General features: G+C 43.2%; 1 protein-coding gene across 1 annotated transcript; it reads right to left on the bottom strand.

The window, feature by feature from the left end:
* Nucleotides 1–22,244: 22,244 nt before the first annotated feature.
* On the bottom strand, nt 22,245–59,590 carry DELE1 (DAP3 binding cell death enhancer 1). The gene is made up of 12 exons (XM_069199493.1): nt 59,405–59,590; nt 55,811–55,931; nt 50,096–50,210; nt 47,055–47,199; nt 46,144–46,308; nt 44,817–44,896; nt 36,553–36,646; nt 35,084–35,229; nt 34,297–34,455; nt 32,966–33,058; nt 31,920–32,079; nt 22,245–24,488 (listed from the first exon to the last, which is right to left on the bottom strand). The coding sequence occupies exons 1-12, from the start codon at nt 59,433–59,435 to the stop codon at nt 24,178–24,180; spliced, it is 1,620 nt and encodes a 539-aa protein (XP_069055594.1). The 5' UTR covers nt 59,436–59,590; the 3' UTR covers nt 22,245–24,177.
* Nucleotides 59,591–72,089: the final 12,499 nt, after the last annotated feature.

Here is a 72,089-nt window from a genome sequence, read left to right as displayed (position 1 = left end):
CTCAGACTCGGGAAAACTACGCAAGCCTTTGGAGACTGGCCAGATCTCCTAGACTGCTCCTCTTCCCAAGCTTGAGCAGAAAGGAAAACACCAAATGTACCCTCTCTTATCAGGTCTAGTCTAGTGTGAGAAGAAAACATCTTGGTTCATCTTGTGGAAAAACATAGCTTGGAAAAATACAGCTTGGATTCTCAACTGCAATGTCTAACTCCACGTTAAAGGCAATAGGCAGCTAACCTAAATATCAAATGCAATGTCTAATGTCAAGTCAAAGCCAATAGGCAGCTAAGCTGAATACAAAATGCAATGTCTAATATCATGTCAAAGCCAATAGGCAGCTGAGCTGAATACAAAATGTAATGTCTAATATCATGTCAAAGCCAATAGGCAGAATACAGAATGTAATGGCTAATGCAATGTCAAAGCCAATAGGCGGCTAAACTGAACAAAACATATAATGTGCTACTGGTGAACACTGAGCAACTAATATGCGCAGTGGTGAAACACAAAGTAATTTGTCAAACCCAATGAATAGCATCACATTCCACCCTATGACCAATGAATTTTTGTTTCACATATCTCTTGTTTCAAACAAAAACCAAAAACAAACATCAGCACAAAAAAAACATTATCAGCAAATCAGATTTGAATGATCAAAGCAATCCCTGTAAAACAATAGAAGTGGATTAACATATTGATCTCATAACCTTTCACATCAGATACATCTACACAGAAAAGACTGATACTTTTATACTCTGAATGAGATTATAGTGTCTCTAAAATAGCAATTTGATATAGCATGAGTACTACTCATGTAAAGGTGCACGGTCCACCTGAAAGGTTTGCTGGAAGGTAAGTGAAAGTCAGAGTTCCACACGAAAAAACACAGACACTTAACCGTTAAGGTTGCTTAGTTCCAGTGGAAGAATGTAATCAAACAAGTTGAACTTGAACTGAAGGCGCCATTTGCGCAAAATGGATCCATGGTGCTCGCACTTTACTCAGCCAGGTTCAGGTTGGGGGTTCGGTCCCTTCCCCAACCCCACACGCAAACACCCGAAGGGGGACCACACAGCACACTCAGGGACAGTGGCGAAACGTGGTAGGATCTGCAAAAGAAACAAGTATGACTTTTCTTGCAAATAACATTTGTCATTTGAAATGTACCATTCCTCTCCCTGTTTTATAATCAGCAGGACGTTTTTGGGGCCCTTTATTATAATTTCAGCAGGTTCTGGAGGATCATCTGGGGCTTCAACCCACATCTCAGCACTGAGCTTTTTATCTGCTGCACCACACCTTCCCTTTTCTTGCACTGTCAAAAGGGCTGGGGCAGACTCCTTCTTTACCAAACCTCCATTCACTGCACTTTTGACAAGTTGGGCCATTCTGTCTCCAATTTGTATGCATAAATCAGATTCTTTTCTAGTTATCAGCATAATTTTGATTTCTCCTTGATAATCAGCAGCAATCACTTGCCCTAAAACCTGATCAATTTGCCATATTTGTCCTGGTAACTTTCCTCTCTCTGTGACTGCTTGTGGGACAGATTGCTCTTGTGCGTGCTGCAGTTTTTATCAAATCTAGGGGAATGTGCATCTCTCTGATCTCTGCCCACCTGTAAGTGGCTTTTTCTCCCAGTAGTTCACATTTCTGGTGCACCCACTTAGCCATCCCCACTAAGTCAGAATTCTGGGTGAACACTTCTCTCTCTGAATTATTCTCTTTAACATCTGCAAGGAAATTGAACCAGTTAGGTGCAAGCCATGTGGAAAACCAAACGGCTAAACCATTGGCAGTAAACCAAGAATCAGTGTAAAAATGACACATCTCACGTAACTCTTGCTTTAAAATCTGACACACATTGTACAACGCTGTTCCTTCTCCTGTGCCAGAAAACAACATTTCAGTCAATGAATGATTATTCAAACAAACATGCTTTTTATCTTCAGTGGACACGAATTCAAATGGTGCATTCAATTTCACTGGTGACTCTTTTACCTGTGGTACTCTAGCCCTGTCTTGCAAGTACCAGATCCAGTGTATAATCCTAGCTAGGGGCACTCTTTTCTTCCCCTGTTCTTGATTTACATGTAAATCAGTGGTTCCCTCTTGCACTGCGCAGAAACCTAAAGTCTGCATTATTTCATTTGCCAAATCACAAGCGCGGAGCTGCATATAATTTTTCCCAGTGACCATATACCAAAGTGTTAGGATTTCACTCAGATGAGGGCTATTCTGTTTCCAAAAATCAAACAAGCTAATGAAACTTGGTGTCTCTTGCTTAATGCAAACAGTAAGAAACTCTAAAATCTTTCGTTTTACTTCATTTTGCAACAGTAACTCGTAAATCACATTCTGAGCATCGCTCTCTGTGTTATCAGTTAAGCAATGCACTTTGACTGCCAAAAAACCTGGCTCACACGGAGGCTCAGAGTAGCTCGAAGCTGTCTTAACCCCCTCATTACTGGAATGGGAAAAGACAGATTCTTCTAAAACATCATTTTTATACATTTCAGCATTATCTTGCATTAATGTACTCTGGCTAATTTGCTCACGTAAATTCTTATTTTCATGTTCCAACTGCCTACATTTCTCCTGCATTTCTCTGTAAGCAGATAAAAATATCCAAACCCTTCTGTCAAAAACAAAAGGAACATCACTGCTCTCAAAAGGCACATTTTCTAAATATGCTTTATCACCACAAAACATGTTTCTCAAAGCACCATCAGGCAGTTTAACTACACATGCATTTTCAAACATGGTCTTCCGTGCTTCTGTAATTCTCCAAACAACAAAAAACAATTACGCTTTTAAATTGTGCACGTAGAAATCTATAATTCGACCCTTACCCCACTTCTGGTACCAAAATGTTCTGCTTTCCTTCTTATCTCAAATCAGAGCTTACAGAACATATCAAGAATGCACTTCTGAGTTCAAAGAAGACTTTTATTGTTGTTAATTCTTCCCCACCCACAAGTTCGTAAGAGACGAATTAATAGATTTCAAGCACAAAAGTAGTCACAGCATTAAAACAAAATATATCTCAGTTGCAATGTACACAGCAGGTTATATATATATATATATGATATTGATAAGATATTGAATGCAAAGCAAAACAAATACTTCACCGTGTGAGAAACTGTTTACAGCTTCATCTTTCTGGGGTCTGCAAGTTGATGACTCCGGTCAACTGCGAGAAAGAGATTATCTACCCACACAGGAGACTGGCAACTGGCGCCAAGTTCCAGCCTGAAGTCCAGCAGATTTCAATCTAATTCTCTGAAGCCAGAGTCATCCGTTACAAAAGTGTGCCCCCTCTTCTCAGACTCGGGAAAACTACGCAAGCCTTTGGAGACTGGCCAGATCTCCTAGACTGCTCCTCTTCCCAAGCTTGAGCAGAAAGGAAAACACCAAATGTACCCTCTCTTATCAGGTCTAGTCTAGTGTGAGAAGAAAACATCTTGGTTCATCTTGTGGAAAAACATAGCTTGGAAAAATACAGCTTGGATTCTCAACTGCAATGTCTAACTCCACGTTAAAGGCAATAGGCAGCTAACCTAAATATCAAATGCAATGTCTAATGTCAAGTCAAAGCCAATAGGCAGCTAAGCGGAATACAAAATGCAATGTCTAATATCATGTCAAAGCCAATAGGCAGCTGAGCTGAATACAAAATGTAATGTCTAATATCATGTCAAAGCCAATAGGCAGCTAAGCTGAATACAAAATGTAATGTATAATATCATGTCAAAGCCAATAGGCAGCTAAACTGAATACAGCATGTCAAAGCCAATAGGCAGAATACAGAATGTAATGGCTAATGCAATGTCAAAGCCAATAGGCGGCTAAACTGAACAAAACATATAATGTGCTACTGGTGAACATTGAGCAACTAATATGCGCAGTGGTGAAACACAAAGTCATTGGTCAAACCCAATGAATAGCATCACAATGACCCAGAGGTGAGAGTGAGATAACAGGTGACAGTTTAGTCAGTTCTCTTTTCCGGCTCCTTCAGTGGGGATCCTGGAGCACTGAGCTCTCATTTTCTGTTTCTTTGCCAGAATATTACTACTTAAATCTATTTCTGACAACTTAAACTCAACGTCTTGTTACATTTAGAGTGAAACTAGATATTCTTCTGACAGGAAATTCTTATTATCCTGTAAAAATATGCCACTGCAGGAGGGTAAAGTAAGGAGTGCAGGATTCTATATGTACACATATATAGTAATTAAAGAAGATGTCCATAAAATGTATATACATATTTACAAAATAAAGTACTACAACGGCTACAGGCTTCCGGGATTGAGGGAGGGTGCATGTGAATCTGCAGCACTACATGCTAAGAACAGATGTACACTGGGTAAGTGACATTTTCCATTTGATGGCATATGTAGCTGCAGATACACATGCTATGCATAGACTAAAGAGCAGTTGCTATCCCCAAAAAATGTGGCGGCTAGCCTGTAGGAGTTGTTTGAAATAATGTTTTTAGGACAGCTTGACCAACATTGACCTGCTGCTTTGAAAATACATCCACACAGTAATGCTTTGTAAATGTATGTGGCGTAGACCATGTGCAATAGAAACACCTTTTTTCCTAATGGAATGAGCTTTTGGTTTTATTAAAAGTTGTCGTTTTGCCTTAATGTAACATGTTTGAATACATTTAAGAATCCATCTAGCTAATCCTTGTTTAGAGATAGGATTACATTTATGTGGTTGTTGAAAGGCAACAAAAAGCTGATTAGTCTTTCTAAACTCTTTTGTTCTATCCACATAATACATTAGAGCTCTATTAAGGTCAAGAGTGTGAAGGGCTCTTTCTGCAGTTGAATCTGGCTTTGGGAAGAATACTTGGAATTACACGGTTTGGTTTATGTAAAAAGGCGATAAAACCTTTGGCAAAAATTTTGGATTAACTCTAAGTACAACTTTATGCTTCTGTACTTGGAAAAAAGGTTCCTCGAGAGTGAATGCATGTATTTCACTAACTCTTCTTAATAAAGTAATCGCTACTAAAAAAGGAACTTTTCAAGTTAGAAATTGAATCTCACATGAATGCATGTGTTCAAAAGTTGGGCCCATTAGTCTTGTGAGTACAATATTTAGATTCCAAGCAGGAACTAACAAAGTATGCTGATATGGCAGTAAGATTAACTTTAATAGATGAGAAAGCTAATTTTGACTTTTATAAATTAAGTAGGTAGCATACAATATCTTGTATTGATGCTGTAAGTGGGTCAGTATTTTTAGATTGACAGTAATAAACACATTGTTTCCACTTGTTAGCATAGCATTGTCTAGCTGTGTGCTTGTTTGAGAACTTCCATACATTCTAACGGAAGTTGCAAGTATCCAAATTCTATGACTTCAGGAGCCAAATCGCTAAATTGAGAGCACTGGGATTGGGATGTCTGGTTTGTCCTTTGTTTTGCATTAATCCGGTCTGTTTGGAAGTTTGCAGTGAGGTACTGCTGACAGGTCTAGGAGAGTTGTGTAATAATATTGTTGTGCCCACGTGGGGGCAATGAGTATCATGGTGAGAGAGGTCCGACACAGTTTGATGACCAGAAATGAAAGTAGTGGGAGAGGGGGAAAAGCGTAAGCAAATATCCCTGACTAGTTGATCCATAGAGCATTGCCCTCAGGCAGAGGGAGTGGGTGCCTGGATGTGAAGTTTTCGCATTTTGGGGTTTTGTTTGTTGCAAATAGGTCTATTTCTGGTTTCCCCCACTTTTGAAAGTACTGTTGAAGCATCTGAGAGTGAATCTCCCATTAGTGTATCTGTTGGTGTGTTCTGCTTAGGAGATCCACTAGCTGATTGTGTATTCCTGGAATGTATTCTGCTAGTAAGTGAACGTAATTGTGAATTGCCCATTTCCATATTGTTTGGGCTAGAAGGGACAGTTGAGATGAATGTGTCCCGCCTTGTTTCTTTAGATAATACATGGTTGTCATATTGTCTGTTTTTATCAAGACAGTCTTGTGTTCAAGAAGTGGTTTAAATGCTTTTAGTGCAAGGAACACAGCTAATAATTCTAAATGGTTTATGTGATAATTTAACTGTTTTGAATCATATTCCCCTTGTATGGTAAGGTTGTTAAGATGAGCTCCCCTACCTATCATTGATGTATCTGTCATTATTGTGGTCTGAGGCACGGGGTCTTGAAATGACCGCCCCTTCATTATATTGCTGAGATTCCACCATTGTAGGGACTTGTGTGTTTGGTGATCTAACAACACTAGATCCTGCAATTGACCCTGTGCTAGAGCCCATTGTTGTGAGAGGCACTGTTGTAGTGTTCTCATAGTTAGTCCTGCATGTGGTACGATTGCTATGCAGGATGCCATCATTCCCAATAGTTTCATGATAAATCTTACCGTATATTGTTGATTTGGCTGCATTTGTGGTATGAAATATTGGAAAGCCTGTATCCTTTGTGTATTTGGATAAGCTAAGGCTTTTTGTGTATTGAGAATAGCACCTAGGTAAGGCTGAACCTGTGGTGGCTGAAGATGTGATTTTTGGTAATTGAGAGTGAACCCTAATGTATGTAAGGTTTCTATTGTGGATTGAGTGTGTTGTTGACATTGTATAATGTTGTCTTCTTAGGTAAGCTGCTACTACCGCTAGACATTTTGTGAATACTCTTGGAGCTGTTGTTATGCCGAATGGCAGAACTTTGAATTGGTAGTTTTTTCCCGCTATCACAAACCTTAGGTATTTTCTGTGAGCTGGATGGATAGGTATATGAAAATGTGCATCTTTGAGATCTAATGCAGTCATGTAATTTTGTTTTTTGTAGTAGTGGAATGACGTCCTGCAGAGTTACCATGTGAAAGTGTTCTGACAGGATATATAGATTTAGAGATCTGAGATCTAGAATGTGTCTGAGAGTGCCATCCTTTTTGGGAATGAGAAAGTATATTGAGTATAACCCTGTTCCATGTTGAGATTTTGGACCTAATTCTATTGCCTCTTTTAGTAGTAACAATTGTACTTCTTGTAACAGAACTTTGTGTTCTGGGGACAGCCTGTGATAACGAGGAGGAATATTTGGAGGGGTAGCAATCAATTCTAGGCAATAACCATTGTGGATAATTGAAAGTACCCATTGGTCTGTGGTGATATTTTGCCATTGGGAGTGGAATTGCTGCAGTCTGCCCCCCACAGGAGATGTGTGGGGTTGTGCTTACGAAGTCACTGTTTTGATGGAGTAGTGACATTTTTTGAGGCCTGGAATTTGCCTCTGGCTCTGAAGTGTTGGCCTCTATAAAAGCCTCTAAATCCCCTTCTCTGGTACTGTTGTTGTTGACCATGTTTAGGTTGGGAGGTAGAAGCCTCTGTAGATAGGGGCTTGAGTCCTCCTCTAAATTGCTGCTTACGAAAGGAGCCTCATTAAGGTTTTGGGTATAGGGCTCCCATTGCTTTAGCAGTGTCTGAATCTTTCCCGAGTTTCTCTATTGTGTCAACCTCAGGACCAAACAGGTGTTTCATGTCGAAAGGCATATGAAGGAAAGTCCGAGGCACAGGAAACACAGGATACTTGTTTATTGCTGCTAAGTAACAATATAATAAAGCTCAGCCATAACACGGAGCCACCAACTACCACTCTCGCTGCTCTCCACTCTCCGTCCTCAGCATTCCACAGCCACGTCAGGGTTGACATCACCCTGGAATGCAAAGGATCAGAATACCACCCCCCACCCCTTTATATACTACACAAATTATATACATAAGGATGATGACAAATGATGGAACAAAGTAAATAGAAAAACAAGTTACATGTAGTCCTTTAGATAAACAGGTCTTCGCGTTTTCCGATCAGATCTCCTTAAGAAGTCATCAGTGGAGCCGTTGTCTTTTCCCAAACTTGAGTTGTCATTCTCTTCTGCATCTTCTGCATCACGCATCTCCTTTCCTCTATATGGAACCACACGGTTAAGATTCCATACACGGTGATCGTCCGTTCTGATGGCATTGTTGAAGATTTTAATGACTTTCATTGGTTTAGATAACTTGTTGCCACCAGACTGAAAACCTGGACGCTTAATCATGACCCAATCCCCCACTTTTACCTTGGTCACTTTAAAAGAATGTTTATAATCAAAATAAATCTTGCGATTATTCGCTTTGACATTTTCTCTTGCCTTTCTGATATTATCATCAACAGTTCAATTTTCATTTCCCAAGAACACGTTAACCCACGATGGCTCAAGCATAGTATTGGGGCGTCTACCCCTAAACAACTCAAACGGTGAAAAACCTGTGGTAGTATGGGGTGTGAATCTGTATACACCTACTCTTTTGATAACCTCATCTTGCCAACGCCTACCACTACCCTTCGCCAAGGAAATTGTCTCCTTCAGCACTCTATTGAACCTCTCAATCATTCCATTGGATTCTGGATGATATAAGGCGCACTTCTTGTGCCGTATGTCACACTCAGCAAGAAACGACTCCATTTCTTTAGAGATTAGTTGCACCCCATTATCAGTAAGTAATGTCTCAGGAATGCCCTCCCTCATGAACAGAGCTTTCAAAAACTTTACAACTTGTCCAGTTTCAATTCCTCTGGAGAAACAGATTTCTGGCCAACGTGAAAACATGTCTATTACAACAATGACGTAGATTTCTTGCCCGCCATTATGTATGGGCCCTAAAACATCCAAAGCAATATCTTCCCATGGTTTGTCCGGGCGATCTCTTATCACCATTGGCTGGACTTTGGGCTTACTGCTCTTCTCACTTATGGCACACTGCTTACATTCTCTTACCAGGCGTTCAATTTGGGCATCCATACCTGGCCACCAATAGCTAGCCCGTAGTCTCTCCTTTGTCTTAGAGATACCCAAATGACCCTCATGCGCCATATTGAGTAAGTCTAATCTTAGCTTAACCGGGGGAATCAGCCTCGTACCACGAAGGAGAAGACACTCCCTAGAGGCCAGTTGATCTTTAACCATCCAATAACCCTTGCACAGATCTCCTCCCTGACCCTTGTGCGACCATCCATGACTTATTAGATCAATGACCTTTTGTATAGTGGCATCACCTCGGACCTCTTCGAGCCATCTATCCTTTGAAATAGTTTCAGTACTAAGTTTACACACATCAAACTGGTCAAGTTCACACATATCAAACTGGTTTTCAATAGTGTCATTGCTCTTGCTCTCATCCACTAACCTGGACAAGGTATCAGCAATCACATTTTCCACACCAGGAATGTATCTCACTTCGAAGTAATACTCTTGCAAGTCAATCACCCGTCTGGATATCCTAGAAGATATGGAATCAATGCCTCTCTTATTGAAAACCTCACACAAAGGTTTGTGATCAGTCTTAACTATGAATTCTGTGCCCCATAGAAATGTTTTGAGTTTAATAGCCCAATGTACCGCGAGGGCTTCTCTTTCAATCACTGAATATCTAGATTCAGCACCTTTAAGACTTCTAGACAGAAACATAATGGTGTTGTCTTGACCACACCCATCTTGCTGTAAGACCGCGCCCAGGCCCTTTAGGCTGGCATCCATAGTAATTATGGATTTCTTCTTTGGATCAAAATTCTTAAGTTTAGGGGGCCAAGGCTAACTTGTTCTTGATCACTTTAAATTCCTTCTCACACTCCTCACTCCATAGAAAGTTTGTGCCCTTTCGCAATAAACCCCTCATATTATAAGTGACCTCAGCGAAGTTCTTGCCAAATTTATGATAGTATTCCACCATCCCCAGAAAACGCATAAGTTCTTCTTTGGAGGTGGGGGAAACCATGTTTTGAATAGTGTCAACCAAATCTGCTTTGGGTATGACCCCTTCACCCGTTATTGTGTGGCCAAGGTAGTCAATGGTTTCCATGCCAAATTTGCACTTCTCAAATTTAACAGTTAAATTGTGGTCAAATAACCTCCTCAAAACCTGCCGAACTCTTGCATCGTGTTCATTCCTGTTACTGCCATGTACCAAAATGTCATCTTGGTAAACACAAACCCCTTCTAGGGTTGCCAACACTTTTTCCATGACCCTTTGAAAACCCGAGGCAGCTGAAATTAGGCCAAAAGGGAGGAGAGTGTTTCTGAATGTGCCAAAAGGGGTGATGAAGGCAGTGAGATCCATAGACTCTTCATCAAGTTGAATCTGATGATAGGCAGATGCCAAGTCAATTGTGGTGAATACCTTGGCATCCCCCAACATCATGAGCAGTTGAGAAATATTGGGTAGAGGGTACTTGTCAACCACTACGCACTTATTGAGCTGTCTAAGGTCAATGCATAATCTAAGCGATCCATTGGGTTTTCTAGCAGTAACCACAGGGGCCAACCAATCGGTAGCTTCCACTTCCTCAATGATACCCTGATCTCTGAGCTTGTGTAGTTCCGTCTGAATCTCCTCTCGTAAGTTCACTGGAATACTCCTTACCTTGCTACAAACCGGCACAGAACCTGGACAAATTTCAATATTGTGTTTATAACCCTTTAAGCAACCCAGTTCACATTTGAAAACCTTGGGGAATTCAGAACGTAGGGCTTGTTGTAAGTCCAAATCTGTTTGCTGTGTAACTACATTGACAGGGGTTAATTCTTTCAACACAATGGGATTATCCAGAGTGGGATCTAACATAATTCCTAAATCTCTTTGGTGCCACCAACTAATAATGCTATCGCCCTTCTTTGACACATAAATCTTACCAGAGATGTGGGATCCTTATATTCAATTGAGCCTATGAAGTAACCATGTAATGGTATAAGCTCACCTCCATAGGCGCATGGTTTAATATCAGGCTTTAGTAACAGAACCGTGTCTTTTAGCTGAAGGTGGAAAAAATCATTAGAAATAATCGTGATTTTGGCACCAGAATCAAATAAAACTTTGGTTCTTTTGCCCTCAACCTGAATGAAATCCAGGGGACCAACACATTTGCCAGTTTCTATTTGCAAGGTAATTTGCCCACAGTCGAAATCCGTAGGGGACACTTCTCCATCATCTTGGGTGTTAATTTCATATACCGATTGCTTAGACTTTCTTAGCTTGCAAACTGAGAAGAGGTGACCCCGTTTCTTACAAAAAGTACATGTTGTATTAATAGCAGGACAGCTCTTATCATTTGCAAAGTGGCCCAAGCTGTCACACCTGAAGCATCTCTTATCTTTAGTAGATCCTTTGTTATATCTCTGTTTAACACCCAAAGAGTTACCAGTGTTTTTCGTAACCACACAAACCTGATTTGAAACATCACTCAATTGCATCTACACATTTTAAGGAATGTTCGATTTTTTTAGCAATAACCAGCATTTCTTCAAGAGGAGGATCATCTCTAAGCCATATCTCCTCCCGTATTTTTTCAATGTGACACCCCAACATAAATTGATCCCCGATTCTCTCGTCTGTAAGAACTCCAAACTTACAGGAAGAAGCAAGACGACGAAGATCAGTAACATAAGTTTCAATGCATTCACCTTCTCCTTGCAAACGCTTCCCAAAGTAGTAATGCTCTAAAATTGTGCTGACCTTGGGAAGATAATGGATATCCAACTTGCGTATACAAGTTTCATATTCATTAAGATCTATTGCCTCACTGTCAGGAATGTCAGGCAAATGGTCAAACACCTCTTGCCCCTCTGAGCCTAGACAGTGAAGCAACAGGGCCATTCTCCTTTCAGCACTCAAGGAGGTTCCACAAACTTTTTTCCACTTAGCCCATTTAATAGGCGGCTCCCCAGGAGATGAGAGGAAAAATGGAGGTGCTGGTACATTCTGCATAATGAGGAAAATATGTACGAGTTGCAGGAGGTACTAACAACTAAACAGATTACAAAGGTTCACAATGTACATAACAGACGCCAATTGAAGTTAATAGTTCAAGTGCGGCAGTCACATGCTAGAAAGTTGTGCACTTTGGGGAAGAAAAAGGTGCACCTCAGCGAGATCCTTAAAACCAGAGATGGTGACGATCCATGAAGAAGAAAGTTAGGACTTGCGCACTCGGGTCGAATCCTTTGTACAGAAAAAATTAGGTGAGTATTGAAGCACCGTAGGACGCCAAGAAGAAAGAGCAGGCGAAGTTCTTTGTATAATCCAGTGGGACAAAAAACAAAACAAAAAAACAGTATTCTAGCAACACAGAAAATTGGGCAGCGGCATGGAAGTTTCATCAACATATGAGGATATTACTCATTGAAGTCTCTCAGCATTTATTTCTCAGTATAGTTTCCCACTGTTTATTTTCATTCTCTCTTAATGTCGAATGTTTGAGAAGAAAAGGGAAAAAAGAGAAAAAATAATGCACCTGTAATTGACAGGGAGAAAGCCCAGCAAAGGGTTAAATATAAATGACATTCAGTCTTTAAAAAAAAAAAAAACATTCATCAGGAGTCAGCTGCGAGAGAGTCCGAGTTGTTTGGTTACCATGGAGACACTCCACAGGACTGGGTTGAATGTAAACAAACAGCCAGCCAGTCAACAGTGAAGAGATAATAAGGCCTGAATCAATATAGTCAGTGAAGCATGAAGGGAAAGTTAAGCCTCTCAGAGAGCTGAAAGTCTAATCAAACATACCATCAACAGGCCGGTTTCAAAAATGCAGTCATCTGGCTGAATCCAATCTTTTGAAAAGCGCTCTTTCCACGGTTATGTTGAGCTTCAACTCTAATCCCACCTTCGTTGCCAGTGAAGGAAAGTCCTAGGCACAGGAAACACAGGATACTTGTTTATTGCTGCTAAGTAACAATATAATAAAGCTCAGCCATAACACAGAGCCACCAACTACTACTCTCGCTGCTCTCCACTCTCCGTCCTCAGCATTCCACAGCCACGTCAGGGTTGACATCACCCTGGAATGCAGAGGATCAGAATACCACAGCATATTTAGTACTGCCTGCTGTATTTCTGGTTTTAATCCCAAAAAACATAACCATACATGTCTGCGTATGGTTACAGCAGTATTTACACTTCTAGCTGCTGTATCTGCAGCAAAAAGAGCAGACCATATCTGGTTATTACTTATTGCTTGACCTTCTTCAACAATTTGTTGAGCCCTCTTCTGATGTTCTTTTGGCAGGTGTTGTAATAGTTCCTGCATCTCGTCCCAGTGTGCTCTATCGTACCTTTCCAGCAAGGGTTGTGATTTGGGAATGCGCCATTGGTTAGCTGCCCTCTTGCCAGCAGCATCAAACTTCCTGCTTTCCTTGTCAGGGGGAGAGGCATCCCCTGAAGGCGGACTATTGGCCTGTTTTCTGGCAGTACTGACAACCACTGAGTCTGGAGGTACATGATGTGAAATGTAAGCAGGATCTGTAGGTGCAGGTTTATATTTCTTATCTATGCGTGGTGTTAAAATCCTAGCTTTAACAGGGTCCTTAAATATTTCATCTGCATGATTAATCATGCCAGGCAGCTTTGGTAGGCACTGGTAACGTGAGTGCGTGGAGGATAGTGTATTAAAAAAGGAAATCCTCTTCTAAAGGCTCACTATGCATAAGTACCCCATTGTACTCAGCTGCCGTAGAGATGACCTGTGTGTATAAAGTTGTATTCTCTGGTTGCGAAGGTTTTGAAGGATATAGGTCTGGTTCATTAGTTTGTTTGGGGTCTGGATCATAATGATCCCAAGGATCAATTGTCTCACCATGGGAATAAGTGTGTGAGTGAGTTGGTGAAGGCAATGGTGGTGGGCTAACGGGTCGTGGTGAAAAAGAAAGTTGTGGTGAATGTCAAGTATGCAAGGGTAATGGCTTCTCCTTCCTTTTAAAAATCTTTGCTGGTGGTGGAGCAAATTTGAGATGTTCCTGAAAAGCCAACTTTCTTTTTGTTTATGGAGGAGGTGCAGCAATGATCCTCCCAATCTCTTTATGGATATGAACCCTTGACTGTCTTTCAACCATGATTTCCAGAACAGGTTGAATGTCAGTGTTCTCAGAAATGTATTCTGATGATTTTGGTGATTTAGAGGACTGTTCATCATATGGCTTGGAGCGCTGCTTTAATCAGCTCAAAAGTCCTTGTTCTTCTGTGTAAGAATACTTTTTTGGCTCTGAAGTTTGTAATTTTTTCGGGCCCAAAGATACAGCCTGTTGTTTTGGCTCCTAGGCAGGACGTCGCGGTTTCAATTCCGAAGAGTGTGTACGCCGGCTCGGTTCGGAAGTTGAGCTTTTGGTGGATTTGCTCAGCTCCGGTATCGAAGTTGGTGTGTTTTTTTTTTCTGTGCCAAACCCGAAGGTCGGTCGCCGAGTATTTTCTTTCGGGTCGAACCATGGCTATCTGGCAGTGGTGCACCCAAGGCCTTCGATGATTTTTTAGGAGTGGGCGTAGGGGCAGTGGTACTCACGTGCTGACCCGCAGTGATGACTTGGCTATCTTCCTCCAAGACTTCTTCGGAGTCGTGTCCTGAATGGAAACTGCTGTCTGTGCCTGTTCTTCCTCAACGGTGTCGATGTATTCTGTACTCTACAACGCCATTTCCAGTCTCCTGGCTCTCCGGTCACGCAGTATCTTCTTGGATTGGAACGATTGACAGGCTTCACAGTCTTCTTCACGGTGATCGGGAGAGAGACACAGATTACACCAGGTGTTGGTCTGTGTATGGAAATTTCGAGTGGCATTGAGGACAGAGTCAGAATGGAGTCTGATCCATCAGGCTTCGGCGTGGTAGGCCCGAACAGGCCCGAGTTGGGCGCTTGTGCACAAATGGGCAAAATCTGTTTTTCAACAGTACTATTGGCTCGACTATAGATGGAAACGCGATCCAAACAATACCGACAGTCAAAGAAAGTTATCTAAAGTTTCTGAATCAAAAATCTCAGAGCGAGAGGAAACACGTCTGAATTTGACAGCAGAAAGAAAACAATCTACCAAAGGAGTCGATGCCCATGCGCAGTATGACCGAGAGGAGGAGTCACTCGATCCAGTGACTCAGAAAACACTTCTTCAAAGAAAAACAACTTGTAACACTCCGAGCCCAACACTAGATTGCAGAAGCAACGCATAGCATGTGTATCTGAAGCTGCACGTGCCATTGAACATATATACACACACACACACAGGTATATTATATATGCATACGGAAAATGTCACTTACCCAGTGTACATAGGTTTGTGGCATGTAGTGCTGCAGATTCACATGCTATGCATAGCTCTTCGGACATCTAGTGTTGGGCTCGGAGTGTTCAAGTTGTTTTTCTTCGAAGAAGTCTTTTCGGAGTCACGGGATCGAGTGACTCCTCCTCTCTGCTACAGTGCGCATGGGCATTGACTCCATTGTTAGATTGTTTTCCCGCAAAGGGTGAAGGAAGGAGTGATAGAGTAAAAAAAATACAAAGAGATGTTCATGCAAATGTAAATGAATATACATATGTACAAATGTTAAACTTGAACGGCTACAGGCTTCCGGGGCGGAAGGAGGGTGCATGTGAATCTGCAGCACTACATGCCACAAACAGATGTACACTGGATAAGTGACATGTTCCGTTCGATTGCATGAATAGCTGCAGATACACATGCTATGCATAGACTACAAAGCAGTTAGTCCTCCCAAAAAAGCGGTGGCTAACCTGTAGGAGTTGAAGTTGTTTGAAATAGTGTTCTTAAGACAGCTTGGCCTACAGTGGCTTGTTGCTTTGAAAACACATCAACACAGTAATGCTTTGTAAATGTATGAGGAGTTGACCATGTGGCTGCTTTACATATATCAACCACTAGTATGTTCTCTAGGAATGCCATTGACGCACCTTTCTTTCTTGTAGAACGTGCTCTATGAGTGATCAAAAGTTGTCTTTTTGCTTTGATGTAGCATGTTTGTATGCATCTAACAATCCACCTTGCTAAACCTTGTTTTGATATAGGATTGGCTTTATGTGGTTGTTGGAAAGCAACAAAAAGTTGTTTTGTTTTCCTAAAATATTTGGTTCTGTCTATATAGTACATAAGAGCTCTTTTTAAGATATAGGGAATGACGAGCACTTTCTGCCAGAGAGTCTGACTGTGGAAAGAAGACTGGCAATTCCACTGTTTGGTTAATGTGAAAAGGAGATACTACTTTTGGTAGAAATTTAGGATTTGTTCTGAGTACCACTTTATGTTTGTGCACTTGGAAAAAAAGTTTCCTTAAGAGTGAAGGCTTGTATTTCACTAACACTTCTTAAAGAAGTAATAGCCACAAGGAAAGCGACTTTCTATGTTAAGTATTGAATTTGACAAGAGCATATGGGTTCAAAAGGTGGTCCCATGAGTCTGGTAGGTACATTTAAATTCTACGATGGAACAGGTGGTGTTCTAGGTAGAATAATTTGTTTTAATCCTTCCATGAAGGCTCTTATTACAGGAATTCTGAACAGAGAAGTATGTTGAATATTTTGTAAGTATGCAGATATTGCAGTGAGATGTATTTTGATGGATGAGAAAGCTAAATTTGACTTTTGAAAATGAAGTAAATAACATAAAATATCTTGTATGGATGCCATAAGTGGGTCAGTGTTTTTAGATGGACAGTAGTATACACATCTTTTCCACTTGTTTGCGTAGCATTGTCTAGTAGTAAGTTTATGTGCTTGTTTAATTACTTCCATACATTCTGGTGGAAGTTTTAGGTAACCAAATTCTAGGACTTTAGGAGCCAAATTGCTAGATTGAGAGCATTAGGATTTGGATGCCTGATTTGACCTTTGTTCTGGGTTAACAAATCTGGTCTGTTTGGGAGTTAGGAATGGGGTACTACAGAAAAATCTTGGAGTGTTGTGTGCCAGTGCTGTCATGCCCATGTTGGTGCTATTAGAATCATGGTGAGTGATGTTTGACACAGTTTGCTGACCAGAAAGGGAAGAAGTGGGGAGGGAGAAAAACATAAGCAAATATCCCTGACCAATTGATCCATAGAGCATTGCCCATGGATAGAGGATGTGGGTGTCTGGATGCGAAGTTTAGGCATTTTGCTTTTTCGCTTGTTGCGAATAGGTCTATCTCTGGTGTTCCCCACTTTTGAAAGTACTTTTGAAGTACTTAGGAGTGAATCTCCCATTCGTGTGTCTGTTGGCGATTTCTGCTTAGATCTGCCAGCTGATTGTCTATCCCTAGAATGTATTGTGCTAATAGATGAATGTGATTGTGAATTGCCTATTTCCATATTGTTTGGGCTAGCAGGGACAGCTGAGATGAGTGTGTCCCGCCTGTTTGTTGAGGCAATACATGGTTGTCATGTTGTCTGTTTTTATGAGCACAGTCTTCTGTTTGAGAAGAGGTTGAAACGCTTTTAGAGCAAGATATACAGCTAATAGTTCTAGGTGGTTTGTATGAAGCTGTTTCTGTTGTGCATCCCATTGCCCTTGAATGGACTGATTGTTGAGGTGAGCTCCCCAACCGATCATTGATGTGCCTGTTGTGATTATGATCTGAGGCACAGGGTCTTGGAATGACCACCCCTTCATTAGATTGTTGCGTTTCCACCATTCAAGGGACATATGTGTTTGGCGTTTTATCAACACTAGTTCCTGAAGTTGACTGTGTGCATGAGACCATTGTTGTGAGAGGCACTGTTGTAAGGGCCTCACGTTTAGTCCTGCATGCGGAACTATGGCTATGCAAGATGCCATCATTCCTAGGATCCTCACGATAAATAAACCTTACAGTATATTGTTGATTTTGCTGTATGTGTGGTATGAGATTTTGGAAAGCTTGTATCCTTTGTGTACTTGGATAAGCTAGGGCTTTTTGAGTATTTAGGATAGCACCTAGATAAGGTTGTACTTGTGATGGTCGAAGATGTGATTTTTGATAACTGAGAGTGAAACCAAGGGTATGTAAGGTTTCTATCACATAACGAGTGTGTTGTTGGCATTGTGTAAAATAGCTTGATTTTATTAGCCACTCGTCTAGATATGGAAAGACGTGGATGTGCTGTCTTCTTAAGTAGGCTGCTACTACTGCTAGACATTTTGTGAACACTCTTGGAGCCGTTGTTATGCTGAATGGCAAAACTTTGAACTAGTAATGTTTTCCTGCTATGACAAACCTGAGGTATTTTCTGTGAGCTGGATGGATGGGTATGTGGAAATTCGCATCTTTGAGGTCTAAAGCAGTCATGTAATCTTGTTTTTGTAGTAGTGGAATGACATCTTGCAGAGTTACCATGTGAAAATATTCTGACAGGATGTATAGATTGCGGGGCCCGAGGTCCAAAATGGGCCTAAGAGTGCCGTCCTTTTTGGGAATGAGGCAGTATAGTGAGTATACTCCTGTTCCTTGTTGAGAATATGGAACCAATTCTATTGCTTGTTTTAATAGTAGAGATTGTACCTCCTGCTTCAACGGAACAGTGTGTTCTGGGGGCAACCTGTGGTATCTTGATGGAATGTTTGGAGGGGCAGAGATTAATTCAAGGCAACAGCCATTGCGGATAATTGATAGTACCCAATTGTCTGTGGTGATATTTTGCCAATGAGATTGGAATTGCTGTAGTCTTCCCCCCACAGGAGAAGTGTGGAGTTGAAGGGTGGGAATGAAGTCACTGTTTAGGATGTGTTGTGGTTTGCTTTGAGGTTTGAAGTTTACCTCTGCTCCTAATATATTGTCCTCTATAGGACCCTCTAAACCCACCTCTCTGGTATTGGGTTTGTTGTCCCTGCTTTGTTTGGTAGGTGGAAGCCTCAGAGGATTGTGGTTTAAACCCTCCTCTAAACTGTGGTCTGTGAAAGGAGCCTCTATATGGTGTGGTGTATAAAGCCCCCATTGCTTTCGCAGTATCTGAGTCCTTCCTCAGTTTTTCAATAGAAGTGTCTACTTCTGGACCAAATAGATGTTTCTTGTCAAAAGGCATATTAAAGTATTGCCTGTTGAATTTCTGGTTTAAAACCAGAAGAGCATAGCCATGCATGTCTTCTAATTGTGATGGCCTTAGTGACACTACTTGCAGCTGTATCAGCAGCATCCAGGGCAGATCTTATCTGGTTATTGCGGATAGCTTGTCCCTCTTCTACCACCTGTTGTGCTCTTTTTTGATGCTCCTTTGGGAGATGCTGTATAGGCTCTTGCATTTCGTCCCAATGGGCTCTGTCATATCTGGCTTGAAGTGCCTGAGAATTGGCAATTCTCCATTGGTTTGCTGCTTGTGTGGCAACTTTTTTCCTAGCTGCATCAAATTCTTTACTTTCTTTATCAGGAGGAGGAGCATTTCCTGATGACTGGCTGTTTGCCCTTTTCCTTGCCGCACTGACTACTACTGAGTCTGGAGGGACCTGATGAGCGATATAGTCTGGGTAAGTAGGAGCAGGCTTATACTTTTTAGCAATTCTAGGGGTGATTTTCCTAGCTTTGACAGGCTTATTAAAAAATTGGTCTGCATGTTTAACCATTCCTGGTAACATTGGGAGACACTGGTATTTGGAATGAGTAAAAGACAGCGTGTTAAATAAAAAGTCTTCTTCCAGGGGTTCAAAATGCATAACCACTCCATGATAAGCTGCTGCCATAGCTATGACTTGGGTGTAGGCAGTGGTGTCTTCTGGAGGAGGAGGTTTAGATGGGTAAAGGTCTGGATCATTGTCCGGGATGGGATCAGTGTCATAGAGATCCCATGGGTCTACTGTATCTCCATGTGAACGTCCGAACCCAACTGCGGAAAGAAAACAATCTAACAATGGAGTCGATGCCCATGCGCACGGTATCCGAGGAGTCACTCGATCCCGTGACTCCAAAAAAGACTTCTTCGAAGAAAAACAACTTGCAACACTCTGAGCCCAACACTAGATGTCGGAAGAGCTATGCATAACATGTGTATCGGCAGCTACACATGCCATCAAACATATATATATATATATATATATATATATATATGTTCCAAAAAATGTACATGCAATTTTGTATGCTTTACAGACAGATATATATTTATATTTGATATGTGCTCCGGGGTCCATGCACATGGGCGAGAATATTCAGTTCTTGTGACTTTGATGAGGATTCCCCTGGTAGAGAACTGTATTTATCTGTAGCTGCTCAAAACTGCCATACTTTTATTCCGACAACGAGATAAGAAATTCTTCATGTGCATCCAAAGGTAGATATTCTACAAATGTGTCAAGACTCTCCTAAATTGCAGTTTATAAGATGCCATAACCCTTGAGCACGGCAGGAACTTCATTAGGCTTCTGTAATGACTGCTTCAATACAAATAAAGCTCCAGGGAGTGTTTGTCCTCACCACCTCCACCAGCACTACCCACCAACATGTTGCCTTCGAGAACGTCCCCATTCAAGCTTCCAGAATAGACCTTGTTAAAGGCACAACCACTTACTGTATAATAATCTATTACTTGATACTACAGCTTCCTTACCTTGATTCTCCTTTGTCCTTACTGGATTAACTAAAACCGAAGAAAAAGGAGGAGCTGGTCTCTTCTTTTACCTGGAGCTGCGGTGACCACTGCAAACTGTGTCTGAATATTTCCCATTACCCCCAAATTACCCTCATGTGGGTGCTTTGTACTATGCCTACAAGGATTTGGATGTAAATGGCTCAGAGTGGAGTCTGTAGCAGACTGCAATGTAATTACTCAGAAAAGAAGTCTCTGTTCCAAACAAGACGCCCCTCAACAGACGGGTTTGAGCTGCATAAAATCTAGGAAGGCACAGGCTTTGAATGCAGGAGTAAATTCAAAGTTGCCAAGACATTTAACTTGATATTATATGAAAAGGTTCAGTTCTCTGGAAGCGGAAGAATATGTATTCTATCTTCTATTTTTTGGGGAGGTGACGACAAACAGATTTGGTCTCACTGGGATGAGTGGCTGGTCCTCTAGGAGGATCTTGCTCACTAGGATCAGAAGTAGCTGTTACGTCTGGAACAGGGACAGGAATCTTGTCCTTCAACGAAGAGGATGAATAATTTAGAAATTGGCACAACTAATTGACTGAATAAATGTTCTCAAGGATTATTTTACTATAAGACAAAATAATGTTTTTCCTCTTTTTCATAAGACATAGGGGAAGAAGGGAATTTTCTGCATGTTACGCCCGGATGTCCACTCTCCACAACAGGTAGTATTAAGCCCAATAAGGGAGAATAATGTCTTTTTTTTTTTTACTATTATGGCAAGTGTTGCTGACCTGGTAACTACCTTAGTGACACATCTGAGTTTCCCTGGGGAGGCAGTTTCTGTTCCGCCACAAAGTTCAGTATTTCCTTCAATATCAATGAAAGTATCAACAGAAAATAGTTTTTTTAGACCCAGGATCAATTTCAATGCTGAAAATACACCAACACCAAAGATGCCAGTTCCTGGAGAGAAAACCCAAACTTTATGAGGGTCAGCTGCCAAGAACTGTCTGCTACATGCAGTGGCATTTGGCATGTACGCTAGATGAAGGTTCTTTGAAAATTCAAAACATAATACAGACACAATCTTACCAAAAAGGACAGGCAGCACAACAAACAAAACAAAATAACACCCGGAAAGGCGAGACACCAGAGAGGCAAATGTATCGAGTCCTATCTAATGGATGCAGAAAACATGAACAAAGCATGGCTGTTGTTGATGCATGCATAAGGGGCAGAGCTTAGTACGCCAACAGATGAAGGACTGCAAATGTTTGAAAGGAATTATTTTTTTTAGAAGCTTGTTATGAGCCAGACGTGGGCAATTTAGGCTGAAAGAAGTGCGAGAAGGACAGTAGACTAAAATATGCACCCTTGTTAGAGTCCAGTTTCCTGCAGAAGATTGCTGCTGCTGTCAGATCTCCATACATTAGACGTCCGTTTTGTTAAGCCTTTTTCAATTCAATACGGGAAACACAGTAAGAATTGCCCCACAGTTACAGCATTCTAGAGGTCTGTGCCCTCATGTCTTGCAGCCTGTTCAGAGGATTTTATTATGGATACAAATATATGTTAACAGATACAGTTAGGACAGGAAAATGATAGGTAGTGTATAAACTACGCAATAAGGTTCATATGGAGAAGTATGCGCTATAAGGTGGGTCGCCAGCGCACATGCAACAGTTTGCAGCAGCCCGAGGCCTCCAAGATGGGTAATTTTTGGAAATCGGCACTTCTCGGTATCTGAGATCCACACTGTTTATTAACAGCCAAATATTTGCACGGGGAACACCATTTCGCAGAACCTCACAGACCTAGAGAACAAGCTCTTCTGTGTCTGTTTGCCAGGCATTTTGCCTCTGAAGCTTCATTATATCAGTAGAAAACACACAAGAGCAGACATCCACAGCACAACTATCCCAGTTTAGAAATAGACACATTTGGTTGTAGAAAATGTTTATGGCTTTAATGGACAGATCTACACTAGAATACAAATGTTTTAGATTTACATGATTTGGCTGAATATTTTCATAAGCAATGACCAGTGGGGAGACCAGTTACAAACAAGGTGAGAGACTTTCTTACACATTATAAAGTGTGTTCACCGACGTGAGAACACTATTATGTTTTTAAGTTAATGCACAGAAAAAGGATTATCATAAAATGAGGAATGTGCCAAACCTTTAAACTGGTGACATAGGCATCAACAAAATGGTGGCAATTAAGTGCTATTAGCGCCCCAGAATAGACCATAGTGCCATGATCAGTACTCTTTTAAAAGCTCATATATTGTGTTTAAAACATAATCTTATAATATATTACTTGTTTTTCTGGCTGTAGTAAGAGTGATTTGTAGCGCAGTGTCCATAGTAGCAGATTCTCATGGGCTTTTTTAACTGTAGAAGACCTCCCACCAATTACGTTTGGACTTGATTGCTTGAAACTATATTACACTCGCACCCTTCTCTCAGGAACATCCCAATGAAAGCCCAAAAATATAGTAGATTACAGTGCCAGATTTTGTTCATGTGGTTTTACCAATCCTCTGTAATACAATACTCTAGTAGTGAAAAGGAAGGATAAATAATATGCAGGTCACAACAAAATAATACACATATTTTCATTCTCTCGTTTCTCATACTACTCATGGAAATTCAGTTAAAGCACCATGAAGTAGCAAACCAATTAAATGCATACTTGTAAAACGGAATTTGTGACCGGATGACAATATAGAATTCCTGAAGGAAAAGCGAACTGTGTGGCATTCACATGCAGTAGTAGCTGCACTTCGGGCAAACATATTAACAGAAGTATTTAAAGCTTACACTTAACACAGACCCAATCTCATACCGACTGCTAGGAAAGTATAGGTCTTCTTTCACCCAATACCCTCTTAGCCACCCCCAGTCAGGGAAATTCATGCCTACAACTGTTCACACCAAGCAAAAAAACACAAACTAAAACACAATAAGAATAGAAAACTTGTCTTTAGGAAAGAGCTCTTGTCATTGTGCGTATAGGACCTCAAAAGTTACACTTTTCCCTTCTATTGCAAGGCACTAAAAAATAAAATTATTCTTTAATAATTATAAAGAATCCAAAATTTCACATTTTAATAAGATCGAGATTAAAATGTGCACTGCGGCTGGAAGACCAGAAAGGCGGCCCCTAGTTAAGCAGGTAATAGTTTTCTTCCCATCCATAGTGGCAGAAACTATAATTTTCCAGGCAGTAACTGGATTGTGCATATTTCTGTCAGCTATTTAATTACTGATGCAAATATTTCTAAAAGCTGCGCCGAGTTTGGCACTTCCCACGCAATCAAAACCTGCAAAGCATCAAATTCCGAGCCTCACTCTCCCCTAGATGATACGAGTCTAACCTCAACACCCACTATCTTTGTGGGGCACACAGGCAAAGTCTGTAGTGTTAAGTGCTGACGGGGATGGCAGAAGGGTAACTTATTGACTTTCAATTCCATGTTCCCCAAAGAGAAAGTCGCAAAAGGTTCTTAAATGAATATGGCCATGTGCGTATATATATATATATATATATATATATATATATATATATATATATATATATAGATACAGATAGATGGACATCAGCGAGTTCCAAGTTTCACCGATTACCTTATACTGAGAATGATTGACACACCTAACAAAACTGCAGTCAGGGAGCATTTGGCAGCAGGAGCTTGGCACACCACCTGCTTTCGCGGTTACATTTTAGAATTTGCAAAGGCCTATGGATGGTGCAGAGTGCCAGACACCGCGAGCCCATAGCTGATTTGGTGTCAGTCAGATAGGGCCAGGAGAAGAGCACGAGACAATGTATCCTTTTCAAAGGCATACAAAATGTGGTTTTCGTGTTCATCCCACACCAATCGCTCTCATTGAGGACAGTGGCAGTACCCCCACAGATATCGGATTACCCATGGCATCAGAAGAACTAGGTAGTTGGTCAGCCTGGATGTTGAGGCTGCCAGTGCTCCTTGAGTGTGGCAGGTCAATGGCACTGCTGCCAGCAAGGAGGGCTGGGCTCAGGAAGAAGGCAGCGTTCCGGTGGCGATCTGAACTGGGCAGTCCAGAGCGGGGAAACTCTGCTGAGACGCCATCCATACAAGAAAGGCGTGGGCAAGAGTTGATGGTCTTCATGTGATGCGGACGACGGTGCAGCAGGTCTGTAAAGAAACCAAACATGTACTGATCAACTACAAGAGGGCAAAATACAACAGCTAGGTCTCCTCCCCACTTCTGTGCTTCTACACAGCAATGCAATCACCATTAGTCTTAAATCTCAGCACAACTTCAATCAGATTAACTGGTTCCTGCAATAGGTTTCATCATTCAGGCTTCCTTAAACAAGCTATTACCCCTCAATAATTTCGCAAACAGTATTTAATTCATGTAGGCGCCTTGGGCCTTATGTACTAAGCTATTCTGCAGTCACAAAGGATGCGATTAGCAAAACTGTAGCCTGTGTGACCGCAAAATATATTTTGGGTACATACTAAACCCAATTTGCGATTAGGTAAAATGTTACTGAATAGCAATATAAGTCTCTGAGTACATGCCAAATCACAAATTGGAAGGGGCGTGTTTAGGGAGTCCCTTCCAATTTGTGATTTGTCAGGATATCTAATTTTATAGTTGCAAACCACGATAGCTTTTTTATTTACGTAAGTAAGCTTTTCAGAGTACATCTTAATAAAAATATGTAATTTAGCTATATAATACATATTTGGGTTGTACCGGGACATTACAACAAAATACAATATAATCACATTGTTAAAGCTTCGCAAACATATAAGCTGTTAGGCATTTATCATAATCAAGTTAGTTTGGGGAGCGCACCCTTCCCGCACATCACCATCCCGTGTTCTCCTCAAAGTACATGCTTGTATCTTAGTCAACATACTCCTCCTCAGTTACACATCAGATCCCGCTTACAAGGACTCCGTGGCATCCACTGATTCCACATACGGTCCGATCCGGTCATCGCCTGCAGCAAGTGGGATCGCCTGCCGCTCTCGCAAGGACAAGTAACAAATGATCCCTAGACATCGTGTGGTGTCGTTTTGGGTGGCATCAGTAAACATGAGTTCTCGCATTGTCTTTGGCAGTACACATTGTCTTGTAGCCAGTTTTCAGTCTGAGGAAAATGGCGGTGGGGCCCCAATTCATGTCAGCTTTGTCTTTTGGCAAAAACAGGTAGAAGGGTTGTTAAACGTCGGACCCCTTTAGGGACATCTTTGATGTACCCCAACAGTGCTGTCGGAGGAGCTATTTCTACTGAAACATCAATGATTCGATCCAGCGTATTGCACACCGAAACCCAGAAAGGAGCTACATCGGGGCATTTCCAAGGCCGAAGCAGAAAGGCAGCATTTGGCACACCACATCTCCCACAGAAGGAATCATCGATCAGGCCCATTTTACTTAGTGATATAGAGATGTGAACCATTGTAGGAAAGTACCATCTTGCCTGGCATGTTACCCCCATTTTTACATGTATGTCAGTTTGTTTTTGCCTGTCTCACTGGGATCCTGCTAGTCAGGACCCAAGTGCTCATAGTTTGTGGCCTGAATCTGTATATCTGTGTAGTGACTAACTGTGTCACTGAGGCTCTGCTAACCAGAACCTCAGTGCTTATGCTCTCTCTGCCTTTAAATTTGTCACTATAGGCTAGTGACCACTTTTACCAATTTCAGTTGGCACACTGGAACACCCTTATAATTCCCTAGTATATGGTACCTAGGTACTCAGGGTATTGGAATTCTAGGGGATCCCTATGGGCTGCAGCATTTCTTTTGCCACCCACAGGGAGCTCAGACAAACCTCTACACAGGACTGCCACTGCAGCCTGAGTGAAATAACGCACATGTTATTTCACAGCCATTTTCACTGCACTTAAGTAACTTATAATCACCTATATGTCTAACCTTCACTTGCTGAAGGTTAGGTGCAAAGATACTAAGTGTGAGGGCACCCTTGCACTAGCAAAGGTGCCCACACATAGTTCAGGGCCATTTCCCCGGACTTTGTGAGTACGGGGACACCATTACACGCGTGCACTACATATAGGTCAATACCTATATGTAGCTTCACAATGGTAACTCCGAATATGGCCATGTAACATGTCTAAGATCATGGAATTGTCCCCCCCCCCATTCCAAATCTGGTATTGGGGTGCCAATATCATTCCCCCCTCGGGGCTCCTCTATAGACCCCAGGTACTGCCAAACCAGCTCTCTGGGGGATTTCTCTGCAGCTACCACTGCTGCCACCCCACAGACAGGGTTCTTCCTTCCAGCCATTTTCATTGCACTTAAGTAACTTATAAGTCACCTATATGTCTTACCTTCACTTGCTGAAGGTTAGGTGCAAAGTTACTAAGACTGAGGGCACCCTTGCACTAGCAAAGGTGGCCCTACATAGTTAAGGGCCATTTTTCGGGACTTTGTGGGTGGGGGACCGCCATTGCACTGCACGCGTGCACTACATATAGGTCAATACAATGGTAACTCCGAATATGGCCATGTAACATGTCTAAGATCATGGAATTGTCCCCCCATTCCAAATCTGGCATTGGGGAGCCAATTCCATGAATCCTGGGGGGCTCCACTATGGACCCTCAGTACTGCCAAACCAGCTTTCTGAGGCTTGCACTGCAGCTACAGCTGCTGCCACCTCACAGACAGGGTTCTGCCCTCCTAGGGTCTGAGCAGCTCAGTCCCAGGAAGGCAGAACAAAGCATTTCCTCTGAGAGCAGGGTGTTACACCCTCTCACTTTGGAAATAGGTGTTAAAGGCTGGGGAGGGGTAGCCTCTCCCAGTCTCTGGAAATGCTCTGAAGGGCACAGATGGTGTCTCCTCTCCCAAGTGGCGACATCCTGGTCCTTCCTGGGCCCGGGCAGCACCCTTTTTCTTCAACTGCGACTCTTGCAGCTAGCAAGGTTGTTTGCGGTATTTTGCCAAGGAAACAACTCTGCATCCTCCAGCACTCCGTGGGACATCTTCTGCACGAAGGAGAAGTTCCTAGCACCTTTCGTTGTTGCAGAATCTTCAGCTTCTTCCATCCGGAAGCAGACATTTTGCACCTTCATCCGGGGTTTAGTGGGCTCCTCCCCCCCTGGACACTTTTGCGACTCTTGGACTTGGTCCCCTTCCTTTGCAGGTCCTCAGGTCCAGGAATCCGTCTTCAGTGCTTTGCAGTCTGTTGTGGTCCTTGCAAAATCCTCTATCACGGCTTTAGTGTGTTTCTGGGGAAATAGTAGCACTTTACTCCTACTTTCCAGGGTCTTGGGGTGGGGTATCTTGGACCCCACCCCAAGCGTTTTAGTGTTTTCTTACACTCCCAGCGACCTTCTACACACTACACTTGCCTAGGGGGTCCATTCGTGGTTCACATTCCACTTTCTCACTATATGGTTTGTGTTGCCCCTAGGCCTAGTGCATCCTATTGTATTATACAGTGTTTGCACTACTTTCTGACTGTTTTACTTACCTGATTTTGGTTTGTGTTTATTTTTGTGTATTTTACTTACCTCCTAAGGGAGGTATATCCTCTGAGATATTTTGGCACATTGTCACTAAAATAAAGTACCCTTATTTTTAGTAACTCGGAGTATTGTCTTTCGTATGATATAGTACCTATATGATATAAGTGGCATAATAGGAGCTTTGCATGTCTCCTAGTTCAGCCTATGCTGCTCTGCTATAGCTACTGCTATCAGCCTAAGCTGCTAGAACACTACTAATAAGGGATAGCTGGACCTGGCACAAGGTGTAAGTACCATTGGTATCCACTATAAGCCAGTCCAGCCTCCTACAACCATCCTATGAATGCATTTACTGTGTGTCCGTCCTAATTAATAATTAGGTGAGTGCACCTGTCTGGGTGTACCAGTACAGCCATTTTATTTCTGTAAATTCAGACTCTCGCTTTTGGTTTACAGAAAGGGGCTTTCTCTTGCATGGTTGGGTAAAACTGGGTAAAAAGCTGCTTTGGCAACGACGATCTCAACATCACCTCTACTGCATGGAACGTTTATGGAACATTAGGAAATATATTATACACTGTTCTGCAGCTAGCACTAAGTTTATGGATCATAAAGACATCCAAGTGAAAAGTTGGTGTCCTCTCTCATGTTTTGTATTGTTAAGAAGGTGCTATTTGGAAATAGTTGTCCCTGTGTGGTCAACCGCAGGTGCCTCACTTGAAACAGACCTTGCGATCCACAGTGAGCGCCAGTGCTCGTTTCTGTATGATCAGGATCATGCTCACGAACAGGTTGTCAAGCTTTACCTGATGCCGGAGGCAGTTCCCAGCCCACACTGTGCATCTCACTGGATCTACTTCAGTTGTAAGGCACCCCCATAGTGTAGCATATAACAGTGGTGAGTGGGAAAGGTGCCTTATTATTTGTTTTAACAGTGCATGCATCAGAAACGACGAGAGATGGTGTTCCAGCGCTGTGCAGGCAACTCTAGGGTGCATATCCCTCCCTCCCCCCAGTGCTAAGCTAATGAGACAGGACCAGATGCAATTGAAGAAGTGTCTAGAAAGTAGGGCAGTAATGTTTAAAAAGAGGTATAAGAAGGAGAATTACCATCTTGGCAATTGAGAGTCTACCTGCCATATATATCAGCAGTCTGGGCCAAACAGGCACCCTTTCCTCCAACCACGTCAGTGTCCTCCCATAATTCCCCACACCATATGTCATCTAAGTCCCTGCTTATCCATATGCCCAAATATTTGACAACAGTCTCCACCAACTTAATGAGAACTCAAGGGCAACCTTGCTAGTGGCCTGTGTATGTGAAAACATGAAAGATTTAGCCCAGTTTATGGTTATCCCAGTAGGACAGCCAAATTTAATGAATTCCCGACGTATCAGTGAGAGGTTGGTCGCAGTGTACCTGACATACAGCGTAATGCCACAGGCATATGTGGATATCACTAGCCTTTTAGTTGAGTAGTCTAGGCCTCTATTTGAATGGTGTTGGTTTAGTTGGGCTGCCAGGGGCTTCATAGCAGTTGCAAACGATAAATGCGACAACCAGCCTTGCCTGGTGCCACTGGTGACGCTGAACACAGATGTCACTACTTCACTAATACAAAGGCGTGCTATGGGCTTCTCTTAGGTCAAGCTAATCTATTTCAGAAACTGGCGACTAAGGCCAATCTGTTCCAGGAACATGAATAGATATATCAACGGAGGGAATCAAACACAATAGTGGCATCTAGAAAAATAGCAACCCCTTAACCGTAGATCTAGAGTGCAGTAGAGCACCCCGGAACGAATCCCGACTAGTCAGGCTGGATAATGTCTCATAGCAGTAGAAATAGTCTGTTGGCTATTAATTTAGGGAGAATCTTAGTATCCACATTTATCATGGATTGGTCCATAGAAATGACATCTTTCCTGGCGTTTATTGGGTTTTAATATAGTGTCAATTATGGCCTACCGAAGGGAGGGTGGCAATCTAACAGTGTGTAGAGCTTTTTCATTTACTGCCATCAAATGTGGCTCATATTCTTAATAGAACAAAGGCATTAGGCTTTTTGATCCAGGTGCCTTATCGCCAGGTATGTTGTGGACCACCTGTTCTACGTCTTCCATCATAAAAGGGAGGGACGTCTAGATATGATCTATATGTATCATCTAACTAGAGAAACTGGATGGATTCAAAATAATCATGTATATGTTTCGATGTGGGCCTGGCAGGGTTGGATAAAGGTTGCTATAAAGGAGTAAAACATTTGAGCTACGTCATCTGTGTTAGAACATGTCTCATCCTGCTCATCTATGAGCTGAGTAACATATGCACTAGCCCACCGTTTGCAAAGCAGCCAAGCTGTTTTCCCAGCCCTATATCATGCCCCATATTTTCTGGCCTTCACTGCCTTGCTTAGGTAGTGGGTTTCTCTAACGGCCACCTCATTGTACTCAGTTTGTATTTGATATCTGCTAGTACTTCTGTATTACCAGATGCAAAGGACACTAACTCCAATGTTTGGATGTGTTTCTCTAGTGCAGCTAATTGAGTTCACAGCACCCTTAGGATCCCTAGTTGTTTAGTCATGCAGGCACACCTGAATACTACTTTAAATGGCTCCCAAAGCGTCCATGCCAAGGTCACCAACAACTGAATGGGTTACCACCTCCTTTGAGGTGATGGTAACCTATCACAAATGGGAAAAGGTCCCCCAGGAACCACTTCCCCTTATGGAATGTTGCCAAAAAACATTTTTATGACTAGTCCATGGTCTGTGGGACCACTGTTTACTCCTAAAAAATAAAAAAATCTGTAACACTTTTCATTTTTGTTTTAAGCATCCAGTTTTTGTTTAAAGAAAACAGGATGTATTAAAAAACTGATTGCTTTATTTAAAAGTAATCATAGACATAGTGGTTGGTCGCAATTTGAGCTCAATCATTAATATTCATGAGGTATGTCGAACTGTGTCCAACTACAATTTGATATTTTGCAAGCTATTACACAGGTCTGTTCACAAAATACCAATGCATTCAGTAGAAGTCAGTTTGCAAATTGTGACCACTTTTACTGAATGTATTCTTTGTACATAAGGCACAATATTACCACAGTACTGTGGTGCTGCCTTCTGGAATTTAAACACCTACCCAATGATAACCCTTTGAGAAGCCTTAACAGAGTGGATGATGAGAAGCGGCAGTGATTGCGTGCCTCCACGGCACTGTGGACTGTACTGTTGTAGAAGCTTTCTTGTAGAGAGCTTGTAAGGTGCTGAAAATAGTAACTTCAAATAGGACTAAGACTTTAAAAGGAAGAGTATTTTACTTTCAGCACACAGACATGTAAGTGGCAATAAGATAATGCTAAGATCCAGCAATCACTCTGAGGGCTGCATTTTATAATTGATTAAGCTTATGTGCAAATTACTCTAAGGTGATGAGGGCTTAAAGTAAAAACGTACTGTGGCTGAGACACAAATTATAATGTTCACAGATCTGTCAGCAGGGACCTAACTGGCTTTAGTCAGCAGAACTGTGACCCTGGCTTGGCATGACTATTTAAAAATTCTCTAGACCTTTGATGTTTGGGGTTATCACGCTGGTTTTAAGGCTACAAGTATGTGGTTGAACTCAATAAAATTACCTCTGACACATAGGAATATCTGATAAACTGTCGTGTAAAAGAATTAACATCAAAGAAGAACACATTTGGCCGGTAAGTGCTGTACGTTCTTGGGCAGTACAGTCTTTCTTCGTGGTTAGAGGAAGGGCTCCAACAGTGAAATCACAGCACTCAATGTTCAGGCACAGGAGCTCTACTCTGCTCTACTAGAAGTTTCTGCATATCACTAGATATTCATCAGCCTGTTTCTAGTGCTTAAACAAATTGGAAGGAAACGGATGCAATATAGTGCACATTAAGCAATAACTAGACAAGATCACTCACTAAAGTTAAATGGCAAAGATGAGATTAGAACCGAGCTCTTGGTTCCATCGTCAACAATGTAGTTAGTCACTCTATTTAATGCCTCTTCGAATCCCCATGGAAATCATGTTCCACGCCTCTGCTGGCTTCCAGACGAGGCTGCCAGTGAGTGCCAGGTCACATACCTTCCATCTGTTTCTGATGAATGCTGCTCAGTCTCTCTCCTGCAGCTTGATGTCCTTCCAACGCTGCCTTCTCATAATGCTTAACTGCTTCGGGCAAGTTCAAATCCACTCCAAAACCACTCTCGTAACACACCCCCAAGTGGAACTTGCTTTGAGTATCCTACAAAACACAGAAACATGCATCTGATTCCACATTAATTTATTCCATGCCTGACAGAAGACTGGATCTCAGCTCCAAGACCTGTGCCTGCTCTATGAGCGATGTTTAGGCGGGATCCAGTACTGAACCTCTTCTATGAGTGACGGAAGTTTGAAATGTACTGGGGGAAGGAGTGGGGGCAGAGGGAAGGATGTAGCATGGGTAAGGGGCTAGGAGGGAACAATAGAAAGCTTGTGACACTTGTGTGGAGTGAGACCTAGAGTACTTTCCAGTAGCTGAGATTGGCTCAAGCATCCCATCCATCTCCATATCTCTCTCTCTCTTTCTCGTCATCAAGATCATATGTGATAGGGAAGCATGGGATTATTATAAAACACAAACTCTGCTTTAATGCGTTCAGAACTATTTGGGCGTCTGAGCGCATAGATAAATTTCATATGAAAGCGTGCCATGCACTATGCAGCAAAGACAAAGGAGGATACTTTTCACAAACCAACAATTCACAAAGAAATGCCAGAGTAAGTATAGCTGGGGGTAAAGCAGGACACTAACTAGGCACTCTCTGTTGCAAGAGGTGATAAAATACAAAGCGTAACCGTGATAATTTTTTGTGCTGCCATTTTTCAAATAACCTTAGTGACCTGGGAGTACTTTGTAGAACATCTGATAATGCACAAGCCCCACACAATTTATTGCAATTCTTCTGTCATTTCTGTTTGCTTTGCTTCTCAGTACTAATGCCAATGGGCATCAAACAGCATATTAGCATTGTATAAAATACCCAGAGAAACAAATCAAAGATAACTCATATATTTATAATTTTAATACATTAACAACATTCACTAGTGATTTAAACACACATACACAACTATGAGAAAACAATTACCCCACTCTCAGCTGCTTTCCGCAGAAACTTCACAGCTTTCTGAGGATCAATATGGGAATCTTTGGTGTAAAACACTCCCAGGTAAGCTTGTGCCTGGAATACAAGAAGAAAAAACTGGAATATCGATGACTTAAAACAAAAAGCATTTGCAATGCAATAGGTCTCGCATCTGTGATAGTTAAAGCTATTGGGATTGTAAATGCATAGATTGGTCACCCTGCCTCATATTTTGGTCCTTTCCGGTCACATAATTCCACTATTGCAAGCAGCTCTGCAGCACCATGTGTGACAAAAGTGAGCTCTTAATGGGAAACAGTGAAACAAGAATTGTCAAAGATATGGGTATCACAGCACTATACAAGGATGAGAAATATGAAAGTGCTTAACTATAGTTAAACAAGCTTTGCGCAGCCATTTTGTAAGCTGTGCACGAACGTGATGCACTGTCCTCTCCGTAACTGTGACGTGAGGTAAATAAGAAACAATGTGAAGTAACTGGTAGTCATGCAAAGTGGTCCAGTACTGCTCATTGCGCTGTGTAAAAGTTAAAAGCGCCATGAGCGCGAAGGAACAAAAAAAGAAACAATGTGAAGTAACTGGTAGTCATATTCATGCAAAGCACTCCAATACTTGCGTCACTGCACTGTCAAACCTGAAAGCGCCATGGCTGCCATGAGCGTGAAGGAAAGACAAAAGAAACAATGTGAAGTAACTGGGAGTCATGCAAAGCTCTCCACTACTGCCCATTGCGCTGTGTAAAACTTGAAAATGCCATGGGCACCATGGAGCGCAAAGGGAAAATAAAACAAGCAATGTGAAGTAACTGGTAGTCATGCAAAACACTCCAATATTGCAGATCGAGTTTGCACTGTTGAAAACTTGAAAGTGCCATGTTCGCCATGAGCGTGAAGGAGAAACATAATAAACAATGCAAAGTAACTGGTAGTCATGCAAAGCGCTCCAGTACTGGTGACTGAGTTTGGGCTGTGTAAGACTTTAAAACATCATGGAGCACGCAGGTGAGGGACAACATAAAAAAGTAGTTCGCTCACAGTAAAGCATATCAGCAATTGTGCAATTATCCATGTAAGAGGGTCGGTGTCCAAGGCGCAACTTAGCAGCCTCAAGGTGGGACAAATGTAAAGCATGTAGCAATGACATCAAAGGTGTTTTGAAAGGGAGCCCACAAACGAATGAAAGTGATGGGCGTGAGATCGGCATGGTTAAAGCCCACAGAATAGAAGACAACAGGTCTGAAGCGCTTGCACGATCAACTTAAAAACGCAGAGCCCACTAGTGCAAAATTTATACATTGTCTATGAGTAATTTACCTCCTTCAGCCCTGCTTCAGCTGCCTGCTCCAGCATCTTGAGGGCTTGCTGACGCTCTTCTGCCTCCACACCAACCTTGTGGTGTAACAGATATCTGGCATAGCGATACTGTGCCAAGCGATGACTGTTAATTGCTGCAAGGTGATAATATACTGCAGCCTTCAGGGGAAATAAAAATAAAACAGTAAATGTAATAGTCCACCCCTCCAATCCCCCTCCCCTATCCAACCAAAAGAAAAGGCACAGCACTGGAAGGCCCGCTATACCTTGATATGAGCAGAGAAAGATACAACTGATCGAAGGTAATGACAAAGAAGGGCAACAAACAAGAACAAGTCAAAAACAAACAGAAGGCATGGACTGCCAACAGTGCTAGACTTGAATAGGCAGGGATTTCAAACCATGATGATGCAGAGCACAGGGTGCCTAGAAGGGCTCAAACAGGAGGATGGCGGGTAAAAGCAAGTCTCGAGGAGAGGAAAAGACCGGAAACAAGACTGTTGCAAGAGAAATAGGAAATTGCAAATATGAACAAAGCATAGATGGTTGGGATGACAAACCGATCAGAGACTAACAAGTGGAACAGAAAAAGGTGCAACAGCAGGTATGGCTAAAGCAGAAAAGGGTGAGATGGCAACATCTGGAGCAGATACTGGTACAACGAGAATCCAATGAAGCAGAGAACGGAACAACTTAAAGTAAGGACAGTCACAATTGCCAACTGTTTCGGTAAGAAAAAGCTCCAATTCAATACATGGTTAGGGAAGAGAACGGCTGAAAAGGGTACCTTCTCCAAGTCTTTGCGCACTCCATACCCGTGCTCATAGCACACTCCTGCGTTGTACTGTGCCTTGCTGTATCCCCGACTGGCTGCGGCCTGGAAGCAGGTGAAAGCTGTGCTATAATCTCCACTATCCCGGATACTGCTGATACCTGCAAAGATATTGAGAGACTGAGCACAGAGGCAACAAGGAACTAACAAGCACTTTAACAAGACTCTACTAGTCGGTCTGCACACACTGGCATTTCCGTTTGTCCAGATAGTGACACTTCTTCCTCTTGTGAGAAATGGGACAGCAGGTGAGACAGCACAAGAGTTAGAGAGCAGACAAATAAGAAAAAGGATACAAGAAAGCCCGCTATTATGGAACAATATGCAAACAAGTTTTTATTCATACAAGATTTATCATTCTGAGCGGCCGCTCTGAATATCAGAGACCAGTAGTAACTTGCAAAACCAATACACAAGCCAGAGTTTCTTGTCAGCTTCAAGAGAGCACATCTTTACAGAGAGGAATCTGTTTTTAATATAAACATAGATGCTTCAATAAATATTTTCTGTTTTTTTGCCAAACAAATTCTTTGATTCACGTCTAATATATTCTCACTGGTACACCTCTACTCGTTTCAGGAATATAAACCATGTCCCTTCATAGGGAGGTAAATATTTTATTACACTAACACAAACAATCAGACATACTACACCAGGTTAGAAGACAAGTAGTGTTACCATCATTACATATTATTCCTATTCCATGCCCTAAAACACACTAGCGCCAGTCCAAATACCTGCTCTGCCAATCTCTTAAGACAAGTCTAACATTTGACACATATGGCAGCAGCCGCTGCGCATGAATACCAGCGGGAGTATTCAAACCTCTATTCCAGTAATATCTGGGAGCAGCATGGGTACAAATAAAGAACTTGGACAGTATATTGGAACGCAGGAAGGACTGACATGGACCATATGTGTTGGACTTTCATAACCTCATTGCAGCTTCTGTGCTCAAAAGGGGATACCCAAGTGACACAGGATTTTCACAAGACCTCCGCTACATATAACGTTTATGTGTGCAGATTTTTTATGACTGTTTCAAGACCATTATTCAGTATAAAGGGCAGTATTTTTTTAAATGATTGCTTTACACACATAACTGCTTTGTTCGACTCCTGCAAAGTGTTACTCAGACTGTTCACACCTAAGGCCACTGAAATGTTACACACAGCGACACTGAAAATTTATCAGGTATGATGTGTGATTTAGCAAGGAGGGATACTAGCCCATCAGTTCATCCACCTGGGTCTCTGTACAGCTCTCAGCACTGACAAATGATTTTCAGAATACTCACTGCAATTATTGTGGCATTTGTTATGCTAGGGACACCTCTCCTACCCCTCCTCATCCCCAATGAGGTCTTCCCAAACACATCTAGAATGACAATTTAAGGATTAGTCACTCCCTTGATTTACACTTACCAATTATGTTTAGGACTACAGAGGTGCTGTTCTGGGAGGTCTCCTGAAGCTGGGAAGCGGCATCCTCCAGTGACACTCCAAGCCTACTCTCTCCCTGCGAAAAGAAAGAAAATCCCAGGATAACCTTACTTGAGTGATTTCTCATGGAGATTCAAATGTGCTCCAAGTTTCTGCAGTCTCCTTAGCAATTAGACACACTCAAACAATTCTCCTAGTACTTACCCATGCAGGGGCCTATCTATAAACTGCATGTGACAGTACGTTAAGTAGTATTACAGTAGTACTACTCGCGTACTACAAAAAGCTATTTACAGAATTACAGACAGAAACCTCTGCTATTCCTATCTTTTCAGTGTGGAGAACTCTCAATACATAGGTACATGAATTAGCAGCAAATGTGTCAATGTGGGAGGGACAAGAGGAGTTGCTGAGAAATAGGGAATACTTACTCCTAAATGGGAGAGATTTCCAGAAATTTAAGGAGGGGATCTAGGGAATGACATGCTAGTACAAATACACACCCACGAAAGAGTAAGACCACTGCCAATAAAAAAACTACACTCCTAAAGTCACTAACCCCTAGAGCTGTCAAACAGGTGTAACTGTATTCCAGCTGGTCTTGGAGTAAGCCAAGCACCACATATGGCCACTCGCAGGTACTGTAAACCACTCCCGTAGAAAACAATGGGTGAAGGGAAATAAAATAACACTACATAGAAAATAATGTTAAACTAATTACATTATTTGAACTTTTAAAATATATACTCCATATACATATTTTTATGTTATGTAACTGAATATAGTTATTCAATAAATATTTTAAAGATAGTAATGCACTTAAAAGATAAATTATATTTTATTAAAACAAATTTTAAATACGTTCAATTAGACAAATGTTAACAATGGATTTACTACATATTAAATAGAATAAAAATGTTAATGAGATTTGTTTTAAAGATTTTTTTTAAACTATTAAAAATATATATTTTAATTATTTAGCACACATTTAATTTGATGTGTTACTTTGCAGTAACATTTCATTTTATTAATTTTAAGTTAAAGATAAAGTTTCAGTTATATAATGCATTGTTTAAAAAAAAAAAAAAAAAAAAACAAAAAAAAAAACTCAAAGTTTTAATGTCAGGCATTACCCAAAACACCACCGTTTCAAGTTGCCCATCTGCACCTCAGTTTCACTATGCTGACACCTATTTGGATAGTAATTCACACGTGTCTCACAGTAATGTGGGTTGCCCAGTCTGACCTCAAAGTTCCGTACTGTAGTCTCACCTTGCATATTCGGGTTAACCATATGCACCTCAGTGCTGTGCTTTCACGCTGACACATACATCTCAGCCAGTGTAGAATTACCCACATGCCTTCATGCACCACATCTCATGTTGCCCATACATACCATATTTCAAGTTGACCAGATGCACTTTACAATCTTGGATTTGAAACATCAGAGCATGTGCAGCTCTCACAGGTACAGGTACAGGTACATTACCAACATGAGCAGCACAAAGGCCATCTCTTACACATTTATTGACACCACATCGATGGCCATTGCAATAAAATGGGTGCTGTTCCACAGACAATGGAAAGGCTGCCTGTGCATTGAACTCTGTATTAAGTGCAATGAATGTGCAATTCTGTTTTGCTTGCACATGCAGAATGAAAATGTCACTTACCCAGTGAACATCTGTTCGTGGCATCAGTCGCAGTAGATTCGCATGTTTTGCAATAGCTCGCCATCTGGTGTTGGGCCGGAGTGTTACAAGTTGTTTTTCTTCGAAGAAGTCTTTCGAGTCACGGGACCGAGTGACTCCTCCTTTTGTCTCCATTGCGCATGGGCGTCGACTCCATCTTCGATTGTTTTTCCCCGCAGAGGGCGAGGTAGGAGTTGAATTGTAGTAATAGTGCCCATGCAATGGAGTGACTAAGTATGCACCTATTTAAGGTTGAGATGATACATATACAAATAGTTGAAGGTAACTTCCAAACTGCTACAGGCTCCCGGGGAGGCGGGTGGGCACATGCGAATCTACTGCGACTGATGCCACGAACAGATGTACACTGGGTAAGTGACATTTTCAGTTCGATGGCATCTGTCGCTGTAGATACGCATGTTTTGCATAGACTAGTAAGCAGTTATCTCCCCAAAAGCGGTGGATCAGCCTGTAGGAGTGGAAGTAGTCTGAAATAATGTTCTTAATACGGCTTGACCTACTGTGGCTTGTTGTGCGGATAACACGTCTACACAGTAGTGCTTGGTGAATGTGTGAGGCGTAGACCATGTGGCTGCCTTACATATTTCTTGCATTGGGATGTTTCCTAGAAAGGCCATGGTAGCACCTTTCTTTCTGGTTGAGTGTGCCCTTGGTGTAATGGGCAGCTGTCGTTTAGCTTTAAGGTAGCAGATTTGGATGCATTTAACTATCCATCTGGCTATACCTTGTTTTGATATTGGGTTTCCTGCATGAGGTTTTTGAAATGCAATAAATAGTTGTTTAGTCTTTCTGATGTTCTTTGTTCTGTCAATGTAATACATCAATGCTCTTTTGACATCTAATGTATGTAGTGCCCTTTCAGCTACGGTATCTGGCTGTGGAAAGAACACTGGAAGTTCCACTGTTTGATTTAGATGGAACGGTGAAATAACCTTTGGCAAAAATTTAGGATTGGTCCTTAGGACGACCTTATTCTTGTGTAGTTGTATAAAAGGTTCCTGTATTGTAAACGCCTGAATCTCGCTTACTCTTCTTAGGGAAGTAATGGCGATGAGAAATGCCACCTTCCAGGTTAGGAACTGTATTTCGCAGGAGTGCATGGGTTCAAAAGGTGGACCCATAAGTCTAGTTAGGACAACATTTAGGTTCCATGAAGGAACAGGTGGTGTTCTTGGTGGTATAATTCTCCTAAGGCCCTCCATGAATGCTTTAATGACTGGTATCTTATATAGGGAAGTTGAATAGGTAGTCTGCAGGTATGCAGATATTGCTGCAAGGTGTATTTTAATGGAAGAGAAAGCCAGGTTAGATTTTTGTAAGTGAAGCAAGTAACCCACTACATGTTCTGGAGTTGTGTGTAATGGTTGTATTTGATTAATATGGCAGTAGCAAACAAACCTCTTCCATTTACTTGCATAGCAGTGCCTGGTGGATGGCCTTCTGGCTTGTTTTATGACTTCCATACATTCTTGGGTAAGTTGTAAGTGCCCGAATTCTAGGATTTCAGGAGCCAGATTGCTAGATTCAGCGATGCTGGATCTGGGTGTCTGATCTTTTGGTTGTGTTGTGTCAACAGATCTGGCCTGTTGGGCAATTTGATGCAGGGTACTACTGATAGGTCTAGCAGCGTTGTGTACCAGGGTTGCCCTGCCCAAGTTGGTGCTATTAATATGAGTTTGAGTTTGTTTTGACTGAGTTTGTTTACCAGGTAAGGAAGGAGAGGGAGAGGAGGAAAAGCGTAAGCAAATATCCCTGACCAGTTCATCCATAGGGCATTGCCTTGGGACTGTTTGTGTGGGTATCTGGATGCGAAGTTTTGGCATTTTGCGTTCTCCTTTGTCGCAAACAAGTCTATCTGAGGTGTTCCCCAGAGTTTGAAATAAGTGTTCAGAATTTGGGGGTGAATTTCCCATTCGTGGACCTGTTGGTGATCTCGAGAGAGATTGTCTGCGAGTTGATTTTGGATCCCTGGTATAAATTGTGCTATTAGGCGAATTTGGTTGTGAATTGCCCAACGCCAAATCTTTTGTGCTAGCAGGCTTAACTGCGTGGAGTGCGTCCCCCCTTGCTTGTTTAGATAATACATTGTTGTCATGTTGTCTGTTTTGACGAGAATGTATTTGTGAACTATTATTGGTTGAAAAGCTTTTAGTGCTTGAAAAACTGCTAGAAGTTCTAGGTGATTTATATGCAGTTTTGTTTGATGTACGTTCCATTGTCCTTGTATGCTGTGTTGATCGAGGTGTGCTCCCCACCCTGTCATGGAAGCATCTGTTGTTATTACGTATTGTGGCACTGGGTCTTGGAAAGGCCGCCCTTTGTTTAAATTTATGTTGTTCCACCACAGAAGCGAGAGGTAAGTTTGGCGGTCTATTAACACCAGATCTAGAAGGTGACCCTGTGCTTGTGACCATTGTGATGCTAGGCACTGTTGTAAGGGCCTCATGTACAGTCTTGCGTTTGGGACAATGGCTATGCATGAAGACATCATGCCTAGGAGTTGTAGAACCATCTTTGCTTGTATCCTTTGTGTTGGATACATGCGTTGTATGATGGTGTTGAAATTTTGAATTCTTTGTGGACTTGGAGTGGCTACTCCTTTTGATGTGTCTATTATGGCTCCTAGGTATTGTTGTACCTTGCGCGGCAGAATTTTGGATTTTGTGAAGTTGACGGTGAACCCTAGTTTGAAGAGGGTTTGTATGATATGATATGATTTGTGTGATTTGAGCACTCTATAAACGAATGGGCCTTGATTAGCCAGTCGTCTAGATATGGGAACACATGTATTTGCTGCCTTCTTATGTGTGCAGCGACTACCGCTAGACATTTGGTAAAGACTCTTGGTGCGGTTGTTAATCCGAAAGGCAGTACCTTGAATTGGTAATGTATTCCCTTGAATACAAACCTTAGGTATTTCCTGTGCGATGGGTGTATTGGTATATGGAAATAAGCATCCTTGAGGTCTAAAGTTGCCATGTAGTCGTGTAGTTTTAGCAATGGCAATACTTCTTGTAGTGTGACCATGTGAAAGTGGTCTGATTTGATGAAAGTGTTCACTACTCTGAGGTCTAGGATTGGTCTCAGCGTTTTGTCCTTCTTTGGTATCAGAAAGTACAGTGAGTAAACTCCTGTGTTTATTTGTGTGTTTGGCACTAATTCGATTGCATTCTTTTGCAATAGTGCCTGCACTTCTATCTCCAGGAGATTGGAATGATGTTTTGTCAAATTTTGTGCTTTTGGTGGTATGTTTGGAGGGAATTGTAGAAATTCTATGCAATAACCATGTTGGATAATTGCTAGAACCCAAGTGTCTGTAGTGATTTCCTCCCATGCTTTGTAATAATGACTTATTCTTCCCCCCACTGGTGTTGTGTAGAGGGGGTGAGTGACATGTGAGTCACTGTTTAGTAGTAGGGGTTTTGGGGCTCTGAAATCTTCCTCTATTCCTAGGGAATTGCCCTCCTCTATATTGTCCCCGAAAACCTCCTCTATACTGTCCCTGGTAACTGGACGGTGTTGCTTGTGAGGTGCTGGCTTGTGTGCTCTGACCCCGAAACCCCCCTCTAAAGGGTGTTTTACGGAATGTGCTGTAATTCCCTCTGCTCTGCGGGGAGTAGAGTGCGCCCATGGCTTTGGCAGTGTCCGTATCTTTTTTGAGTTTCTCAATCGCTGTGTCCACTTCTGGACCGAACAGTTCTTTTTCGTTAAAAGGCATATTGAGAACTGCTTGTTGAATCTCTGGTTTAAATCCAGACGTTCGGAGCCATGCATGCCTTCTGATAGTTACAGATGTATTAATTGTCCGTGCAGCTGTATCTGCAGCGTCCATGGAGGAGCGGATCTGGTTGTTGGAAATGGTCTGTCCCTCCTCAACCACTTGTTTTGCCCTATTTTGTAAGTCCTTGGGCAGATGTTCAATGAGATGTTGCATCTCGTCCCAATGGGCTCTGTCATAGCGCGCAAGTAGTGCCTGGGAGTTCGCGATGCGCCACTGGTTTGCAGCTTGTGCTGCGACTCTCTTACCAGCTGCATCGAACTTGCGGCTTTCTTTATCTGGGGGTGGTGCATCTCCAGATGTGTGGGAGTTGGCCCTTTTCCTAGCTGCTCCTACAACGACAGAGTCTGGTGGCAGCTGTGTAGTGATGAAAACCGGGTCTGTAGGAGGCGCCTTATACTTTTTTTCCACCCTTGGTGTGATTGCCCTACTTTTGACCGGCTCCTTAAAGATTTCTTTTGCGTGCCGGAGCATACCAGGGAGCATAGGCAGGCTTTGGTATGAGCTGTGGGTGGAGGAGAGTGTGTTGAATAAAAAATCATCCTCGACCTGTTCTGAGTGGAGGCTTACGTTGTGAAATTGTGCTGCTCTAGCCACCACTTGAGAATACGCGGTGCTGTCCTCTGGTGGAGATGGCTTCGTAGGGTATGCCTCCGGACTGTTATCTGACACTGGGGCGTCGTATAGGTCCCATGCGTCTTGATCTTGGTCACCCTGGCTTATGGTGGTGTGAGCTGGGGAGTGTGATGGAGTTTGTGCTGGTGAGACGTTAATCACGGGCGGAGGAGAGGGTGGTGGGGTAACTCTTTTCACCACTTTTGGTTGTGGTGTCTGTTCAGTTTGGAACTCCAACCTTCTCTTTCTTCTAATAGGGGGAAGGGTGCTTATTTTTCCTGTCCCCTGCTGTATGAAAATACGCTTTTGCGTATGGTCCACATCAGTTGATTGTAGCTCTTCCTCAAACCTATGCTTTTGCATTTGGGAGGTTAGCGAGTGCTCTTCTGTATAAGAGCCTGAAGCTGGGTCGGTTGCAGTTTGTTTCGGGACCGAAACCCTGTCTGCGTCCTTTTTCGGCTCCGAGGTGACTTTTTTCATTTTCGGGGCCGAAACCTGTCGGCGCCGATCTTCTTCGGGGCCGCTGTCTCGGCGTCGAGCCGTGTCTACACCGGCATCTCGGTGTCGAGGCTCGTCTCCAGCACTTTCTCGGTCCCGAGAAGGCTGCGTGCCGGTGTCTCGACCGGAGTCGGACGATCTCGGCACTGTTTGGGCCTTTTTCGGTGCCGACGGTCGGTCACCGAATTTATGGGTGGAGCCATGGCCTGGTGGCAGTGGCGTCCCCTGGGCCTTGTAAATCTTCCTCGGAGTGGTTTTCGACGTCTTACTCACGGTTTGTGTATCGTCGAATCCTTCGGAGTCTGAGTCTTGGATCGAGAAGGTACCTTCCTCTTCTTGTTCCTCGAACTCTCGGTGGGCTGTCGGCGCGGACGCCATCTGAAGTCTTCTGGCTCGACAGTCTCGGAGTGTTTTTCGGGACCGGAACGCACGACAGGCCTCGCAGGTGTCTTCACTGTGCTCAGGTGACAGGCACAGGTTACAGACCAAATGTTGGTCTGTATAGGGGTATTTATTGTGGCATTTGGGGCAGAAACGGAACGGGGTCCGTTCCATCGGCGTTCTTCAGCACGCGGTCGGGCCGACCAGGCCCCGACGGGGGATCGAAAAAACTACCCCCGAAGGGCACCGGAGCTCATCGATCCTTCGACGCGGTGTTGAATCTAACTACGCCGATCCCGAACGCAACAATACCGACGAAAATCTTCCGAAATTAGCTATCTTTCCGTTCCGAAACTCGGAGCGACAGGAACACGTCCGAACCCGATGGCGGAAAAAAAACAATCGAAGATGGAGTCGACGCCCATGCGCAATGGAGACAAAAGGAGGAGTCACTCGGTCCCGTGACTCGAAAGACTTCTTCGAAGAAAAACAACTTGTAACACTCCGGCCCAACACCAGATGGCGAGCTATTGCAAAACATGCGTATCTACAGCGACAGATGCCATCGAACATACAGATACCCAAAACTGCATCACGTTTCAGGAGTAGACCTCATCTTCACATTGATGACGGGCAAATTAATTCTAACGTTGACCACATTTAACCCAGTTTTACATACACACACACACTTCAGTCTTTTGCTGTCATGCAAAAAGAACCGGGTTCGGGCTAAGCCCCATGGCAGATCTGTAGATCAGGCAAAAAAACAAACAAAAAAAAAACTAATTATTAGGCAATTTTTTGCACATCAGGAGTGCATCAGAGACCCCTGCATGTGTCCTGTCGGGTCAGGGTACCTCTATCCTGACCCCGTATGTGTTTATTCACAATATTTTGCCATCTCCCAGGCCAAGTGACAAAGAAAATGGCAGCCTTAACTTTCCTGCCAGGTTGCATCCAGCCAATCAGGGCCTTGCTTTTCTCCACGATCCACAGATCCCCCAAGGGTGGATCCACATCCTTAGATATCTATATTTTTGCCTTTAATAACTCTACTACTTTTGCAAATTTCATGAAGCTTCATCAAATTGTGTCATAGTTAATACGCCTCTATGGGAAAGGTTGGTACTAACTATAACTACCTACTGGATACCGCCAGTAGGATCTAAATAAATAAAAATACACACACACACACGCACACACAGGCACTTGGCTGCATGCGCTAGCGACACACCTCACAGTTTTGCTTTAACAAAACACACCTCATATGGCTGCTTACTCCCAGTGTCTTCCGATTCAGACCAGCTACTGGAGGTGCTGCTGCTGGTAAAGTTCAATCCTTCTGAAAAATGAACAAAAGAGCCCAGCTGCCTGGTCACTTATAAACAAATATAGGAAAAATGACTACAACTTATTCAGAGCTTACTCACTGCCGTACCTCCTTCAGTGTCCTAAACACCTCAAATGATTGCCAGCTTAATTCTCATTTAAATACAAGGAGCATTGAATACCTGTTTTGTACACTTAAGATATCCTACTAAGATTATTGCTTCTGCATGTTTTCACTGAAAGTGTTACTGTTTTAACAATTCATTATTTTGTGTGTTTTTGTTTTACATCTTCTTTCCTGATGGGGGTTAACCACTATACATCCTTTTCCATCCTCACTCATCACTTTTGCCTTTTTTTTAATCACTTGTTTTTTCTTATGCTTTTTGCACATTCGGTCTTTTCTTGTTTTGATTTTTTGCTCTTGCTGTGCTATTTTGCCCATACCCGGCGGCCACCTTTTGCGGTATAGAAGGGAACATTTGTTTCTCACAGCAATCAGAATGACTCCGCTTTTTTTTTAATACTAGCCCACTGCAAAGACGTTACTGTGTAATGAATTTGCATTTAACACGAGATCACACAGGTGTATTAATATTATTATGTCCCATAAACACCCTCCAGAGTGTACAAGTATAGTTACTTTGGGCTTTCTCACAGACCTACCCGTGTCAGGAAAGCCCTTCCTGGATTTCTTCTTTCTAATTCCACGGATGAGTTGGTCTACCGAGACTGAAATATTACTCCATAGAAGGGGTTCACAATTGGTGCACACAGAAGGATCATAACCTTTCTGTCACTGATGAAGAAATTGGGAAGTGGTGCCCATCTTCAATGTACTCATTCCAATGGTCATGTATTTTCACCCCAATAGGTAAAAACACTCCAGGTCTCACTAAAGACATAAATCTGAACGACATGTATTGACCATTTCATTTACGTTCCCCTTTCAGAAAGCACTTCAAATCGAATTTCTGTGCGCTACCTCAAGCATGGACTATCAGTGAGAGGGGGTGGGGAAGAAAGAACGAGAGACACTAGTCTCTGACTCCCTTGAGTTCACACACTTAAGAAGCTCGAAAGCAAAACGAACAGTCTTCATGGAAGGAATTTTCAACTACACCTCAAAGTGTGACACTTTCACAACAAGGCCTATTCCTGACCGAATTAACAGTTTGCTGCATGATATAAAACGTGGCACGCCGTTATACTGTCTCACGCGCTACACAATGCACACAGGGCGGTCCAAAAGCTTGTTACCTTCTTCAGACGGGGGAGGATCAGAGTCTTGGCCCTCGGTATGGATTGATCCCCCAGGAGATGATGGCCCTGATGGCAAGTCATAAGACCTGTCAAGAGCCTCAGCCTGATGCTCCCCGGGATTGATTCTTCTGGTTTCATTTGGCAGAATGTACCACTTGGGTGCTGAAACAACAGAAATTTAGGTGAGACTGGGCCTGCCCTAATGTTAACAGTTTTTGGCGCACCCATTAAAGTTTCAAACGAATTAAGTATTGCAAGGTCCTAAGCAGCACTGAACAGGCTTTGTAAAGCAGGTGCATTTATTTCACAGCCATTTGAAGATATTTGCAGTCCATTATAACATCAGGATGTTAGGGAAAAGGTACATGGAACACTGTTAGACAACAACAGTTTACTGGTGCAGTACAGTCACAGATGAAAAGGTGACAAGAAACTGAAAGAATGAGGTGAAGGTTGAAGGATTGGTGGTGAATGAGGCTTTAAGTGCCTAGAGATGTTTGACATAGGAGTTCACTGCATTAATGTAATCATCATGGTGCAAGGTTTATACTCTCTGTCTGAAGTACGGCGAGCAGATGTATAAATGCTTAAAACCATGGCATGCATTACCACTGTGAGCATAAGGTTTCTACACTAAATTTAAGAGGACAAACCTTTCCTCATCTTCTTCCACCAAGGGAAAGGAAATACGTCTAATTTTCTGGGTCATAACGCAGCACCTTGGCTAATGGGTCTTCTTACAAAGAATCACAAGTCCACAAGAGTCTCAGCGAGGTCAGAAAAGAGGGAAATTGAATTATGCCACTTTCTTTGCATCCAGATTAATGGAAAAAGACAATCTGTGGCATGGCAAATTGTCTCGTGCACACATAAATCACAATTATCCTCCAAATAGATCTGGTACTTACAGTGACCCTGGTAGCGAAGGACAGATGCTACCAAGCCATCCAAACACGCCGGCCAGAAACTTCTGTCTTTTGCATTTGAGTTTGGCGTAGAGTCTGGCGATGTGATCTGTTTGGACAGGTGAAGGAAAGCTGCTGCCACTGCACCCTGTCAGAAACAGACATACAGCAATATTAAGGCAGTTCATCAAGCTAATCTCCCAGGTTCAGACCCGCCTGTTGAAACAAAGGCACCCCTGCAAGTCATAAAGCAAACTGCAACTTACTTATAGCTTAGTCTTGCATGCTCAGCTCCATCTGGAATTCCTACAGTATGAAAGTGACCCTGAATGCAAGGCCACATTTCTCACACAACAAGCATTTTGAGATTTTCTTGAGAAGCATGTAGTCAGCAGCTTGAATTTAGCAATCAATTCAGTTGATCTAAAAATGTGTTTTTTGGAAATCCTAAACTGTGTGCTAACTGTTAGTCAGAAAAGCCAATCCCTGCTTTAATCTTTACATAAAAACAGGCAAATTGGAGGGGCTGGTCCAAGAAAGGCAGAGAGGCTCCCATTAATTCCAGTTTACTGGAGGTCTCCCATGCTTGGTTTGCAAAAGGGGAATCTCCATTGCTTCATCGCCATCTTGTTGCAGGGAACTTTGCTAAACTATACAAAGTTTACAGCGTTGCTCCATGCATTATTTATAGTTCCCAACAAGGTAACTGCCATGGAGACACTACCATGATAACGTAAGTGAGGTACAGAGGTGCTTTTCAAAGCAAAGCACCTGTCAACGTTTCAACGCAAACCCAATTTCGCCCCCAATTATGCATCCTGAATAAATATGTTTTTATGTTCGCTGTATTTCCTGACTAACAAAGGAGCTGGTTCCGTTCATCAAAAATCACTAGCAGGTATAAGCTTCTCTACAGGCAAATACATTTAAAGAGTACTTACAAAGTCCTTCATTGCTACTTGTCCTAAACTCCTTTCTTGCACTGATAAACTGAAGGATTTGCAACCAACATGCAAGAGCGCAGCAGCCTCTTTCTTGAAGTACTTTTGTGGTTAACTGCGACCTGAGAGCTGTGTTCATAGTGCGATATACCTTTGCAAAGCTGAGCACTGGTAATCTTCTGGAGAGTACAACTTATTCGGTCGTAAGAGGTTACATACCCTATTGCCACTAAAAAAGTCATCGAGAATCGCATGCAGGACAGCTTCGAGAATATGTAAAATTGTTGAACTACGAGGTCCAGAACCCTACTAGGGGCAGACAGCTATGCAATTAAATGTATCACATGTGTTAATGTTAATGGATGGAATCAATCATCTCTTGGAAGCACAGCACGTACCGAAAGTTGTCTAGTCAAGATGCAATTAAATAATGCAAACTTAACTTGCATTCATGCAGAAATACAGATCTGTGGTTGACTTGAATCACTGTAGCAGTATCTTTTTCTTAAAATAACTACCCGCAATGAACAGATATAGCTATTCCAAGGCACAAGCTGGGCACAGAAGAGTGCAAAGTTATAAATACTTGTCTTCCAATAGTCCATATTTCCAGCAATCAGTGAGGATTAGGCTGCCTTGTCACAATATAATATGGTTGTTATGATTTTTTGAGCTCTTATTTAAGAAATGTTTATGACCCGTTTTAGACAGCATATTTTTAAACAAAGCTTTGAATACAGGATTTTGGATTGTGAATGCCAGCTCCATACAGAGGTTCCGCTTAAATCTCCCAATTGTCAAACTCTTGGCAGATCAGGTGGCGGTAGACTTTAAGAGTTAAGATGTAGAAATCCCAGACTGCCCCAATTGTACAGGAAGAATGGAGATCAGGACGTGTTCTTAGAGCCTTCCACCTTGTATTGGTGGAGGACCAACATATCTCTACCTAATGCCATGTGTATGAGCCTGAAAAACGCAACCCCTAAAAGTTTACCCATATTAATCTGTTTAACATCAGCATTGGACATTGGAGCTAAAACCTTTTTATTTTTTATTTAACACATTGCAGAGACAACCAATTACCATAGCTTTGTATTTCCCTCTGCGCTGCTGCTATATTGTTTGCTCTTGATGAACCTTAGAAATCAGGGGCATAGAGTGACAAATAGGAGCGAAAGAAAGATACAGGGTGAACCGATTCCACTGCAACTAAATGTGATGTGCTTTCATTCTTTTGGTACACTTTCATTCTAACAGGTACTTGCAGCATCTCAAAAAATGCTTGCGGGTTATGGATTGCATACGCAGTTGGGTATCTTCAAAGTACGTTTTTCTTCCTGTTACTCTTAGCACAAGGTTGCACACCTCAGACATAAAAAGAAACACAGAAGGCCCTCCACATGCTCTCATGGGTTTTCTGGCCATTCTCTCTGGTCTATAAGACCTTACCTACTGAAATAAATAGAACATGCCTTCTCAACACTTTATACATCAAATGTTCCTCTAAAGGAGCAGGTCCACCCACTGACCTCGACAAAATAAGTATAGCCGATCATGAAACCCAGTAGTACTTGCTGTTCATCCTACGCCACTTTCCTTTAGCAAGTAACTTGCATGGTCATGTTAGTAAATGCCACCAATCAGCTGTGTTTGGAGTTATGTTGTTAGGTTTACAGCTTTAGAGGCATTCTCCTGAAAGGGTGCGATTAACGAATCCAAGTGTTATAATAAAAGCAGGGCATGGTTTTCGCCTACACACTTTGACTATTTTATTTCAGCTTGCTATGGTTTTTGGGCTCACGGAATGTTTCTTTTTTGTTTCTGTGAACTACTACTGATTCAATCATTTTGAAGAAAAGTTGAAAGATGTAATATTTTCTGTCAGGCCAGAGTTCAAGCAAAGGGGAGAAGCCTTTATCTTAATCAGGTACCTTTAATTGTACCTCTTTCAAGCCTGACATTTAGTTTGCATTAAGTATGGGGAGCAGCAGGACTCAACAGTGCTGAATGGAAGGGGGGAATCAATGGCATACAAAGCGTTTTAATGGAACATTCCAAACCACCAAAAAAACGTGGAGTTCAGTAAATGATATCACCCCTTACCCAGCCAATAGCATCCAGTGCACAGTACTGCGGTAGCTGCCTGCAGAATGGTCGAAATGTCTTCTCTCGTTTTCGGCCACTCCCATTCTGTCCATTTTGAGAGTTAGAGTTAAAGCTAAAGTAAAAAAAAAAAAAAAACAGAGGACTTGAAAATGCATTAAAAAAATGGCATACATGTTTATAGTTCAATGAGGTTATACAACTATAAATGGAGGCTTCCTCCTGTTCAGGAAGTGAGCACACTTTCGGTGTTCTTCAACCCTCCTCCACCCCTCCCCCCTCCCCGTCACCACGCAGACCAAGACAGTAAAAAGATAGAGCGTGGCTTTTGGGTACCAAGATGAAAACCACGTTTTGCGGAAAAACAGAGCCAGAACAGCACAGCTTTTTCGAGCTGGACAGTGGACTTTCATCCCAATAATCATTGGATATGTCTCACTGTGCAAGTTTTCTCTTTTCTGGAATAGGTTTCCATGGTCCGTGCCCTGCTCACAGATTTCTCTTTCTCCCGGTCCATCTTTCTCTCCCAGCCACAAAGTTTGTTCGTCTTACTACTTCTGTCTCACAGTTTAAAGTCCATGTCTCCGTATCTCTTTGTGTATCCCGTCCTAACCGCATGTCTGCATCTCATTAACCCTGTGATCCATGATTCAATGTGCATCTCTTCTCATGCATGTGGTTAGGGTGGGGGGGTGTCCATGTACAGAGTCTGCGTGTTTGTCCTTTCTCTTGTTTACCTTCGTCTCCAGTGCTTCCTGTCCCGCCATGTCCCCCGGTCACCACGAGCCTTCCTTCAGACCATATCTCTTCACCCCCTTATCAGTCTCCATCTTATGTCTATATCTCCTATTTTCATGGCGGTTCCATCTCCCTGCATTGGCCTGGTGACTGTTTCAATGGGCAGCGTCTCCCTTCCATGAAGCCTGTATTCATGACCACCGCTATCTCCCGTCCACATAAATTCAGAGTTCCCTTTCATGCATCTGTCTCTCAATGACTGTATTTGCATTTCTCTGTCCGAGTGTTTGTTACTTCTTATTTTCAGATCTGATTTGTCCTACTCCCTTGCTGTGTCAAACTATCCATGTGTCTTTGTCTTCCATTTACAATGTTTGTTCATCCCTGCCAACGTTTTTTTGTGTGTACCTCCAGGTTTCCACAATCGTGTCTTTCCGTGTCTGTCTGTGCAGTCCTGACCAGGTCTGCACCTTTCTATCACCAAATGCTTGCTGCCATATTCCATTATCTGTGTTGCCCGTTGTATCCCTTCTTGTCCTTCATTCCACGTCTCCCCTCTGCGGCCATGTATTCTGCGAGTACTGGGTGGCCTATACATGTCCAGGAGCACTTTCTCTCCCCGCCCCGTGTCTACTTCTGTCTTACTTTCCCATGCTACAGTGACCTTGCACCTAAGAACCCCGTCAACCAGGTTGCTGACATTTTGTAGGATGTGTGTTTTTAATGAGTGATGTCCAATCAGAGTGTCCAGACTCTGCTGTAGTACACCTTCCTCAGAGTGTAGTGTGTGTTTTAGCGAGAGATTTAACTGTTACGATTAGTGGCTCCCAGTCTCAGTGTCAGCCTGAATTTTTTTCTGATGTTTTGGGGTGGGTGTCAGTTGTCATTCTTTGCTGTCGGTTTGCAGTGCACTGGGATTCTGCAGTGGTTGACCTTCTTCAATGGGAAGAGGATTTATTAGTTGGAGTTTGTGCAGTCATTATGTGTCTGGTTGCTCATGGCCAATATGATTAAGTATGAATTACTTATGTCCGTGTCATGCACATGGCAATTCGCATCTCTAAAAAAGCACCATCTAAGGATGGAGGGAGTTCATTATTAGGATCGATCCTGCGTCGCATGCGCTTGCGCATGCGTATCACTAGCGAGACGCTTTAAGAATTAGAAAAGAGCTCGGAGCCCCGTCCACGTCACGTCAGTGTCTTTCATTGGGTCGTGGGCATGCCGGTTAGAATCTGCTTACTTTGATTAGTGGAAGGCACGCATACCTCATGCCTTTTCCGGTGGTTAGCCCTCCGCGAGTGTAGCAACCAAGTCCAGAAAACATGCGAGGCTTGCTGTTTCCCATCAGGTTTGTGGCCTAATTTTTCTCTATTTTCGCAGTGCGATCTCGCTTGGCAGAAGTCGAGCACTTTGCTTAATATCGACCCTGTTACACAGTTAATTGCACTTTTGCCGGTTACGCACATGATTGCAATTTTGCCGATAGGTTTCATTACGAGTGAACTGTAGCAGCGCGATTGCGCTGTTTTTTTCTTTTAACGTGGGAAGAAAAATCCGGTTGGGGGTTTACAACTGGTAATAGCTGTAACTCGGACAAATGCGAGACCCTAGTGCATTGCTAATGCTTGTTTGTTATGCCAGGTAGTCCCTACGGGGTCAGTGCGTGAATCTACGTATCACCCCAGAGTTGTCAGTCACCTGATTTGATGTCGGTTTTGGGTGGGTAATAGAAGCCGAGTGCACTGAATCAAAAAGTGTTAGGGGTAAGTTGTGTTAACAGTTGCTTAGCTGATAAGGTTTCATTCAGTTCACTTGGTCAGTGGGATGGGGAGAGAAGGAAAACACTTCAGTCCAGGTTTGGTATAATGGCTCACAGGGTTGTGTCTGTGTGTCTCTTTGAAGACAGTCTTGCCTCTGCTGGGTGAGAGAGGAAACTTCAGCACCTGGACTCCATTATTACACCTAGCTTTTGTCTTGGTTTTCTTTGGCTTGAAGCGTGTTCCCATCCTGTTTGCTCAAGTGACTGAGATACGGATTTCAGATAGATTGCAACATATGAGTATGTCAATCTTATTAGAAAACTACTACTCGTAGGTGTTGAAGTAGATTTGGTGCATCAGTGGCACCTGTTTCAACTGAAAATGATTTAACGGGTAATTGGCACATAAAAAAGGTAAAGCCATAGCAGGGTAATCAGTGAAATTACTGGCGATTTATGTATTGAAGCAAGGGAACTATGCCAAGCGTTATGAGACTCCCCATGTGATCTGGAGTGTATGAGCATTAGGAAGCCAGGTACCTGGCTTGTAAGCTATGAAACAGGAAACAGATCAGCCAGTCAAGTGCGTTGTTCTAAATTCCTAGGTTCCCGATCCTGCTAGTAAAGTGCAGAGATGTAGACAGTCAAAGGTAGAGGACTGGACTGCTCTAACATTTTTATTCTTGGCAAGATGCAAAGCATCACACATTAAGACTATATATTGTCCCCTATTGGCTAGTTTGAAGACTATAGGAGAGCTTCCAGGGACTGTTCGAATTGGTTGAATATGTCTGGAGGATTTGTCTGGGGGGGAAGCAGGTTTGATATAGGTCTGTAGTATGGGTTGTTACGTTTTCGAAAACTGATTTAAGCAGTGCGCTTTTAAATTGTTCACACACCAAACTGGAGAAGAACTCTCTGTTGAGAAGTGTACATCAGTAACGAGATACATAGATTAGGGAAGAGTACTGTAGTTTCTCTGAGCACCAGTCAAGGGGGAATCACACTATAGTAATCAAGTCTTGTAGGTCACACTGAAACGTGATCGGATGCGCTTAGGATGTTTTTTCAATCTGTATGCATGAGTGTGAGAGTTCAGGGCAAGTTCTGTGGAGCGATGGTGGGTAGTAGCATGTGCTTTTTGTGCATTCTTGGTCTCAAGTGAACGCCTACCAACCTATGGCTAGCTCCAAAGAATGCTGCTTTTACTTACTTCCAGTAAAAACCAGGATGAATATCTGGATCATCTCTCAGCCTCAGTAGAGGTTTCCAGCAATGAATATGTGAGCCTGTTGCTCAAACATGAAGCTTAACAACAGGCTACAGTTGCCACTCGAAGCAATACGTGGGCGGGGCTCCTTAAAGCGCGGATATTTTATGACTAAGTATTTAACAGCTTTATGTAGCGACATCAAACAGCATGAGAGCGCTTACATAACAGTGGGGCAAAGGTCATATGGATAACACACTAACGCAATTTAGATGGTCAATGCCACAATCACAGAACTGGTAATAGTTATCACAAAGCGAGTTGGGGAGAAGGAGGAAGAGGGCAATGAGACCTGGAGAGAAGAGCAGAATGGGAGATAATGTGAGGAGGGCAGTGTAACAGATGAGGAGGGGAATGAGGTGAGGAATAGAGAATAAAATATAGAGATGGAGTGAGTGGCTAGTAGACGGAGAGGGTGAAGAAGGCGAGCTGGAACAGAACAACAGTGATGGAAGGATGGTGACAGGGGGGTGAAGGGGACGACTGAGTAGAAAAGGAGAGAGAGAGTTGGGGAAAAAACAGGAAGCACAGGGGAGTGCAAGGACAGAGTAGTGCGAGATGTTGAAGAGAGGAGGAGGTGCGGCTGTAATGGGAGCCCTGCGCCCTCCGTTTATCATCGATATTCAAAGGCCTTTGACTGAATAGGGTCCCCCCATAGGTGTTGACCCACCTGCACCAAAGCGGCTGCATGAGTCTATGTTATGTTCCTAGGAGGGGGGGGCAGGAGTAGAGGAAGAATTGGTGGGAGTAAGCAGAGGAGAAAGAGAAATGAGGGAAAAAGAAAGAACAGAGAGAAAGCAGAGAGAGTAAGTGGGCAGGAGATGAGGAGAGCAAGGAATGTGTAGTGGGTGAGAGGTAGAAAGGAGGGAAGGGGCAGTAGAGGAGGGGAGTGAGAAAAGAGGAGGACGATGGGAAGGGGAGCGAGAACAAAACAGCTGGAGAGAAAAAGAGAGGGAAAGACTGGGAACTACAAAGAGAATGAGAAAGGTGTGGTGGAAGTGAAGTAGAGGAAGGAAGGTGGGAGGGAACTACATAACGGGAGGACATGGGGAAGGGGCAGACAGAATTCACCCCGATTAGAGTGGGGCACAGGGGGCAAATAATTCTACTAGCAAAGGGGGGGGGGGGGTAGAGTGGGGTCATAATGAGGAACAAATGAGCAGAAGAGGGATTCTACCAGAAAGAGGAAGAGGAGGATGGAGAATTCTGCTAAAACTCAATTCAAACTTGAAGACTTTAGAAATAATGTAAGCTTTGGTCTATTTGTTTTTTTGTTGAGGGTGCATACAAGACGGGTGGGAAGGAAGATTTAAAAGGAACAGAAATTCTGATTGAGGGGTGGAGTATGAGGTTACTAGCTAGCAATGCAGAGCTGTAACCAATATGCAAAGAAATGGATGATTAGACGGGGGCTCTTAGAAGGATCGACCTCAAGGACCATGACAAAATTTACCTGGCTTAGGGTAAGGAACAGGGAGCAACGGGTTCTCAAATCAAAGGTGGGGTTGAGTGGGGCAGGAAGAGCTACTTCTGCGCCACAGAGTGATTCTTCCCGTTTGGGAATAGGAGTGGAGAAGGAAATCTAGTACTAAGGAAAGCAGTGATAGGACTTTTTCGAAACTAATTTAGGGGTATTGTTGTAGATTAGTTAGTTATGAACTTTTTGCAAAACTACATTTTTTTCCACCAGATATTTTATGGGTCCTCTCAGCCTCGGTCTACCCCTTAGACTGCAGAAAGGCAGCCTATTCTTACCATGCAACTGAGAGCTAAAGTGATGAATGCAGCATATAACTAAAGACAAAAGATAAAAATCAAATAGGTACATAATCACAAAGCACAAAACTAACTGCGAGAAAATATCTACCAAATCTTTGACGAGAAAGATTACTCCCAGCCTCCTAGTATTTTTAAAAAGCAACGTGGAAGTGTGCCCTTGCTGTACCTTTTGACGCTCGAGCTCGACCCTACCGGAAGTAATCCAGAAGAGTTTAGGACGTCAACTTCGGTGTGAGGTGCAGAATGCAGAGAGCTTGATACGTTCACCGAATGGAAACGATGTAGAGCTGAAACGGGACCAAACAGACATTTCAAAAAATTGTTCACAACAACGGGGAAGGAGGTCAAACATGTCACGAAAAATACACTGGCACCTCTATGGGGCATTTCACAAGGAGAAAATCCTGCTATATTTTGTCTGTCCAATGATGCCACGTTTTGTACTTCGACATGACCCAATGAACCACGCTCAGAGCTTTACCCTAAATGCACTTCTTAACAGGCATCCAGTCACCTCAGTCAAAGCTTCACTGGTTGCCTGTTAGGAAGAGCATTCTGTTCAGAACCGTGCATGGGTCACCGGGCCATTAACACAATGGTTCCATGTATCTTCACTCGTGCATCTAGTACTTCATTCCAGGATCGGCTTCTTCACTCAGCTAGGAAGGGCGTGACTGGTTATCCCGTGTGTATACCTCTCTAGGGCAGGTGGTCGGTACTTTATTGCTGCAGCCTTTTGAAATATGCTTCCCTGCGCTGTCTTTACCATCAAAAAACATATGTAGTTTAGGAAACAACCGAACACATTCCTCTTTACAAGTTAAATTCCGACACTGAAATCTAGTGTCCTGATAACTATGGTAATGAGCTTATCCTACCCAGATTGTTCAGTAAACTGTAAAGCGGCAGACATGCCTTGGTACGATCAATTCCTTCTGTATTGTCATTTTTCCTGGTGATTTCTATTTTGACAAAATCTACGTTTGTTGATTTCTAATTTGCCAACATCTTTTTACTTATTTCGAATTTGCCATCATTTGTTTTCGGCTATTTCTAATCCACTAGCATCAAGTATACAAAGTAAACCGTTATTAAGAGACTGTGCCATGCCAGATGTATCATGGTTCCTGCAGCTTTCTGGACAGCAGGAAAGCTAGTCCGAGCTTTTAAAAGAACGTTAAATGAAAGCACATTTCTTTAAAACGACATTCTGATTGGGACACTAACAGGTATAAGCTAAAAAGTAGTGCTGCACACAGATAAACTGATTTTTTTTAAAAACGCAATGAACAAGAGACTAGTTCTGCGGGTACCTGCGCTGCAGACGGGTTGCTTGTGTTTGACATAGGCCAATACTATAAACAAACCTTTTGAATACAGCTGCCGGTGATGCAATGCTTATAGGTACAAAGGTGAAATTGATTCTGGTTTGAAAAAGAACAAAAAAACACAGACAACGTTATGTTCTTAAACAGTTTAAATATTTGGAAAGCAAGAGGCCAGGGTGAAGTAGGAGTCATAAAAAAAAAAAAAAATCCACTCCTTATCGTAGACCGGTGAGAAATGCACAAACAGTTCTTCACAGAACTAGGGCAGAGAGTGGCAGTCTAAAATAAGGACACATGGCAAAGACCATATTAGAAACCGTTCTGTAATTGGTTTCTCTCCCTTACTGGATAGTAGTTTTTTTTTATTCTCTATTAAAGATCTTCGTGAAGCTCTAACTGATTTCGCTGTCTCGCAAACACTACCATTCATTAATTTCTTGGTGACTTAAGCATACTTATGACCAATTTAGAAGATCCTCACAAGCCCCTTTTCTGCTGTCTTTGTATCTGGTTGTTGAGGTCTCCTGCTATATTGTCAGACACTCAGATTACCGGCTATTGGCCCAAACGATACTGTAATTGTATAGCACTTATTACCCCGACAAGGCATTGAATAGCTTATCGGCGAGTAGCACGGTACTCCGGCACCCAAGAGGAATTAGTGGTTAATTAGTGTAGGGAAATACAGTATTAGTATTATTATGAGTTAATTTGAGCAGAGGATATGTGAGTTTGTTAGTAGGACTGACTAGAGTAATGGAGGGATTGAGGAGGGAAGAATCCGGAAGTGTTAATTGGGAGTTTATAGTAAAAGGATGAGGCTGGGCTATGTAAAGGAGAGATGGAGGAGGGAAGAGTCTGTGGAAAGGGGTTAGGGAGATCATACCATCAAGAGGGGTTTTGAATGAGTCAAAGGTGAGATAAAGGAGGGAGAATTTAGTAGGGTTGTTTGGGAGATCATGGTAGTAAACTGAGATTTGGGGTGAGCTAGATGCATTGGAGGAGTGAATAGCTTAGGCATGTTAATTTTGGAGATGAAAGTAGTAGAATGGGTTGGCGATTATATCAAGTACTCCCTGACAGAATGTCTTTCTAGTTCGTCAGATCACAATTTACTTTTAAGTAAACTTTGAATTAAACCTCTCCGTAAATCCTTTTATTGCCACAAAGCAATGGTGAGAGACTAGAAAAAGGTTAATCGACCAGTAATTAATTTGGTACCGGAGAAAAGGCCAAAGTGCTTTCAGCAAAGCCCCCCCCTCACTAATAAATACCCTTCACCCTGTCCTATAATTTCATCAGCTCTCGATAGTGCTGCCCCTGCCGCATATAAATGGGGTAAAACTAATGCAAAACCCTCTCCGTGGTTTAATAACGATCATCAGGATTGGAGGTGCTGTTCTGACTCCTCACTTAAAACTGCACCTAAGCTCTCTCTACACAAATATATAACTGCATTAAAAAAGGCCAGCCAATATGTGTCTGCTCCTAACAAACAAAATTAAGAGTTCCAACAGTTACAGGCTAGGAGATTAGCTAATATCCTTAATGCAGAGACTTCTAGGCCCACCGCCCGTCTTTAAGGTTGACACCGTTTTGAGTGCCACATATTTTAAATGCAGAAACTGTATATGGTTGATTTGTTTCTGTAATAATATTGAGTGTCCGTTTTATACTAGTTCTTAATACTGTGAATTTCACTATTACACCTGCTATTACTGCACAGAAAGGCATGTGGAAATCGTGTCCTTAGAACAGCATCCACCCCACCTGTCCTTTGAACAGTGATTTCCTATAGCGTTTCCTGAACTTATTACAGAGACTGACACGTGGTACCTGTCACTGAAAGAGAAACGGCCCAGTTACTTAAATTAAAATAAGTACAGCGCATGCCAAATGCTGAATAAAGCACACATAGAACATATGAGGGTCTTTGAACTGACATCCGCTGGATTACAGACAGATACCATACAAGCTAAACCGGCATTCCTGAGGGATGGGCCACGCCAGTAATCGAAAAGAAAAGTTGGACACGCCTTTCTTGCATTGAGGACAGATGCCAGGTAGGCTTAATGCAGTTGCCGTTCATCATTTTGCGCTGCACGACTGACCGACTTTGCGTTGAAGTAAAGGGTAACACAAGCCATTCTCTAAGGGGCGGTGTGGAACACGACAGGAGTTGTATTTGGGGGCACGGTGGCACAAATTTGAGTAAGCGCATTAAAAAGAGACCGTTATATATGCTAGTTTTACGATCCAGCCGTTGTACTAGGAGAGGTGTGCCAACTGCGTGAAGGTCAGATTGCAATACATGCCATTTTGTGTTTTCATGACAATGCATGCACATGGCTATTTCAAGATCTTGTGCCATAACTCTCCCAGTTCCAGAGTAAGTAATAATAGAACGTGTGGGTCAGTCCAGCGGACATTACCTCTTCCTATAAGGTTCGGGAGTCTCCACATTCTGAGCCGGAGCAGCGCTCACTCGGCGCCGTCACGAGACTGTCATCAGGAACGCGCGAGAACCTGCGCTCATTGCGTAAGCAACACAGCCATAGAGTTAAAAGGGCGGCTAGATAGGGCCTGGATAGCAGACGAGAGTGAGCCGCGCAAGTCGTTCTTGTTGGGGGACGGGTCGGGGCTCACCCTTCGAGTCAAAATAGTACCCGAGGCTGGGTGTTACCTTCGCTCCGGTCAACACTGCCAGGTTTGGTACTAGTTGTCCCGGGCTGCTGCCTTTAACTGGTGCGGGCCCTTTATGGAGGAGGCTGTGTCTTGTAGGTGGCAGGGCGGGGGCGTGGCTAGTCAGTTCCCGGTCGGACCAGACTCATTTAAACTGCCTCGGCTCCTGCACCGAATGTCGGGCCCCTGTTGTAACTATTTTGTTGCCGTCCAAGTCCTTACGATTCAGCGCGTTTTAATGAATTCGTTAGGTTTTGATTCAGTTTATTACAACTTGACTTGTGGTCCAGGCATTTGTTGAGGATTAAGCCCCAGGAAATTAGGAACAGGGATGGCTATAATTAAATAAATAATATCACTGGACGTTTATTGCGAAGATTCTGATTTAGAATAATTCCTTTTATATAATAAGTCATTTTGTATTCCCTGTCGTCCTTTAGTTGCATCTTAATTTACCATGTTCAGCTGCCACGCTCTGTGATGGGTGAGCCCAGCTTACAAAATGGAGCGCTTCCCCCACGGAAGCGCTGAGAGACAATGTTTACAAGCTGTTGAATATTTGGCATTCTACTGGCATGAACGCACTTCTAAATACAAAAAAAGTAAAAAGCTTTGCATTTAAATAAAAAGCCAACATTGGCACTGAAATTGACTACTTCTTATGCATATGTCCACTTTGTGCACAAGCAAATGCCGTCACTCATTTATAAGAGACGTCAATTGCTAAAGATGGGAGGCTCCGTGCTCTATGCTGAATGACACTGAATTGGGCTAGTCGCTGAAGAGAACTGACTGAAAGCCTGAGTGTATGTACATGTATGTATTTTTTTTGTAAGGTTCTGTTTTAAAAAAACAAAAACAACAGGTCTTAGCTAACACCCGACCTTTTAAATAAATAGCAATGGCATAGCCAATAGGTCTTGCCTATGCAAGAGCCAATAGCTTTTCCCAATGTGTTTCAGCCATGTTGTTTTCCAGCATGGCTGCTACTGCATATGGCTAAACGTTAGTGGCATAGAGGAGAGTGGCAGAGTGTGTCCTATTGGAGTGGTACAGTATGGAATCATGTAAACTGGCATAGAGTAGAATAGACTGATGTAGAGTGGATTGGTGTAGAGTATTGGAGAGTATAGTGGCTTAGAGTGCAGTGGCATTGAATTCAGCGATGTACAATGCAGCTTTGTAGAATGCAGTGGCATAGATTAGAATGGAGTGGAGTGGCTTAGAGTGATGCAGAGTGGATTGGCATAGAGTTGAGTAGGGCTGTGGCGCAGAGTAGAGTCAAGTAGCATAGAGTGTAATATTGTAGAGTGCATGGTAGAGTTGGGTAGCATAGGGTGCAGTGACGTAGAGTGGTGTAGAGTAACATAGAGTGGTGCAGAGTAGAGTATACTGCCGTAGAGTGCAGTGGTGTAGAGTGTAGTAGAGTGGCATAACGGTCAGTGACAGTGCTGTGTTGCAGAGTTGAGTGTCAGAGCGCAGTGTTGGACGGTGGAGTAGGGTGGCGTAGAGAGCAGTGGCATAAAGCACAGTGATGTAGAGTACAGTGGTTAAGAGTAGAGTGTCATCGAGCGCAGTGGCATAGAGTGGAATGGTGAAAAGTGGAGTCTAGTGCAGCTGTGTAAAGAAGGCGTGCACGTAGAGTGGAGTTGCGTAGAGTGGCATAGATTGTATTGGCATATATTAAAGTGGTGTAGAGTACAGTGGTGCAGAGTAGAGTGGTGTAGAGTGGATTGGCGTAGAGAGCAGGTGCATAGAGTTGAGTGTTACAGAGTAAAGTGCATTGGCATAGAGTATGTTGGCGTAGAGTGCAGCGTTGTAGAGTGGTGTAGAGTACAGTAGTGTAGAGTGAAGTTGTGTAGAGAAGATTGGTGCGGGCTAGACTGGAGTGGCGAAGAGCGCATTGGTTTAGACTAGAGTGGCGAAGAGTGCATTGTTATCGAGTAGAGTGGTACAGGGTAGGGTAGAAAGGCATAGTGTGAAGTGGCGTAGAGTGGAGTAGTGCAAAATGTAGTGGTGTGGAGTGATGTAAAGTGCAGTGGTGCAGAGTACAGGGGAGTGAAGTATTCATGGTGTGGTAGCACACTGCCAATACATACAACACATTTTCAATTGAAATTTGCCCAGACATACAGTTATACTAATAAAACTATACAGTGCACAGACGAAAATGTGTGGAAATTGTATCACCTAGTTGAATGATTCATTTTGATCATATTAAAGTATTTGTTTCTAACACACTTCAGAAATAAAAAAAAATGTGTTTCGTTTGTGTGTTCATAACTCTGATATATTCTGAAATGCTTACATAGTTCATTTAAATGTTGTTGTATGGTAGAAAAAAACTCTTTACTACCCCCAGTATCCAGCAAGATTCCACTCACTTTAAAGTCAGAGAAAGAAAAGTAAACAAGTATCCTTAGATGACAGTGCCCGATATTTGACCTCAGTCTTGGAATTCACAGCAAATGTGACGAGATAAGAACAAGATTTGATGGCCTGTTAACAGAAAGTGAGTTTGTGAAAGAATACAGAAAACACGGATTAGGCAATAGGAGGGACAAACTGAATTTACAGAGCCTAAAGCAAATAAAGCCAGCAATTGGAAAGCCAGAAAGTGTGAGTTACATACCACAACACCAGTAGTAATCAAAAAGCAGAATGCATTCCTAGGTCAAATTCCTGAAAGTCCCCAAGATGTCTTTAGCAAAGCAGACTGCTGCTCTGTCTGGTAGGCTGCAACCTAAAAAGGACACAGAGATGAGAATTATGTCTCTTCCTTTACTGGATTTTCCCAGCAGTCAATCAAAACGTATTAAACACAAAACTTAATTTTCCATGAGCCGCATTACATACAGTCCATCAATCAACTCCTACATATCCCACAAATGCAATCAGCGCCATTTTGACTGCCTCTTTCATTGTGAACAGCTTTGTCTCAAAAACAGATCATCCATTTGCAGCAACACAGGAACATCTTCCCCAGGTAATAACTTCCTACATGGCAACAGACCGATTCAGACGGGAGACTACTTATTTTTGAAGCCAAAAAATATAAGGCAGGAGACAGGTAAACATTTTACATGTCTCCTGCCTGAAATTGCCTCTTATTCAAGGTATATCTGTGGATAAAAAGCATTCCCTCATCAATATCCTATCACAACGGAGTGATATGCCTGTCTACTGCAATTCTGGGAACAGGAAACAATCACCCCGGTCTCATCCCAAACCTTGCCCCCTCAACATTATGTTTGGAGTTTGGGGCCCCTGCTGGTGCCCCTCTCAAAACCTTCAAACTCAGACCCTGAGCAACCAATGTACCCTACCTCATTCACCCTTCACTGGCTATGCCACATCTTCAATAATTGCACAACTCCTTGCCATGTGATTGTATTTTTGACACAGTTGCCTAACCTTGTCAACCTACCCCCACCTGATTCCTTTCCCCTCTCCTCCATGACTAGACCTTTGTGGCTCAACCAACACCTGACCTCCGCCAAACCCTTGCTCTCCTCCTATTGCCCCGTCTAGACAAGCCTATTGTAGTGACCAGCATGTAGGGTCACTTGGTACTAGCAGCATTAGGTCTCGGGCTAAGAACGGGACACACACACTCAGCATTTTGGTATGGGTGAAAGACCACGTGTGGTACATACCCGTTTATTTTATAGTCTCTGGCCAGAGGTCAGAAGGTGTGCATCCGGGACAAAGAGCCAATGAGGGGAGTCTGGGCGGCTCATTGCATCCCTTCCCAAGTCTGTGTTAATGCTCATCCTGTCGTGTGACACACAAAGTCTTTGAATCTCTGGCTCAGTGGCGGGTTTGGCCCAACATCATACAGCTGGTGATGAGAGTGGCTGGTGTTTTCTCAGATGTCCTAGTGGCTATTGGTCCTTTTTTCCATGGTGCCCTGTTCCGGTGTAGGGCCAGTCAGTGTTGCCCCACTGGGCTCCCTTTGATTAGTGGGTGCATCCCATGAACTGCTTTCAGCTTCCACTGTAGATTCTTGTGACTCAGGGAAAGTCACTTTGGGATTTCATTAAATGTTAACAGTCACCTGCCCCGTCTTTTTTTGGCAGTGACCATTATGCTGGCCACAGCGAGGACTGTCCGCACTCCAGGTTCAAAAGGCATCTAGAACTTCCATCCAGGCCTCCTGCCCCTGATAATAACATGGTCTCTGGGGTCTAGATGTCATGTTTCCGCATGCCACCTCATGCTCACCCATGTGTTATTTTGCAGTTGCCTAGCCTGGGTCTCTTTAGGGTTGTATAAAGGCGGCGACCACCCAGGGCAGGTTTGTATGGTGCCACGCATGGCTTTGTTCAACATTGATGACCACAGGGGCCTTTGTGGGGGTCAGTGTGGCGTCCCTCCATATTCTCTTAGAAACCTTTGGAGGCTGAGCTCAAGCTCAAGGTCATTTGTTTTCATCGTGGCAATCTGAAGGACCTTGTTCAGTGATCGACTTTGCCGTTCGCCTGCGGCCATTGGGGTTGATGCAGCGGTGTTGTATTCCTAACCGTTCCAACATCTCTTTGAACACTGTCTTTTGAAACAATGGCACATTGTCGGTCTTAATTTCCTCTGGGATACTTAACATCACAAACACTTTCTCTAGCCCGGGGGTCAAATTGACAGATATAGTGGAGTCAATTACCTCAACAGTTGGATACTTCGAGTATCCATCTACCAAGACCAAGGTGGTCCCCCCGTCTGGGAAACTCCCGGCTGACTTTCGACCAGGGCATAGCACACGGTTCCTCCATTATGCTAGGTGCTGGGGCTTCTTGTGTGCTTGTAAGTTGGCATGCGGAGCATTGTGTCACTGAGTTGTTCACAGCGGCTTCTAGATGGGGAAACCACACTTTGTTATGCATTCGCAACTTCATATTTGCAGTGCCCGGATGCACTTAATGGGCTAGCATGGGTACTCACTGTTGGAGGCTGGCAGGTATACCAGCCAGTGTCTTCATAGGATGAGACCATCTCGGGTTGTGCTGAGCTTGTTGCGGACCCTCCAGAATTTATTTAGTCTTTCCTTCTCTGGGCCTGTCCAGTCATTAGCATCTTTGAGGAAGTCTTCTCATGATTCTCTAGCCAGGGTATTTTTCACCTTCATGAGCACTGCATCGTCAGCTACGGCATCACTTTTTTGCTCAGGTTAACTGTCCTCGGGCAGGCGCTGTAGGCTAGCACTTGCATGTATTCTTCTGCTGCTTCGTCAGTGGCCAGGCTGTCTTCTGCTGGTGGTGGCATGTGACACGATAGGAAGTCCTCCAGGTTCTTGGCGTCTGGGCAGTAGATTACTTCAGTGCAGTAGTGTTGCAGTTGAATGGCCCAACGTTCTTTTCGTGGTGAGGGGTGTGGTGCAGTGCCTCGGAACAGGGGGACAAGTGGTTGGTGGTTGATAACCACTCTGAACGGTCTCTCACTCAGGTACAGGTGGAAATTTTACAGGCCTACTTGATCGCAAAGGCTTCCCTTTCAGTCTGCACATACTTCTTCTCAGCCTGTGTGAGAGCCTTGGTAGCAAATGCTAGCGGTGCCCTTCTCCCTGGTTTGACTTCCTGTGTGAGGACAGCTCCAAGACCCAAAGGGCTGGCGTCTACTATGGGTTCTGTCTTGTTCTTGGGTTCAAATTAGGCAATTGTTTTTTGTTCAGCAGAGCTTCCTATATGGCTTAGAACGCTTCTTCCTCTCTTTGTTTCCTGGGACTGATAGGGGTCTCCCCCACCCTTCTCCCCCTCCCCAGAGTCCTCCCCCCAACATCACGACCCCCCTACCACTCCCAAAGGTGGCAAGACCCCCTCCCCACCACCCCTCAAAACATTGACACACCCACCCTCCACCCCCTACACGCACGCTCATACAACTACTACACAGACACGCAGACATACACGCACACATGCACACAGACATACACGCACACATGCACACAGACATACACGCACACAGACACACACCACACCCCCGCATGCATACACGCACTCACACACCCCCTCTACACACTCACACGCACACCCCCATGCATGCACACAACACACAACACCCCACCCCCTCCCCTAACGGACGATCACCTTACCTTGTCCGGTGATCCTCCAGGAGGGAAAGGGATCCATGGGGGCTGCTCCCCGTCACCAGAACACTGCCACACTGAATCATGGATTGTGATTCGGTAGGCAGTGTTCTGATGGCGTGGCAGTGGAGGTGGAGCAGCCTCCACTTCACCGCCGACCGCCAGTATGGCTGCTGGCGGCTCTCCGTCTGAAAAAGGACAGAGGGCTTCCAGCAGTCTTAATACGCTGGGTGAAAAACCGCCTGCACTGGCGGTCTTCAGCCCGTCGGTACCTCGGCGGTCTTTGAAAAAGACCACTGAGGTCCAAATGTGGGCCTTAGAGGGTTGAGTTTCTTTCATGGAAAACCTTATTAAGAACTCGGGGGCTTCCAGACTGTACTCAAGACCTCTCAACAACTGGAGCCCACCCAGTCCCTCTGCAGATCCCTCCGAACTTCAACTACTCTAAACAATACTTACTAATGTCTCTAATTACAGTGTTACAGAACTCATACTTACAAAAGCAATTAGGGAGAAAGCCTTTCAAAAGAAAATGAAATATGCTTTCTGAATTTTTCCGATATGACAGCTGAAACCGCTTGGAGGAGAGAGGAAGGTTTAAAAACATGATCCCATAATTCCAAGAGTCAGAGGCACAATAGTATTTCATTCACCAAACTAAATTGAATAGTTAATTCCCCTTATTCTTCAAAGACTGAAAGAAGTGGTGATGTTTTTTAATGATATCCATAAGGATGTAATATAACTGAATTGTTTTTTTTACAGAGGTGGAGATGTGTGAGATAAACAGGATAAGTGGGAAGGAATGACACAGTGGCATGGAGTTAACTGACAATTAGGTGACGTGCAAGTCACTGGCAGGCAGAATGCCATAGGAGCACAATGGGTGGGTTACAGGGTGTAAGGATGTAAAAATAGGGAGGTATAGTATCCTATTAATTGAACGAGTCTAGTGAACAGGGACGTATTTGCATATTATGTTGTTTGATAGGCTACTTTCTGTTGTTTTTTATACGTATATTCCATCATTAACTGTCTAATAGTGCAGAGCATTAGTAGGGAAGGTATTCAAATCAAACGTGAAGGTATTCAATTCAAATGTGAGACTCTGCATGGTACAATGGCAATAACTGATAGTGCATTCTTTACGTCGCAGCTTACTAGACAGCGCAGCTGTCTGGTTTGCTAAAGACCTCTTGGGGACATTCAGTAAGCTGACCTAGGAATGCAATCTGCCTGTTGCTTGCCATTGGCTTTGTGGTTTGTAACTCACATTTTCTTGCTTTCCATTTTCTGGTTTAATTTGTTTTAGGCTGCCCAGTTTGAGTTTGTATCTTCCCTTCCCCAAACCTTATTTACAGTATCCTTCCAAGTCCTCCCTTTCTGTAAACAGGCCTGTAAATCTTGTTCTTTCCTCATCACATCTGCTGTTCATTCAAAGACCCAGGTCAAATGTCAGGTGCTGTCTTGCAAGGGCGTGTGTTTACTTTTTTTCTCTGACATCCAATTGTGAGGATTTATGTGACAATCTTGCTGCATACTGGGGTGGGAAAGTTCTTTTTGTTTCTAGCACACAACAACATTTAAATGAACTGTGTAATTACTTCAGAATATCTCAGAATTAGGAACACAAATGAAGTATATTTTTGTAATTTCTGAAGTGTATTGGAGACAGATACTTTAATATGATCAAAAGAAATCATTACACTAGGTGATGCAATTTCCGCACATTTTCATCTGTGCACTATTTAGTTTTATTAGTAAAAGTGTATGGCTGTGCTAATGTAAAGGTAATATTAATTGAAAATGTGTTGTTTGTAACGTCAGTGTGCTAGCACACCATGAATACTCCACTCTACGCCACTCCATTCTACACTGCACCACACCACACCACTGCACTATACTCTGCACCACTCCACTTTACACCACTCCACTCTGTCACTGCACTCGATACCACTTCACAATATGCTTCTCTACTCTACAATGTACCACTCTACTCTATACCAATGCACTCTACATCACTCCAGTTTAGGCCACACCAATGTACGCTGCACAACTCTGCTCTACGCCACTGTACTCTATGCCATTCTGCAATACTGTACTCTATGCCACTTCACTCTATGCCAATACATTCTAGGCCAATGCACTTTACTCTGTAGCACTCAACTCTATACCCTTGCATTCTACCCTATACCCTTGCAATCCACTGTACGCCACTGTAATCTACTCTGCATCACTACATGCCACTGATCTCTGCACAAACTTTATGCCGTTAAACTTTATGCAACTGCACTCTACCCTGCACCACTTCACTTCACTTTACGCCACTTCACTCTACTCTGAAACAATCTACTCTATGCTACTCTACTCCATCCTGCGCCACTGTACTCTATGGCACTGCACTCTACAGCACTCTACTCTTAACCACTGCATTCTACTCCACTGCACTCTACACAACTGCACTCTATCTCACTGCACTCTACTCTGCTACACTTTACTCTACATCACTGCTCTCTGAAACCACTCTACGGACTCTATACCACTCTAGTCTGCACTATTACACTCTCCACTACTACACTCTATGCCACTGCACTCTATGGCACTATACTCTACTCTTTACCACTCTACACCTCCGCATTCTATGCCACTCAACTCTACTCTGCACTCTATTCTACTCCGCTACACTGCTGTCTGCATCACTCAATTCTATGCCACTCCACACCACTCTACGCCACTGCACTCTATGCCAGTGCACTTTCAGCCACTGCCCTAGAAACCTCTCCATTCTACGCCACTCTACTCTATGCCACTCTACTCAATGCAACTCTACTCTGGCCACACTACTCTGTGCCACTCCACTCTACTATGACCCACTCTAATCTATGCCATTGCATTGTATGATGCTGCATTGTATGACACTGAATTCAATACCACTGCACTCGGTGCCACTGCACTCCCCTCTGCAACATTCTACGCCAATGCACTCCACGCCAGTCCACTGTACTCTATGCCACTCCAGTGTATGCCACTCGGCACGACTCCACACTATGCCACTCCAATAAACAACACTCTCTGTCACTCCACTGTACACTACTCTACTCTACTGTTTGCCATTCCACTCTATGACACTCAATGCCAATAAATGTTGGCCATGCTGAACAGCAGTCACACTGGTGTACAACATCACTAAAACACATTGACAAAGACAATAGCTCTTGCATAGGCGAGACATATTGGCTTTGCCAATCTTGTTTTCATTCTGCACTTTAGATTTGACAATGAAAATCCATTACCATTCTTTGCTGCTATATTAGGCTATAAGGTGCAAGATGTGTTGATACAGTACAGTGCACTTTTCAAACTAAATGTACGAATCCAAAGTCCTAAAAAAAATAAGTTGCCTACATTTGCACAAAGTCATCAGCAAAATAAAAGCCATACAAAACAACCTCTTAGCGTTGACTGATATGTTAGAAATTGTCTCATTCACTGTCAATGGTCTGAATAATAGGCAGAATTTACAGCCCATAAAAGCATTGATTTGTTTACATTATCCAGCTATTTTGTTTTATAACAAACTCATATTTCACACTAGATTATCGAAATTCACCATGTTCTGACAGTATGCCAGATTTGAGTGTATTTTTGTACAAAGATGTAATTTTTATATCCAAGGGCTCAGATGTTGACATCCATAATTATATGCTTTCAAAATCAGGTGTGCTAGTGTTAATTCAAACACCGTTTCTTTTTCAGAAATGACCAACAGACAAGAATCTACAATTTGAACATAACCTCCTCCTCTATCAACGGATTTGATTTTCATTAACATTTGTAAGCAGTGAGTAGACACAACCTATAAGTAGGATCCAGGAACACCTGTAGAACTGATAAAAAACAAAGCAAGACATGAATGCCTAAGCAAAGGCACCATTTGTTCTAGCCTGTTAAAAAGAAAATGTATAGTAACGGGTCTAAACAAAACCTAGCAGCATTCATCCCAATAAAAGATTTTTCTTTTCTCTATTTAAAAGTGAAAATGGAAGGGAACTGTTTCTACCAGCATGAAGGGCAGCATATAGAAAAAGTATTAAAATGTCACTGTAACTTTAAAGCTGCTCAACAACCTCCACTTTCCCAGCATGTAGCGCAGTGATAGCTTGCCTTCTGCTCTTTTTTCATCTCAGACAGAATCACTGGAAATGGCCCCCTTCAAACAAATCATTTTTCACATTTCACAACATATAAATAGCTTCCTACCAGGTTATATTTCACTATGTTTTGCTGCCTTAGCCTCCCTCATTTATTTAAATGTTCTTTATTACTTTTGCACATGCAGTATCAACAATATCAAGAATGCAAGCACATACCATCTGGGTGGTAATAGAAGGAAATAGGTGGAGCAAGATCATAGGTGTAATGAGCCACCCGGACTCCTCTCGTTGGCTCTCTCCGGATGCACACCTTATAACATTCAGGCATGGCCAGAGGCTATAATATAAACTGGCGTGGACTGCATGTAGTCTTTCACCCATACCATATTGCTGAGTGTGTTCGTCACGTTCTTAGCGCAGAGAGTTCGAGGCCTAGAGCTGCTAGAACCAAACGACCCTGCATGCTGGTCACTACACTGGTGACAAGGATCATCTGCCCATGTGCCCAACTGCCACCGGTGAATAAGCCCTCTTCCACCACCCGCATTGGCCAGGAGAGACGGCAGCACACTCTTGTAATGTGCCTACTGCCATGGAGACTACTGCGACAACCCAGCAAGCTGAGGCCCATGCCTGCCTGACGGCCCTCCCACCTCCATCCTCTGGGTCCGCATACCTTCAGCCATGCCACTGCACAGCCTCTGCAGCTGGCATGCCACTGCACTGCCTCTGCAGCTGGCATGCCACTCATCACACAGAGCCTCACGCTGCCTTCCCCGCTGGCCTGCAGATGCTTCCACGATTGGAGGTGAGGCCCAGCCTTCCACGGCCTTCAGCTGCTGCCACGCACAGGTAATGCACACAGGACCGGCCCCTGCACCCTCAGCAGCGGTCTACGCCTCTCGTCCTGCCCAGCTCGTGAGACACGCCATGTCTCATTAAAAATCAGACTGTGCTCCTTACAGTTGGGACTGTTAACCCCATCACACCCAGCACCTTTCCGAAAGCAGCGCACTCACCGGCTGCCTGCTGCTCTGAAGTGCACATTGTAGGCCTGCTGACACAAGCACACAACTGTGAGTTTGGGGCCATTTTCACATTGGTCCCATACCAGGACTGGCTGGGTCATCACACCCACAGAGGAGTTCAGCCACTGGTACTGGAAACAAGGGGAGAAAGCTTGACCCTGCACCTCTGCCAGAGACCGGGAGAAGATAATCCCTCAAGAGAGAAGCAGAAAAGGTGGAAAGAGCCCACAAAGGCACCTACAGATCGCCAAAGCACCAAAAGGAGCACACATCGGTCCCACCACACAGATCACTACCCCACTAAGTAAGCAATCTACGCCCTGTTCAACATGGCGGATGACCAAGCAGCGGCAACATCCCCTATGCATTTTCCACAACAGCATGCCATGGGAGGGGCACTACAACCCTTCAGCAAACTCTCAGACCCAGCAACAGCCTCACCCTGCTGGAAGATATGGGTAGGGAGGCTAAAAAATTACTTCATTGCTACTCATGAACAGGATGGAGCTGAGAAGTGATCACTCCTCCTACACTTTGGCGGGGGCAAAACCTACAAACTTTTCAGGCACCTGCCCAACACCAGCGCAGTAGACAACTACGACGCAGCTGTGAGAGCTCTCAATGCTCATTTCAACCTACAACTAAACCCGGACTTCGAGCAGTTCAAGCTCTGACAAGCACACCAAAAAGAAGGAGAATCCTTTACACAGCTAAGAGAACTAGTCAGCACATGCACAGCCGATGACCAACCCAAATAAATAAGAATGCAAATCATTCAGGGGTGCCGCAACGAAACACTTAGCGGCCTCATCTTGAGGCAACCAAACATCAGCCTGGATGACATTCTCATCATTGTGAGGTCACATGACCTCTCAGCAGTCAGAGTCACCGAGATGGATGCTGCAATAACACAAGCCCGCAAAAAGCTGAACGCACTGACACAGTACAAATGCAAAGCAAAACAGGAAGACCCAAGACACATGCCCCCACACGACAAGTCCTCGCTACATGTTCTGCGGACAAGAGAACCATGCCACAAGGGACTGTCCAGCACCTGGTCAAACATGCTCCAACCTTGGGAAGATGAACCACTTTGCAACCGTATTCCGAAGAGGTACCAGATGAAGAAAGGCACGAGGTTGGCGTTCCCCAAGAAGGGCAGTGAAACAACTGT

The sequence above is a fragment of the Pleurodeles waltl genome, chromosome 7, assembly GCF_031143425.1.
Source record: "Pleurodeles waltl isolate 20211129_DDA chromosome 7, aPleWal1.hap1.20221129, whole genome shotgun sequence".
In the NCBI taxonomy this organism is placed as follows: Eukaryota; Metazoa; Chordata; class Amphibia; order Caudata; family Salamandridae; genus Pleurodeles; species Pleurodeles waltl.
This window is presented reverse-complemented; position numbering and strand designations above follow the sequence as displayed.

Coding starts and splice junctions, on each gene's coding strand:
- DELE1 (XM_069199493.1), bottom strand. CDS start 59,435: ATGTGGAGACTCCCGAACCTTATAGGAAGAG. Junction 55,932..59,404: donor CCCGAACCTTATAGGAAGAG/GTAATGTCCGCT, acceptor GTCCCGTTTCAG/CTCTACATCGTTTCCATTCG. Junction 36,647..44,816: donor GGAGTAAGCAGCCATATGAG/GTGTGTTTTGTT, acceptor TTCTTTTCGCAG/GGAGAGAGTAGGCTTGGAGT.